This window comes from Lontra canadensis, unplaced genomic scaffold, assembly GCF_010015895.1.
Source record: "Lontra canadensis isolate GAN:19392208 unplaced genomic scaffold, GSC_riverotter_1.0 scaffold37, whole genome shotgun sequence".
In the NCBI taxonomy this organism is placed as follows: Eukaryota; Metazoa; Chordata; class Mammalia; order Carnivora; family Mustelidae; genus Lontra; species Lontra canadensis.
In genome coordinates this window covers 4,101,180-4,173,268 of record NW_022631031.1, presented here as the reverse complement: position 1 = coordinate 4,173,268, position 72,089 = coordinate 4,101,180, and the positions used below count along the sequence as shown (strand labels likewise).

Sequence of the window (72,089 nt, the reverse complement as noted above, 5' to 3'; positions counted from 1 at the left end):
TTCCCATGGGAAGGAGGCACCCGTGGGAGAGGCTGCTTTCTCTATAGCCGAGACTAAACCTGCTGCTGGGGCCAGTTTAACTGATATCCTTGGACAGTGATGGTTGGGAGGAACAAATTAAAGGGGAAAAGTTGCCACAGTAACAGATGCCAGAAATTACTGACAGGAAACTTTTAAAAATGTTAAAATAAAAAAAAATTCTCTGAAGTTATTTAATAGGTTTGGATAGGATTATATACCCTAATAGTTTCTAAAGACACTATTATAGTATTGATGAGGGAGCAGGAGGCTGGCTGAGGACAAAGCAAAAGCTGGCACCTTGCACCCCCTCTCCACCTGCTCCCCTCGGTAATGTGTGTGACATTCCTCAGGCAACCCTGACTGCCATAAGCGAGAAACAAATAGTTAACTTGCAGAAATCACAATCCTATAAGACAGGAGTCTCCCCTGGGTTACAAATGTCCTAGAGATCTACAAACAAAGAAGTTACCTTATCAATAGCACAATTTCCAGAAGCAAATAACTCAGTTCCTCAAGCCCTAAATAAAGTTAAATTTCTTCTAAACCCAAATCTCACTAACAAGGACATTTGACAGGAGAAATGTGAAACTTTATCTCTAGATCTCCAAGATAGTGTCGAGAATCATTCCCAAGCATATGACCCACTGATATACATCTAAAGGGTCTCACAAGAAGATTTTTACTACTAGTAATAAATAACCTTTCTCCCAACAATAGCTAGCCCCTCAAGGTCCTGGAGACCTTGCTTCCAAAATTCCTTAGAGACTAACATCACCCCCTTTGTTCTCACCTACCCAACTCTTGTGTATATAATCAGCCACTTCTCAGGATAACAGGGCAGCAGCTCTTCCTGCCCTCCTGTCCCCGTGCTTTAATAAACCACCATTTTGCACCAAAGATGTCTCAAGAATTCTTTTTTGGTCATCGGCTCCGGACCTCAGCCCACCGAACCTCACCTAGGTTCTAGAACTTCATCAGTATGATTGATGGTCTTAATGATAATTCTGAATCAATAAGCCAAAAACTATTCATCAGTTTCTGTTATATTGTCTGTCTGTCTGTCTGTCTCTCCATCCATCCTTTGGGAACAAGATGGTGAAAAATTAAAAAAAATGTTTTGCTGCTTAGGAGTGTAAGTTCAGTTATCTGGAAAATTTTTATTAGTCTACCTGATGATACCCGGTCATCTTATGATACTATTTTCTGATCTGGCTGTGGGCAAAGTGAAAGGTGCAAAAATGTGTGCTGTTCATAGAATCAGTGGACCACTCTGTGTGGCATGTTCTTGAGAGAGGGAATGAGGACAGAGTTAAGGGGGAAAGAGTCCAGCATTGAGCTGCTTATGAAAGAAGCCAAGTTGAAGTTGGGAACCAATTTGGAAAAAAAAAAGAGGAGGAGTTGAACTGATGAGCAATGGTTATTAGAGCACACATGGAAGACAAGCCTGAGGGAATATGCGAGGCTGAGGATGGGTGCTCATGGGGGCTTTTAGTGCCCTTTGCACAACAGCCTGAAGTGGGTGGCACAGGATGAAGAATACGTTTGTTTTTTATTTGTTTGTTTTGTTTTTGTTTTTAAAGTTAGTGTGAGACCAAATTATGCGCTAAGCTCTGTGATGAAGCCTGGGTAGTGCATTAGTTTCCTAGGGCTGCTGTAATAAAGACCAAAAACTGGGTGGCTTAAAATGACAGAAATATATTGCCTCACAGAGACTAGAGGTCCAAAATCAAGTATTGGTGGGGCTGTGTCCTCTCTGATGTCACTAGTGGAGGATCCTTCCTTGCCTCTTCTAGCTTCCTGCAATCCTTGGCCTTCCTTGGTTTGCAGATGCATCATTCCAGTCAAATGGTCCTTGTGTTTTCTCATTGTCTCCTCTCTCTGAATGTTCAAAATCCCCCTTTTTTATAAGAGCACCAGTCATACAAGATTAGAACCCACCTTGATGACCTCATCTTAACTTGATCATCTCTGTAAAGACAAATAAGGGCATTTACAAATAAGGCCACATTTTGAGGTACTGGGAAGTGAGATTTAATTGAAATACCTTTCTAGGCTCTGGTTGAGGCTCACATCAGCAAACTGAAACTTAGATAACTCACATTCCTGTAAATGCTCTGCTTTACCAGAAATACAGTATATCCAACAAGCCAATCCCTGGTTGATTGCCAAGAATCAGTAATGATCCTGTTCTAAATAAGGTCAGATATGCAGCTCCAGCCAATCAGCTAAAGCCAAATACTATTTCCTTGTTCCCTGATTGTTTTCTTCTATAAAAACTGCAGCCTTGTTCCTTATTTTGCAGTTCTCTGAACTCTTGAGAGTGGAGACTGCTTGGTTCACGAAGTGTAAAATAAAATTTGCTTAGATCAACTAAATTGTTCTTTTTGATTATTATAACAGACTTAAACATATCATTTGGGGGGGACATATTTCAACCCATTACAGGTAGATTTTCATCAGATCTACTCCATATGCTTTAAAATTTCATAGAGTTCTTCCAGATTTTGTCATTATGGTATCTATCACTTTTAAGTTCCAGTATTACACATTTTGTCTTTTATGGAACTTTTTTGACTAGTTTATTGAAAGCTCGGAAGAACTATCTTAGAGTTGATATCTATATACCATTTTGAACCATACTGTTGCTCTGTTTTCTTTAATGTATCTTGCATGGTGATTTGGTAGTTTCTCTTAATACTTCTAGGAGACTATTTAGAGGAAAAATGGAAATCAGATAAGTTAAAAGATGAGCAGTGAGTTGATTAGATGGATTTATATTGTGTTATTGTGTAAGCTCAAATCTCTATAATAAATCCCTTATTTCATATATTTTCTAATAGTTCTGCTTTTCTGATCAAATGCTGACTGATGCAGTTTATAGAGGAAAGAGCTGATCAAACTTTGAAAAACTTGTAGGATTTTTTTTTTTTGGATCCAGCCCATCAAAAAAGTGAATCATGCACAATTTTGAAGGGCAATTTGATATATCACAGAAAATAGATAAAGCATCAGAATTGATGTGATCCAAAGCCGTGTTTCAGCCAGCTTTTGCTGCCTAGTTGTTCTTCTCTTGTATTTGACCTACTAAAGTCTTGGATTTGCTTCAACTAAGCCATTTGTCATTGCCTGTAAATCTGTACTGTTTGTCACAGATATTATGTAACAAAGTAATGATTAATAAAAATATTCAAATGGGCGTCAGCTATCTTTCATGTGAACTACTGTTTAGTAACATACAATGCGTATTTTTTTTGTTCAAAGATATTGTGCCTAGTAAGCACTAAAGTGTTGTTTTAAACAATAGCAGCCACCAAAGAACAGCAAAAACAAAAACAAAAACAAAAACAAAAACAAAAACTTGGAAATATATGACTGGTAACAGGCTTTCTTTCTGAATAATAAAATGTAACTAATAGTTCTCTAGAGAAAAAATGCGTAACAATGGATATTTACCTAAGTTACATTTTATGCCAAAATAGCACAATGATTTATAATATTATAGGCTGTTTCACAAGTTGCTACCGGACACCTCATGCAAATAGTGTACTGTGTGGTGCAAATTATAGTGATTTGCGGAAGTGTAGATTGGAAGACTGGAGCAATAAAGAAAGAAGAATAATGTTCTTCCTTGAATCACTGGGGAAAAGCACAGCTCAGCACCTGTCCCCAGGCAACTTTGAATAGTACAGCACATTAAAGTTCAAGTCTCTAAAATGTCAAACCTAAATGACAATGAAATTACATTAGAAAAAAAAATCAAAATGTCTAGTGGCTCGTTTGATGTTGTGAATGGTACCTTCATAAAAGTCACTTTTGGTGTGGTAAACTGAGAAAAATGCAAGTTATTGAGCAAAGAGGGAAATAATATTCACTTCTTAAAAAACTGAGGGAAGGGACACCAATCAGGAGGGAGAATTTAGCTAGGCAAAATCTGTGATCTGGGCTTCAGTCGTGACTCCCTTTCTGATTCATTATGTGGCCTTTAGAATGTTGAACCTAGATTAGATGAAGTAGTGAGTCCAATTCTGTCTGCCGCACAAATGAAAAGCAGAGTCATATGTTCAGGAAACAGAAGGTGTACAGTAAGTTCACCTCAAGAAGGAGACAATGCTTCATGCTGTTCACAGGCTCTATAAATGTTGCCATGTCCCTATTTTACTTCTCTGGCCTCGTAATCTCACAAGCTAGAAAGTGAGGTTGTGTAAGGAATAGGCAGGATTGGACAAGGAATCTTGTGCCATACACACCTGTTTGACCTTTCTAGATGTTCTTCTAGGCAGGTGTGAATATAGCCAAGTTAATCTTTGAGAATATCAAAGTCATACTAAAGAAAATGCCAGAGAGAAAGAGAAAGAGGCATTATTATTATTATTATTTTGCTTTTATTTTATTTTATTTTATTTGACTGTGATTTTTTTTATTTTTTATTTTTTTTTATTTTCAGCATAGCAGTATTCATTGTTTTTGTACCACACCCAGTGCTCCATGCAATCCGTGCCCTCTCTAATACCCACCACCTGGTTCCTGCAACCTCCCAACCCCCCCACCTCTTCAAACCCTTCAGATTGTTTTTCAGAGTCCATAGTCTCTCATTGTTCACCTCCCCTTCCAATTTCCCCCAACTCCCTTCTCCTAACTCCCCATGTCCTCCATGCTATTTGTTATGTTCCACAAATAAGTGAAACCATATGATAATTGACTCTCTCTGCTTGACTTATTTCACGCAGCATAATCTCTTCCAGTCCCGTCGGTGTTGCTACAAAAGTTGGGTATTCATCCTTTCTGATGGAGGCATAATACTCCGTAGTGTATTATTTTTTTGCTTTTAGATAAGGGAGAGATGGTTTATGTCCTCCTGCATTTAAGCTAGATACTATACTTATACATTTAAATGAATTTTGAGCACCTGCAGAGCAAAATGTTGTGAATTCAAACTAATGTACCTGGAGAAAAGTCCAGAGAACAAATAGATTGTGCAGCTAAGAAACTGCCAGTGAGTAGTCACAGCATGCAAGGAAAATGGGGTAATGCACATCTTTGTTAAGAACAGTTACTTGCTTAAATAGGGGCTTCCTTTTAACAAGAGGCATTCATATTTAAAAAAGGTTGGGGGGGGGTGGCTGCGGGACATGTCTGGGTGGCACAGTCCACTAAGCCTCTGACTCTTGGTTCCCCCTCAGGTCATGTTCTCAACTTCTTCAGATCAAGCCCTTCCTTGGGCTCTGTGCTCAGCATGGTGCCTCCTTCCTATTCTCTCTCCCTCTCCCTCTGCTCCTCCTGCCTGTGTTCTCTCTCTAAAATAAAATCTTTAAAAATATAAAAGAGGTCTGGGAAAGTGATTGTTGGTCATGTTTTCCCTTGCTTGAGTGGTTGCTGAAACAACCAGTTGAAGTCAGCCAAAGAGTGAATCCTGAGATGCATTTCCATGGCTGGAAGACCTGGGAAATTATTTATTGGCACCAAGACTTTGTTTCCAAATCTGTAAAATGGGAATAGTATCAGTTTCTGCCTCATAGACTTTCACAAGATGGAATTAAATAGAAAATAATGCACAGAAATCACTTAGCTTGGCAATTGGAATATAGTCCACAGATGTTTTCAGTCATTTAATTCTTACTCTTGTGAGAATAGAAATATGAGCAGAAATGCTATGAATTAGCTTTGATTCACCATATTATTGAGGTTAACTTTGATCAAATAAACTCAAAGAATTTTGTAGTAAGTGGAACACAAGTGGGTTTGTGGCTTCAGAGTGAATTTTGAACAGACATTAAAATACTAGGGCACTTCATAATCTAGTAAAGTGAATGTCTTAACATGCTACTCTGGTTAAAATTCTTAGTAATGTAAAATTTTTGTACCCTTTATTCTATTTAGGAAAAATCCTTATCTTCAATGAGGAGACTCCATCTGTTTGTGACTGCCTATAAAGGGAAAAGATTTTAAAATCAGTAAGATAAGATATTTTTAAAGTTTTGTGATATAAATAATTTTATTTAAAAGCCATCTTGGGAATTGTTAATAGCAATTAAGTCTGAGAAGCATTTCTGATCTCAGTAGTTTTCCAGACTATATAGTTATTATAATGTTTATTTCCTTGAACAGTTGACCTCATTTAAGATATTTTTCATTTATAATCAACAGTCGATAACATCTTGATCATTTTAAACAGTTATCCCTCAATATTAAGATGCTCTGTTTTCCTGTGGAATATTTGTATTTCTTATAAAAAGGGATGGCGTGAAGCCTTAGTTTGGTCCTGTTGGTTAAGACTATTAAGAGTCATTTCAGACAGGGTGCCTGGGTGGCTCAGTGTGTTAAAGCCTCTGCCTTTGGCTCAGGTCGTGATCTCAGGGTCCTGGGATGGAGCCCCACGTTGAGCTCTCTGCTCAGCAGGGAACCTGCTTCCCCTTCTTTCTCTGCCTGCTGCTCTGCCTACTTGTGATCGCTCACTCTCTCTGTCAAATAAATAAATCTAAAAAAAAGTCATTTCAGACAAACAGTTACTATGTATTTTTTTTACTTTTATTTTATTTTTTAAAAAATTTTCAATTTTTTATAAACATATAATGTGTTATTAGCCCCAAGAGTACATGTCTGTGAATCGCCAGGTTATGCATGTTTTAAGAAAACATTTGTTATTATCGTATTTGTTGAGAAATATCCTCTGTTTTAAAAAATCAGATTGCATTTGGATTCATCTTCATAGTGATTTCTGTATTAAAATGACATTCTTATTTTTAAATAAGTTCTCAGAATTCTGTAGTTATTTTCAGAAGGAAATAGACTGAAGACATAATTGTTAGGTTTCCTGGATAAAATCAGGTTAATAATTTTGAGAAAGAGAGAGGAACAGGTATCCCGTGTCTTACCTTTTCCTAACCTGCTCATTCTTTCACAAACTAAGAATCCCTTTTCAGTTCCGGCCTCTCAGGTTCTTTTGCTATAGGTTAAAAGTAAGACCTGCTCTGCCCTTTATGACCTTCTTAAACTCCTCCATGTACCTCACTTTTCTTATCTATAAGATAGGCCTAATAAATTGTATCTACCTCATGGGGTTGTGAGGGATAAATGTGTGGAGTGTCCAAATTGACACCTTGTAAGAAAGTGCCCATTAAATGTTGGCTATGTTATTATTATTTTTAATCATATCATCGTCATCATCATATCTTTTGGCCTCTGTTTGGATTAGTGTAGTTGCATCTACCCCAACATGAAATGCGCATCCTAGAAATTCAGTCACTCATTCTTCTCTCCAGCCTCTGTTGCTCATCAGCCATTCTCTTTTCCTTCTCTGTTGTCTTGCCTTAGTTTAAATCTTCATCATTACAAATCCAACAGCTTCTTACCTAGTCCCCTTCCCTCATCTTGTCTTCTTCAATTTATGTTCCAGTCGCTTCAGTGTTCCCGCTCTGAAACAGACCTGATTAAGATTCCCAGCGACTGTGTAGCTGCGTAGTTTTGGACAAATCACTTATCCTCGCTATCCCCCAGTTTCCTCATTTGAAAATAACTACTTGCCTTTCTCATGTGGAAATCTTATGGTGCTCAAATAGATGCAGAACCCTTTGTATAAAGCATGATGTGACATGAGTTATTATTAAGATGTAAACTAGAAGAAGCCTATACTAGAAGAGATGTAAGTAACTATGAGATGTAATTGGGTTTATCCTTACGTTTTCAACGTGATTTATATAAGATTGGGCTACATATATGAAATGTATATGAATGTGTCAGGAAGGTGCAAATCACTCAATGAATTATTATTATTGTATGCCAGTATTAGCCAGAACCGGGGACACAAAGCTAAGGAGCTGAAAGTGACTGTTCTGTGTTAATATTAGTATAAAGATGGTATACTCAAATTGGCACTCAAATTAGGTAGTGGATTCTACCTAAAATAATAGCAGATCTTTAGTTGAAGGAGCTAATACTGCTATTGTTGCTGCCTTGGTTGCTACTGATAATACCTAATCACATCTATCACTTATTGGGTACTTACATGTTTAAGGCACAGTGTTAAGGATTGTAAAACAGTATCTCCAGGAATCATGTTATTTCACTCATATGTGAAATTTGGGAGACAGGGCAAATGAGCAAAAGGAAAAAAAGAAAAAAGAGAGAGAGAGGTGAATCGAGAAACAGACTCTTGGCTATAGAGAACAAACTGGTGGTTACCAGAGGTGAGGTGGGTGTGGGGATGGGTTATATAGGTGATGGAGGTTAAGGAGTGTATTTGTTGTGATGAGCACTGGATATTGTATGGATGTTGAATCACTATATTGTACACCTGAAACTACTATTACACTGTATGTTAACTTACTGGAATTTAAATAAAAACTTTAAAAAATTATCTCATTTAATCCTTACAATGATTCTGTAAGATTGAGCTAATATGGTCACTAAACAGTAATATAAATATATAGATAGAGAGAAAAACTAGAAAATATAAGAGCTAACATTAGTTGGACGACTACTATACCAGCTCGTGTTAGGTGATCTCTATTTTTTTTCTCTCTCAAAATAATGCTACAGATAGATATCTTTCCATTTTACAGGAAGCTAAAGCATATAAATAACTTTTCCCATATGGCAGAGCAATGTAGTGGCTGAGCTGGCGTCTGAGCTTGTGTCTACCTGATCTTTCATATGATAATAATGTAAAAGCACAGTGTGGTTTACTATAATTGATTCATTTCTCTACATTGGTTACTGATGAAACTCTTAACACTTAGGAGTGCCTAGTATATTTTTTGTCCTTCTTATCCTTCTTTGTTCTTGGTTTCTAGTTTCTGAGTCAAATGCTGATCCACTTTCCCCATGTTTGGAGGTCATTTTCTGTATGGTTGTTCAGATTTTTGCTTATTACCTTCCTCGGTTTTCACATTTAAAGAGTTACATGCCTGATCTAAGGGGTTACAGCAGCATTGGATTTGTGACTAATTAACATTCATCCAGTAAAGCTATTTGAATATAGCATATGTTATACTTGGGAATCTTTAGATCAACGGGGGAATTGTTTTGGTAAATCTTCTGAGATCTATTAAATTATGCAACTTTATCCTAATTTGACATATTTTTTCTAATGAATAAAGTTACAAATACATTATACTGGAAAGAAACATTGAAAATAGGTCTTAGTTAAAAAGTGTAGTGAGTAGTGCTGTTCTGGAGAAACTATCTTAACTCTAGAGAAACAAATTATACAAATGTGTGTAGCTACATCTGTTGAGAAACTTGGTCCCCTTCTTCAGGTAGATAAATAACTCATTCAAATGGAAAATCTTTTGTTGTGTGTGTGATTTAAATTCAATATGTATTTAAAAGAATCTATGGCAAGTGCCATGAATATTTGTATATGAATATACTATTGCTTAGGCCACATATGGTAAAAGACTTATATGAATCAAAAACAGGAAGATTTTTTTTAATAGGTAGTATATTATTTATATATTACGGATAATCAAATGTATGTATACCAATATATCATTGTCTGTTGGATCTGGAAAATTGATTTTTTTTAATAACATATTGATAAATTGGAGTTTAATTGTTCATAAATTAATCTCACAATAAAACCATTTGGGAGGACATAAAATTTATACTTCAGAGCAATTTAGAATAAATGAAACAAAAAAATTTGTTTAAGTCAGAAGATAAGACAGTATTTTTGCATTGTTCATTTTCTATTACCAACTTTGACGTACATGTAACTAAGCAGTACAAATTACCACCTAATGTGGTATATGTATCCAATGGAATATTATGCAGCCATCAAAAATGAAATCTTGCCATTTGTTATGATGTGGATGGAACTAAAGGATATTATGCTAAGCGAAATAAGTCAGTCAGAGAAAGAGTATATCAAATATATCAAATATCATATGATCTCACGGATATGAGGAATTTGAGAAACAAGACCGAAGATCATTGGGGAAGGGAGGGAAAAATGAAACAAGATGGGACTGGGGAGGGAGACAAACCATAAAAAACTCTTAATCTCAGGGTTACTGAGGGTTACTGGAGCGGAGGTGGGTGGGAGGGATGGGATGGCTGGGTGATGGACTTTGGGAAGGGTATGTGCTATGGTGAGTGCTATGAATTGTGTAAGACTGGTGAATCACAGACCTGTACTCCTGAAACAAATCAACATTAAATGTTAATATATTAAAAAAAAAACCCAAAAAATCCAAATTACCATCTAAATTTCACTTCCATATATGTATATATAAATAAATAAATAAATAAATATTGTGCTTTATTCATTATTTTATAAACAAACTTTTGTTTATATAAAATTATATATAAATTATGTACATTTTGGTTAATTTGGATATTATTATTATATATAACACATATTATTATATTATATATAATCTATATTACATATAGATTATATTTTGGTTAATTTGTATATTATTATTATCTTTTTTTTAAAAGAGAGAATGCATGCAAGTGGGTGGGGCATGGGGAGGGCAGGTGGGGAGGAGGGGCAGAGGGAGAAAGAATCTTAAGCATGTTCCATCTTCAGAGTAGAGCAGGTGTGAAGTTTGATCTCTCGATCCTGAGATCACGACCTGAGCGAAATCAAGAGATAGATGCTTGACTGACTGAGACACCCAAGTGCCCCAATTTGGATATTATTTTTAACTATTTATGTGAATATGTATGTAATACATATATAATTTACTTTGATTTGGAGTCATTTTAGGAACATGTAATTTATGGACTGTCCTTTCAAAGAAGAGTGGCCAATGATGTAATATGTAACACTCTATTTTATATAAATGAGTTTTGATCTAATCAGTTTTAATTTATATAAATGTTTTGATAATTACATATTTTTAATTAATTAATAAAAACATTTTGTTGGAGTATAGTAATGTAACATAACACACAATGTTACATTAGTTTTAGGTATACAATGTAGTGATTCAACATCTCTATATGTTCACCATAAGTGTAGCTACCATCTGTTATCATACAATGCTATTACTGTGGAGGCCGAGAAAAATTAAGGCCATCCCACCTCAGGTTTAGTCTTAGCATAAGTACAGCCATCTCAGACCCCTGTGCCCAAGGGCTGAACTTTCCCTTACTTTACTTTAGTTCCAGGAAGCCCCACCCTGTTTTGGTTCCAGAGACCCCCACCCTGCTTTAGTAAATTTTCTCTCCTCCCCCCCACAGCCTCTTATAACGACCCATAAATACCCCTGCCTTAACTAAGCTCGGGGTCCAAGTCCCTTCCCCACTGCATCAGGTATACTTGGGCCCAAGCTTAAGCTTGTTAAATAAACCCTCGTGTGATTGCATCCGTGCTTGCTCCTTGGTGGTCTCTCCGATGTGAAAACTCTGGCATAACAATTACAATTGATGATTATATTTTTAAATATAAATATGTGAATTAAAACAATTGTTTTAATTTTAATTGAAGCATTGATTTTTGGAACTAATTTATTTGGAAATGTTAGTTATGTATCCAAAATTATCATGGTAAATTTGGTTATTATTATTACTGTTTTTCGTGATACAGAATCAATACCTAAGGTATATCTTGGACAGTAAATTGTGATATACTACTGCTGACTATGTAGAAGGAGTGAGTGGAACCCATATGAAAAGTATCATTAAGAAAAAATATTTAGGGGCACCTGGGTTGCTCAGTGGGTTGAGCCTCTGCCTTTGGCTCAGGTCATGGTCTCGGGGTTCTGGGATTGAGTCCCGTATCGGGCTCTCTGCTCAGTGGGGAGCCTGCTTCCCCCTCTCTTTCTGCCTGCCTCTCTGCCTACTTGTGATCTCTGTCAAATAAATAAACAAAATATTTTTTAAAAAAGGGAAAAGAAAAAGTATTTAAAGTATATAAAAAGTATTTAATCCATGTGAATTTCTCAAGTTTACCTCAGAAAAATTACTATTATTATTACTAATCAAAATTATAATTGAATACTTACTATATTTAGAAGCTGTGCTAGGATCTTTAGATTCACTTTTAATATCATTTTAATAATATTTGTGTGATGCATTATTATATATGTAGACTGCATGTATTGTAAAGTTTGCACTAATCTAAGTATCATTATATATATGATTGTGTTATATGTATAGATGAGGATATTGAAGCTAAGGCAAATTAAGTGACTTGACCAAGATAATTTTACAAATAAGTGTTTGAGAAGTGATCAGATTTATGAAGAATTCCCAGACATTGACAAACAACTTAATACACCTTTCCATCAAATACAAATCATGTGATTATGTGATCATATTATTGTTCCTAGAATGAATCTTAAAAGGACTCAGAATACATTGGAAGGAGTAATGGAAAACATTTGGAAGAGCTGCATTTGTGATTTGATGGATTCTTTCTGGACATATATGGGCAGATACTAGCAAATATACAAAATCATGAAGATTATATAAACAGATAAAATTAATTGAGATTTTTAAAACTGTTTTTCTGTATCCACCTTAATGTTCTTACTTCCTTGCACTATCAACTTTTCACATTTTCTTTTGTTTTAAAGAGTTTTCAAGCAAGGTTGAGTTTGATGTGAAATTACTATGATATGTAGGTTTCATTGTATGTGTTTTTTAATATAGGAAATACAGAAGAAAAAAGAAAAGGTGAACATTTAGAAAAGAAATTAAAAAAACTTAGAAAATAGATAAATAAAAATAAGAACTGATGAAATTGGGATCAGAGGAAATTGATCATTATAAAGTTAGGGCCTTTGAAAACTTCCTTTCTTTGATTTGTTTGATCAAAACTACTTGTCAGAGGAAAAAAAATAATCTAATAGATTCCCATCTATTCAAAATCCATGAAATATACAAAAGGACTTTGTGATTAACTTTTATAAAGAAGTTCTTGGTTCTTTGAGTTTTAAATGTGAGACTGGGAAGAGAATAGATCTGGGATAGTCCATCAAATGAAGGTTGTAGGAATTATCAAGGGGGTACAGTAGGGATGGTAAGGTACCATTCTGTGATAGGATGATTAATATAAAGGAAACACAAAATGAAAAGCAATGATAAGACTACAGATTTGAGTCTCCAGTGAATCCGGAGTTTATAAAACTGGGGACAGGAAAATATATTCAATTGAAAAATTATGGGGAAGTAAGTTTATTATGCAGATAGTATTTATTTATTTATTTAGAGCAGATACAATTTAATAGGAACTGTTGCAAGATAAATGTTACTTTTGTAGTACAACTAAAGCTTTCAATTCTGGTTATTGTTTTCTAGATGAAATTGATCAATAAATGGTTACCATTCTAGCAGTCAGTTGCAGTCCTTTCGTGTATTGCTTATTATAGTTATGACACCAGGAAAATATTTTTAAAGGCTTCGAGATAACATAGAATGAAAAGATACATTAATTAAGACTCTAAACCCTAGTCATTGTACTGAGCCTTAAGTACTGTGAAGCAGCAGAAAATAACCAAAACATATACCATACTCCAGTAGAATATGGTTACATATAAGCAGGGGTGAGTTTATTGATACATAATTAGAAGAGGTATTTTACCCTATGTATGTAGTAATGGAGAGCAGTATAAATACCCTGTTGGTGCTGCTACAAATCAGGTCTCTAATACCTCATGTAAACATTTAGAAGGCAGAAAAAAAAAAAGGCTCTGGACTACAGATGACTTAAGAAATGAAATCTTCTTTCATTTTATCTGGACTTGTGGGCTATTGAATTTGCTGTATCTGCTCTGTGGAATTTCCTTCTTCATTCTTAATACTCTCTATAGGTAATAAAACCCCCTTCATAAATTCCACTGGAATAGGACTAAGATATAGCTTTTCCTGGTCTATATTAACTCTTGGAAATGCTGTGCACTCTACAAGAACTGTGAATATGAAGATTCCGTAGTACTCAGCCTATCAAGGAGTACCCTGAGGGTTCTGCTTTATGATGCCTTAAGGCAAAGAGGGATCATTCATTTGCCTCTCAAGTAGCCTTTGATCAGCTGCCTTTGAGCCATCAAGATGCCTTTGTCTTCCCACCCAGCAGCTATTTTGTCTCACATGATAGCTGTAAACAATGTACCTCCTCCCCAGCTTCGCAGTTTACCAAGTGAGTGAGGAATTTGTCAAGGGTTTGTCATTGTTTTTAGTGGTATTTACCCCAGATGTAAGAAACAGGACCCTTGTGAATTGGTAGAGAGAGGAGGGGGGATCCTTTTGATAGAGTAGTGAGATGGAAAAAACATAGATGGGCAAATCCTGCTTTGTCCTCCTGATGTTGTTTCAATTCTCTAGATTTCAAATATTTTACTTTGTAAAGTGAGGATCTTTATGAACTTTCAGAACTTCAAGTAAGAAATACTTTTAAAGAGAAAAGGAAACAAAGGCTTATAAAGATCCTATGGCTCAGGATTGATCAAACCCCTTGTTTCTGGGAGGTCTTCTAGTGCCTACCCAATCAGTCTTACTGCCCTGCCCTTTGTGAGCTAATTAATACTTAATTTACACTAGGAGAATTCTCATTAAAATTTTCAAGGACAAAAAAGGGGGAGATAATGCCTGTTACTCTTCCTCTGAAATTTATTCCTATTCCATTTTATTTTTATTTTGTAGTATTTGATTTATAATAGGAATTACAGAGTTAAATATTTTGAAGTTTATACAATTGACAGTATTTTCATACTTTTATATAGTCAGTCTATACCTGGAATATTTTTCTCAAGACTTCTTGTCATAACTGTCAAATTTACAGATCTATTATTTGATCACCAATATTCTAATAATATGGAAGAGTCCAGTGATATTTGAGACTTTAAAAAAATCTTCTGAGTAACAAAGATAATAATCTTGATTTTTTTCAACTTCCATAAAACATTTACTTTGTGTTTTAAATATTTATTGGGTAATTTGTTGTATGATTTGGAAAAGCTAACCTGTCTATTCTTTTATCTTCCTGTGATCGTTAACTCTTTCAAATCATTTTTTTTTTAAATTAATGATCATAGTTCCCAGGGGAAATGGTGCCAGAGGGAGCAGTTGACACGTTTTTGAAGGGGTATACTTATGTCTTGAACGGTTTTAGACAAAGTCCTTATGTTAAATCAAACCAATTCTTATATATGCTACTTTTATGTTTTTATTATTACTGTGAAAAAATTCTTGAATGTAGTCAAAGTTTTGTATTTCTAGGTGAATTGAAATAAATATTAAATGTGATTTTGCCAAAACCCGCAGCTTCTACTGGACAGGTTTTATTTGTGCAAAAGAAAAAAAGTCATCCTAAGACAATTTCTATATTAGTCTAGGAAGCATAGTAGCTGGGAGTTAAAAGATCAAATTCATTTATCATCAATGGGATGAAATATGTGCCACCCTCTCTAGTGTCTCCCAAGGACACTTAACTTGTATGAAGTGATAAAAAGATTAAAAATCAGCAGCAATTGACATCTCAGAACAGAATAGAGTATAACGGAAAACAGTGGAGTTCCCAGTTTTGCGTTTAGAGGTTCTTACTTGATGTTCTATGTCTGTGACTTCTCTTTGGAGACGTGTCCTGCTTGCTTAGTAACTGTGTCTTTGTGCTAACTCTAGCAAATTGACAATTTCCCTTAGCAAACTCTGTCTCTGCTGAAACAATGATCTCATGAAAGCACATGTGAGGATGCTTTCAATCGATAATATGACTGAATCTGAATTATAAAGAAGATATAAATGGGAATGATTCAAAATGCAATGGGCATAAATAGGAAGGTTCAGTTAAGGACCTTAAAAAAATTCAGCTAAAATTGTCTCCATTTGCAGATGACATGATTTTATATATAGAAAACCCTAAAGACTCAACCAAAAAACTGTTAGAACTAATCAAGGAATTCAGTAAAGTTGCAGGATACAAAATTAACATATAAAAATCGGTATTTCTATACATTAACAATGAATTTTCTGAAAAAGAAAGAAATCAATCTCATTTAAATAGCATCAAAAGCAATAAAATACTTAGGAACAAATTTAAACAAGGCAGCGAAAGATCACCTCTGAAAATCACAAGATATTGATAAAAGAAATCAAAGAAGACATAAACAAATGGAAAGTTATCTTGTGTTTATGGAATGGAAAAACTAATATTGTTAAAATGTCAAAATTTATCTGTGGATTTGATGTAATTCCTATTAAGATTCCAGTGGCATTTGTTACAGAAATAGAAAAAACATTCCTAAAAGCATTCCTAAAAGACTCCAAACAAAAAAAATTTTGAGAGAGAAGAACAAAGCAGGAGGCATCACACTTCCTGATTTTAAATTATACTACAAGGCTATAGTCATTAAGACAGTTAGTGCCGGTATAAAAACAAATAGACCAATGGAACAGAATTGAGAGTTCAGAAGTAAACCTAAGCACAAGCAGTCAACTAGAATTTGACAATGCAGCCAAGAATACCCAATTGAGAAGACAGTCTCTTTAGTAAATCATGCTGGGAAAACTGGATATTCAGAATAAAACTTGGCCACTATCTAACATTCACAAATATTAACTCAAAATGTATTAAAGACTGAAATATAAGACCTGAAACCATAAAGCTCCTAGAAGAAAACATAGAAGAACTCTTTGCCATGGGTCTTGGTAATGACCCCTAAACACAAGCAATAAAATAAAATTTTAAAAAGTGAGACTATGTCAAATTAAACAGGTTCTACATTGCAGAAGAAACCACCAACAAAGTGAAAAGACAACCTACACAATGGTAAAAGATATTTGCAAACTATATATCTGATAAGGGATTAATATTTAAAATATATAAAGAACTCCTACAACTGAGTAGCAAAAAAAAAATAATTCAAAATAATTCAAAAAACTAATTCAAAAATTCAAAAATGCCCCCAAATGGACAAAGAATCTAATTAGACATTTCTTTATAGAAAATATACAAAAGGCTAACAGATACTTGGAAAGATGCTCATAATCCCTAGTCATAAGGGAAATGCAAATTAAAACTTCAATATCACATTTTAGAATGGTCATTATCAAAAAGACAAGAGATAACAAATGCTGGTATAGATGTGGAGAAAAGGGAACCCCTGTGCACTCTTGGTGGGATTGTAAATTGGTATAGCTACTATGGAAAACAGTATGGAGTATAGAACTACCATATGATCCAGCAATTTCACTTTTGGAATTTCCAAAGGTAATGAAAACATTAACTCAAAAAGTTGCATCCTTATGTTCATAGAAACGTTGTTTATAATAGGTAATGCATGGAAACACCTAAGTGTTCATTGATGCATGAATGGATAAAGAAGTTGTGGTATGTATACACAATTGAATATCATTCAGCCATAAAAAAAAAAAAAAGGAAATCCATTTGCAACAAATGGATGGACCCTGAAGGCATTATGCTGAATGAAATAAGTGAGACAAAGACAATTATTTTATGATCTCACTTACATGTAGAATCTTAAAAAAAGAGATCAGATTTGTGGTTACCAGAGGTGGGGGGTGGAGTGGGAGTAGGAGAAATTGGAGAAGCGTCATCAAAAGGTACAAACTTCTGGTGGTAAGATAAATACGCACTAAGGATACGATGTATAATATGATGGCTATAGTTAACACTGCTGTATGATAGAGAAGTTGTTAAAAGAGTAGATCATAAGAGTTCTCATCACAAGGATGATTTTTTAAATTTTCTTTTTATATCTATATGAGATAATGGATGTTAGCCATACCTATTATAATCATTTCACAGTATATGTAAATCAAACAATATGCTGTACACCTTAAACTTATACAGTGATATATGTCAATTATTTCTCATTAACCTGGAAAAAAATCCAGCCATTATATATATCCTTGCTTGTTTTGGGTGAGGTTAGTTAGGTTATCTTTAGTGTCTTCCCTATCTATAAATTTTGTATGTGAATATTTGAGGGCTTTTTATAGGCAGTGTGTAAGCATTATTCATGTTTTATTGTTTCATTTATTTCTCACAAGATACTTATGAGGTCTGTAGTAAGCAAAATAATGGTCCCCAATGATATGCATATCTTAATCCTCAGAACCTATGAATAAACTATGCTACATGGCTAGAGAAACTAAGGTTGTGGATGGCTGCTCATCAACTGACCTTGAAACAGGAGAAGATTCTGGATTTTGCAGTGGGCCCACTGTAATCAAAGGGTCCTTTATAAAGGGGAGAGAGAGGCACATGACTTACAGTCAGTGAGATTCAGGGTGAAAAAGGCTCAACTAGCCATTTTGACTTTGAAGATGGAAGGGGGACATGGGCCACAGAATTAGGGCAGCCTCTACAGGCAGGACAAGGCAAAGAAATAGTCTCTCCTGGAGCTTCCAGCAGAAATGCAGCCCTGCTGACAACTTGATTTCAGCATAGTGAGATTTGTTTCAGACTTCTGACTTTTAGAGCTGTAAGATCATACATTTATGTTTTAAGCTGATACATTTATAGTAATTTGTTTCACCAGTAATACAAAATTAACATATGGTCCATTTTACAGTTAAGGGTAGTGAGGCTTGGGTTTCGTAACAAGGTTTACACAGTTGTCAAGTGGTAGAGAATTTTCAAAGTATCATTCATAAGAATTTTCTCAAAAAACACCGGTCAGTAGCAGTATAGTTTTCTCCTACCCAGCACCCTGAAACCCCCTCCACATTTTACAAGTTGAATGATATAAATGCATTTGTTGCATTTTGCCATTTTGACCATTGAGACACTCTTAATTTAAGGGAGAGAACATAGAACATGCATCTTTAAACACCCCTCCAATACTGTCTCATTAACTCTGAAATCCAGATTCACTGGCACTCCCAGTAGTGAAGCTTGAATCCCTTATACAGTTTTTCTCCTTAAAACTCTCCAGTCTTCTTCTATAGTCTTTTTGATTGTGTCTCAGGATTGTTCAGAGCTTGCTAACCCAGAAGGAGTTGGTTGTTCTCAAAAGCAAAAAGTCATGCCACTTTTTATTCTGAATGAGAATTGTTATAAAACCTTACAGTTAGCAAAATCTACAGTAGTTTTACCACCTGGGTGAAATAGCATCTGAGTCTAGATACGCACATGACCTGTTATTATTAGAAGCTGATATTCTGAAGAGACAAAGGGAAGAAAAATATCTATTTTTTTTTAAAAATAGAAGGCAGGGAGCTGTCCTTTAGCTTATGACTGGAGAAAACGCCTTCCACACTTATCATTAGGAGTTTGTTCTAGTTGGCTACCTTTGTTTGGGTTGATATGCTATGTTATTTTTTTCATGTTTAATAGGCTTATCCTTCTGAAAAGGATAAGTTGAAATATACACTTTACATTTTAAGTACTGGTTTATGTGGGAGAAAGAATTTCTGTACTTTAACAAAAGGGTTTGTTTGTTTGTTTGTTTGTGTTTGTTCCAATAACAAAAAAAGTGTTTCAGGTTCCCAAGATATTTGTAAGTACATCTTGCTTTTTCCAACATAGGAAACATAGAAGGAAAAAAAATGGCATTCAAGAGAAGACCAGAGATAACTTCAAGGAATTTAGAAACAAGATAGTACTCCTAAATGAATGTTTTCCTTGCCTTTTTTTTTTTTTTTAATGATGTACATTTACAGAAAACCTGAAAAAACTGTGTCATCATTCCTAACACTTCAAGGACATTTCCTGTAATTTGAGAGACTTTCAGTTTTTTAGTAGCTAAAGATGAAAGGAGTTTCAAGATATATATTTATCTAGAAAAGTAACTATTGCTCCATTTTAAAGTTTTAAACCATTCAAATCCTAGGAGTGCAAGTAAGAAAAAGGGTAGCCTGTCAGTGGAGAAGAGAGAAACAGACTTGTGTACCATACAAGAAAACAAGGTTGAAAAACAGAGGTAAAAGATGAGAATGGATGTTCCAAGAAGGAATAAAAGATGGAAAAGGTGTTTGTCTCTGTGTTTATATAATAAATAATAGTCCCTGTGGAAAATGCCACTTGATTATTTTGGGAAAGCAGTATCAGAAAATTATTTTCTCAACTTTATTTTTCATCGTAAAGGTCACTTTTTTTTAAAATCCGAAAGTAGGAAAGAAGAATGTTTTATTAAAAAAAAAAACAACAAGCATTTATTATTTTTTCTTTACTACTCATAACTATTTCAATGTACTTGTACTTTTTTTGTCAGAAAATCTCGAGTGACATTTAGAAGTTCAGTAATGGCAACATAAACTTGAGCTCAAATCGTTTCTGGGTGTTCAGATAGGAAACCCTGCAGTAAGCTTCGTGCATTGCAAATAAGATCTCTCCACTAGTAGTCACACTAGGTCACACCTCTTGTTTCAGGCTATTGCTCTGTTCTAAGCAGTCTATCTCCGAAAACCTTTTGCATTAGTCCTCTGTTCCTTCAGCCACCTGGTCTGGATATCCCTTACCTTTGACTGGACTGATCTCTGGACTTCCTTCCAAAGTATATTATGGACCAGATTCCTTTTTTTTTTTTTTTTAATATGACGATTTACAAGGGAATTTGATCATGTTGACTGTCCACTTGAAAGCTGTCAAGGTTTTACTGTCTTCCAAAACTTAGATTACAATCCATTTTCTTCAATCTGGCATTTAAAATTTGCGTGCTTTGGCTAAAATCTGTCTCTCATGTTCTAGACTTTACAGTTCTGTTGGTAGAACTCTCCACTATAGCTAAAACTCTTTGACTGATGTTCTTTAAACCCATCTGCAGTCCTGCTCAGGGGATAGGAGGGCTTTCTAAGTTCAAAGCAACATTCAGATGCCCATTTACCCTCAGAAATAACTATCATGAAAAAATATTTTTTCTTGAAATTTTCCATGCATATTCAGGTATGTAAATATATATGCACAAATGTGTGTATATTTTTGATATGAAAATATATCTTATATTTTCAATACATATGGTAGGGCATTTTTATTACTCTATATTGTACCTTTATTTTTCAGTTAATAATATTATGTTTTATGAAGGCCTTCTCATACCCATGTGTAGATATGTACCTTATTCATTTTTGCAGAAATATTATATTATATTATATTTCATTGTTTGAACATACCAAAATACTACTAATGGATGTGCTATTTATTGTGACTCACGTTAAAACCCACCCTTCTATATTCTGCTCTGTGATGCTGAGGCTGGGGCTCCACAAACCAGTTTTTCCCAGAAATCCAGCTAGCTTCCCATTAGGATCTGTCGATAGCAGGTGTTAGAGGAAGATTGGAAGTCAGGAGCAAAGATAAAGAAAGTGTTTATCCTTTTGTTTTCTATTTCTGGTTTGCTTCCTTGTGTCTCTCCAGTAGTGTCTTTTTCACCTAAGCAGTGGCTGTTCGTTCCAGCAGCAGCAGTTAATTCCATTTGCAGTTTTCCCAGTGTTCCCAGAAATAGCTTCATTGTACCCCCTCAACAATTCAGCTCCAGCTGCTGGTGCTCTGTCCTCAGAGGTCCAAATCTCAGCTTCTTTAGGACCACTGCTCTCCACTTCTAAGTTTTAGTAATATCTGACTAACACCTCTTTGTATCTTTTTTTTTTTTTTTTTTTGCCATTGAAATTACTGGTGTGGTTTCAGTCTCCTAATAGCTGGATCCTTACTGATTCAGTGGGAATTTGTTTCTAGTTAGTTTTGATGTTAAAATTAAATAAACATTTTGAACTATGTTATTTTTTTGCTAAGCAAGTGTATTAACAGAACTGCTAGGCCAAAGGATATGTGCATTTTAAATTTTGATAACTATTTACAAATTATCTTCCAAAGGGGTTGCGCTAATTTCTACTCCCACCATCAGTATATGCAAGTTTCTATTTTACAATATTTATCCTAATATCATGCATTATAAAACAAACATTTTGCTAATAAATTGGTTGGAAATAGTTTTAATTGCTCTGTAAGTTTGTATTTCTTTAATTTAATTTCTTCTCATATATTTGTGGTCATGTGTATTTATGAGAACAGCCTATTTATATGTCCCTTATCCATTCATTGAATTTTATTTTTCCCTTTATTTTAAAGAAATCTTCATGTATAAAAGAAATTAGCCCTTTGGCATATACTTTATAGGAATTTTTCTCAGTTTGCATTTTTTTCATGTTTATGATTTTTATGTCATATATTTTAGATTATGTAGTTTTTGTCCTATGTTATTGATTCTTGCTTAGAATGCCATTCTTCGTGCAAAGATTTAAAAATAATTCTTCCATGTTTTCTTTTATTATACAGTTTTATTTTTAATATTAAGCTTGTTAAATATTTGGTGCATCTGGAATTTATTTTTGAATAATTTACTTTAGAATAGTGATGTATGGCTGCAACTTAATATTTTTTCCAAATGACCAGTCAACTGTTTTAACACTATTTGTTGAGTAATCTATCTTTTTCCTACTAATTTGAAATGCCAGTTTTTATTGAATGCTAAATTTTCATATGCATTCTGGATCTATTTCTGGAAACTATTATTTACTTTTTCACTTATCTCTTTTCTGTTTATGCATTTGTGTTGAATTGTTATAATTTTTGAAGCATTATGTTGTATTTCAGTGTCTGGTAAGATTAACCTTTACTGATTACTCTTTTATAAAAGACTTTTTCAGGCTTTCTTCTAAGTTTATGTTTCAGTATGACCTTTAGAAATAACTGGACTTTTTAAAAATAAATAAATGTGGGTGTGTTAGTTGGAAATGTGTTAAACTTAAAAGGTTCATTTATGGAAAATTGATGTCTTTATGATATTGAATATTCCCACTCAAGAACTTGTACTTTTGTAATATTCAACCTTCCTATTTCCAGTTTTTGCACATGTCCTTTTATGCCACAGTAAAATTTATTTTTGGACATATTATCTTTTTTCTTATTATGAATGATAACTTTTTCTCATATTTTCTAACTATAGAAGTCATAGATACTAAATTTTTGAAAATAAATTTTAAAAAGTTTGAAACTACAATCTTACAGAAATCTTGTAAGTTTAATGTAAAGAAACTTATTTTTCAGAGCCATTTGATACTCCATTTTCCTTAAATATTTTAGTATGTATTTCTTAAAAACAAGGAAATACTCTTATCACATAATCAGAACACATCCATCAAAATAAAAATATTAACATAGATACTGTAATCTAATTCCTAGACTCCTCCTATTTGAATTTAGCCAATTGTTCTGTTAATGATTTTTATAGTAAAAAAATCCAATTCAAAATCTCGTGTTGCATTTCGTTTTCTTGTTTAGACTGAAATAGTTTCTCCATTTTCCTTGCCTTTCATGACCTTAATGCTGGGAGATTACAAACAAGGTATTTGGAAAGTATACTTCAGCTTGGTTTCTCTGATCTTTCCTCATGATTAGCATATCTTTCACAGAACTGTCATAGAAGTGATTCTAGGTTCTTTTTCCATCTTATCAGGTGACATGTGATCTCATTAATCAGTTGATTAAGGTGATTATATGGAGAACTCTCTGCAGTGAATTTACCTTTCCCTTTTGTAATTAAGTATTTTGTGAAGAGGTATTTTGAAAGTATAGAAATACTAAATTTTCATAAAATACTAAATAAATAAATGTAAAATTATGATTTCCTAATTTGTTCATAGGGTTTTAAAGATTTTATTTATTTATTTGAGAGAGAGAGCACAAGCAGGGAAGAGACAGAGGCGAAGCAGACTCCCTGCTGAGCAGGGAGCCTGACATGGGGCTTGATCCCAGGACCCCAGGATCATGACCTGAGCTGAAGGTAGACACTTAACCAACCCATCCACCCTATTCCAAGCATTTTAATGAGTTATCATTATATATCTTGATGCCCAGATTGTTCAGTCTGAACACTGGAAATACCTTCATATTGGTGTAGCCATTTTCTTGCTTTCTGGCACAGTAAGATTTTTTAGGCTCATCTTGTGCTTTCCCCATCTGAGCCCTAGAACCAGCTCTCTTGAGTTTACTTTTCTACAGTTTTTCCTGCTTTATAAGCCCATTAATTTTTGCTTTTCTGTTTTCTCCCTTGAATTTCTCTTGTTTTAACTTTCTTTTCCTAACTGTTTGACTCAAAATGCTTAATTCTTTTTGTTTTATTTTTCTCTCTTTTCTCGTAATATAAATATTTTGGGGAATACATTTTCTATAGAGAAAGACTAATTATATTCTGTAGGTTCATGAAAACACTCACTATTTTTACCTGCTTGATGTTTTATAGTTTCAGGTGTGATATACTCCTTAAGAATAAATTTGACATATGTTTAATATAGCTCGTTAATTATGTAATTTATATTTCTATCCCCAGTGATTTAATTACTTGATTTGTAGGTAAGAAGGAAAGAAGGTTACTGTGGAGGTTATCCTGTCTCCATTTATTCCTAAAATTTTTGCTTTATGAATTTTAAGGCCATATAGTTTGGAACAAAAAAATATTTAGTAGATTCCATACCTAAACCTGTACTTCTTGAGTTATCGACTTTAGACAATGAACATTCACAACCTAATATAAAATGAGAAAAATTTCCCTCTTCACAGCATGATTTGATTAGTAAGAATATTATTGTCTAAGTCTTTGACTAGTTGCATTCATACCTTCAAATATTATTATTAAGGTCCCATTATTTTAAAATATTCTTTAAATGTTAAATATTAATTATTTACTATGTGAAGGTATCTGTACAAATATATTTTATGCTTTCACTTCTCTGCTGAAACTTCCAAGTTGTTACTTATTACTATTTATACCCTTTTTATTAACATCTATGAAGAATTTATTATTTGTGTTAAGGCTTACAGAATTTACCTACCTTTTACTATATGGTGTCCGTACTATTTAACCTTCAGTTGTATGTTTATCAAATTGTATTTTTCAAAGAGATTTTATGGTACTTTATATTCGCTGAGGTCTTACATTTGTTTATTACCTTTATAGTTATTGGAGAATAAAACTCATGATATATCCCTCCATCCCCATTTGTCTTACTATTTGCCAAGACTTTCCTATAGAGAAGACTAAGACCACACTGAGTTTTGGCTGGGTGCTAATAAAATAATTGTTTATCTTCAAAACATAGTAACATTTAATTATTCACCCAGTCCAGAATATCTGGTCTCTTTGTAAATCATGTATTATGCTTTTTCTTTCCCTTTCTGGATCCTGGTATTAAATTCTTCATATTCAAGTCTTTGTATGAGAAAAGTGTTCTTATGTGTTTGAGCACTTTTTTGCTATACCATTATTTCTGTTTCTTATTCAGGAAAAGTTTTCATATGTAATATCTGTTTCATTTTTTCTTTTCTCTTTTTCTTTTCTCTATTTGAATGTGTTAGCCTTTATGTTCCGATTATATTAAATATTGTCATTTTTGCTATTTCTAACATAAATTTTGTCATAATGTTATCTTTCTCTTTTTCCTGAATTTAGCCTGTTTATTTGTAATATCTTTCTATTGTCTTATTTATATTTAATGTCATGTAGCTCTTTGTTTTTCTTTTATAAGAGATGTGTGTGTGTGTGTGTGTGTGTGTGTGTGTAATTGTGAGGGCTTTCTTCCCACATCCACTGTTTCTTCTGATGCATATTATTTGCCTTTTATTTGGAAAATTAATTGTTTCTCATTATTCTTCACACCTTCCCCTAGGGTATGTTTTGCCTTGGTACCCAGATTATTGAATGATGGTTATTGTTTGAAGATAGGTAACTTGCTGGAAAAAAGATAGCAGTAGTACAGCAGACAGAATGAGTTTTCTTGTGTGTTAACTTTGAATACTTTCTCTTTAACTTTGAATACTTTCTTATCAACTCTGTTCTGTACTCTTCCTTAAATGATATATTGCTAATTAGTACTGTCATAATTTGTATTCCCAAAGGTTTCTTGGTAGTGACTTGTCATCTATTTTTGAATATAGTTGACACATAATATTACATTAGTTTTGGGTGTATGACTTAGTGATTTGACAAGTTTATACATTATGCTATGCTCACCACAAGTGTAGCTACCATCTGTCCTGTTACATTGCTATTACAATACCATTGACTGTATTTCTTATGCTGTTTATTTGGCCTCTCTTTCTCTTCACTGACTGAGACAAGCTGCTTCTTTGTTGTTTGGCACTTAACATTTGTCATCCTACCACTACAACAACCTGATTCTTAAAAAAAATATGGGTATATGTGGAATCCTTGCTCAGCTCTACATTCCATATATGTCATAGGCTTCAGATTCCCATTAGTCTGTCTAAGTCTCAAGAACTTCCCATTTCAAGTAAGATTTCATTAGTTATATTCTTTAGGTTTATACAACCTTCCCCTAAAGAACTCTGCTTATTTTCTCAAACGAGATAAACTTTTGTACCTCTTAAAATTTATTGAAACTACGTATGTAGTAGTTTATTTTATGTAGCTGATATTTTTCAGTTTTTAGTTTGGGAATACGGTAAATACTTAGTATTTTTTCCTTTTTCAAGTTTTTATTTAAATTCCAGTTAATATACAATGTAACATTGATTTCAGCTGTACAATTGAGTGATTCAATCACTTACATCTAACACCCAGTGCTCATCATCAGTGCCCTTCTTTTTTTTTTTTTTAAGATTTTATTTATTTATTTGACAGAGATACAAGTAGGCAGAGAGAGAGAGAGAAGAGGAAGCAGGGCCCCCGCTGAGCAGAAGAGCCCAACGTGGGGCTCCATCCCAGGACCCTGGGATCATGACCCGAGCTGAAGGCAGAGGCTTTAACCCACTGAGCCACCCAGGCACCCCCATCAGTGCCTTTCTTAACACCCATAACCCATCTATCCCATTCCCCCACCCACCTCCTTTCCAGCAACCCACAGTTTGTTCTCTATAGTTAAGAGTCTCATAAATAACTCAGTTTTAATGAAGACCAAAATTACTTCCTCTTTTCACACTTTGTTATTTAGTGGGCACTTTGTCATGGTGATATTTTAATGCCCCAAACGACATTGATGTGATCTTCAATCTTCTGTAGGAGAGAGGTAAAATGATTAAAATTTGATAACCTGCAAGGGGCAGGAAGTGTGTTGTGTGTGTGTGTGTGTGTGTGTGTGAGAGAGAGAGAGAGAGAGAGAGAGAGAGGAGAAATTTTAAGTAAAGTTTCTGTTATCTTGAAATTGATTTTCAAGGATGATGTTCATGTGAGTATTAGTGGAGTGCAGGTTAGAGTTTTGTGCTGGAGAGATTGATTCAAGGACCCTAAGTGTATGTAAAATAAGTGCAGGTAAGTAAGATCATGGAGGAAGAGGATCTAAGCTGAAAAGACAGAGGGATCGAGAATGGATTCATGGACAAGAGAAATGAGCCAGGAGAGCAGTCTACTGAGGAAGAAGGAAGCAGGGAGAGAATAGTGTCACAGAAGCCTCGTAGGGAGGCTTCACCAGGGCCAGATGTCACACAGAATTTAGTGTTAGGAAGACTGAAAAGGTTATTGGACTTGAAACTCTAGGATTTCCTATATTCTTAATGAAACAAATTATAATGAATAATGAAAGTGGAAGATTAATTATAGTGCGTGGAGAAGTGAATTTGAGTTGAAGAAGTAAAGATGAATGTAGATTACTTTTCAAAAATTGTTGGATATAAAGGGAAGTTATTTTGATAATTTGTTGCATAATATTCCCCTCTTCTCTTCCTTCCTCAGTTAATATATGTATATTTTAACATCATAACCCACTTATACAAGGGACAGGAACAACATAAACCTACTTGTGTAATTGTCTATGTTGTACATCAGCTTTTAGTTATAGAAGTGCTTGATTAGGCTGTATTCCTTTGCCTCTTGAAGGTTTATTTAATTGACATTTTTCAGGTTCCTTATGTTTATTCAGTGTTATTTTGAAGGAGAATTAACTTGGGTATTTTAGAAAACAAAATTAGTTGAAGGGAAACAAAGACACTATTTTTTTTTTTTAAAGATTATTTGTTTGAGAGAAAGAGAGCACTCAGGGAGAGGGGCAAAGGGAGAGTGAGAAACTTAAGCAGACTCCGTGCTGAGCATGGAGCCTGGTGTAGGGCTCAATCTCATGATCCTGAGATCAAGACCAGATCTGAAACTAAGAGTTAGATGCTTAACCAACTGTGCCACCCACATGCCTGAAACAAATGCAATATTAATCATCAAAGTAGGAATGTTTAATTCCCTATTATTACACAAATTTAGACTTACTTAAAAGCATTGAACTGGATCACTTATCCAAGTATATAGAAAGAATTAGTCATGCTTATAGTGTCTAATGGATCATTTATTTTCTCTGTGTTCCATACTTCAGTCCTATGTTAGATTTCACAACCTGCTTATTTGTAGAAGTACTGCTGTTCTTACCATAAAAAAAAATTATTGATAATGTTTCTGCTATTGCTGCTGAACTGTTTCTTTGTGCTCTGAATTTTGCATTAAGCAAAGTTATCACTGTATTAGTTACTAGAGTGTATCTTCCAAGTACTTTTGAAGAGGTCTCAGATTTCTGTTTTCCAGATAACCATACCCTGACAATTCCACATGGTCACTGTCACATTTTCTCTTTGGCTGTGCTGTTCATCTCTTTTGTTACCAGTAGCCACTCCAATGATCCTAATTTCCCAGTAAATAGTAGTTTTGCATTTATACTTATTCTTAGCTTTTAACCCCTTTTAAAGGAAAGTTTATTGGAGAAAAATAATTTAATTTTATTTTAACACTCACAAGACCCATTTTTAAAAATTTTTATAACCCCCACAAAAACATACATAATTGATTCTACTGCACAAATATAAAAATACATATCCACCTCTGGACAGACATTAACACATATAAACAAAAGATCACCTATGTATCACTCAGGTAAAACATTGGATTTTAGTTTCTTTATTTCAGTAATATACAGTGAGCACTGTATCTGTAAAGAAAATTGTTTTTTTAATTGTGCCATGAATTTCTTGTTCTTTGTCTCTAGTTTAGGATTTATTTTTTAACCATCCTCTTGTATCAGCTTCTAATCTTCTTTCAAACAAACTGTGGTCAAAATCTGTGATTTCGCATCATAGGGCTAAGCCCCCTCTGCTTCTGTCAAAAGCCCAGCTAAAATATATTCATGAGGGAAAACAAGATTGGAAAACAAATGTAAACTTAGTCCCTCTGAAACTCCTTAAGCTTTATCCTGGTATTAAATTTGATCACCAGAAAAGCTCAACTTCCAGTCTCTACAAAGTTATAATTTCATGTTGAAATCTATTGAATTTTTATTTTTAATGAAACTGCTTCAAAGACAAGATTCATTATGTTGTTCAACACCCTTTATGTAAAATCCCTTGTCACAAATACCTCCTAGAAATGAGAATCAGCAAAGAAATTTTTTGAATTGTAAGATGTCCTTCTAAGCTGTGCGTACTTAGTATACAAGCTGTTCTGGTTTTGAGTTTACTTGGCTGTGCCAATTTTAGGGCAAAGCCTTTACCATCAAGTGCTATAGCTTTTTACAGGCAAGTTGATGCCTCAATTTTTCTATTCTCTGCTCGCAATTCTTAGTCTTATAATATCCATCCTGTGATTTTTTTTTTGGTAAGGTAGTTTAACTGAAGGATGAAGATATTTACTTTTTAAAATCCCCCCTTTAAGCCAGAATTTCTCAGACCTTGAACTTTTTTTTGGAAATATCTATGGCAACCATCCCCTTTTCCTGTCCATACCAGACATCAGGGCTATTTCTGATCCTATTTTTAAACTGGGTTGGGACATTGGACTAAACTAATATTTCATAGAAATCTTTTCTTAATCCATCAATCTACAAATCTACTATAATTAGGATTTTATACAATATCCTATATTAGAAATATGAGTATACTTAAAAGTATTTTTGATAAAATGTAGCTATAACTTGGCTTAATTAAAAGAATTATTCCATATGTTGCTAAAATGCAATTAGGTAATTTTCTGATTCTTAAGCCTTAGCTAAGTAATATAGTAAGAAAATACCTAAATCGTGTAATTAGTATTTTCAAGTTTATTAAATGGTTATGATTTATGTGGGTAGCAACTAGTTTTCTGTTTAAATTTATTTTATTCCAATTTCATTTTTAAAAAGTATATGTTATTGGTTATTAATTTTAGATCACAGAAGGCTTAAAAAATATCAAATTTTGTAATTCAATAATTTGAAATTAAAATTGATAAGTTGGACATGTCAAATTCTACTGGGATGTGGTCAATCAGTACATTTTAAAAAGTTTAGAAGTACGTTAAGCTGCTGATTTTCTCAATACCTTTTCACTAAGGGAAGGAATAATGTGCATGTTGGTATTACTGCTTTCTGTTTTACAACATTTCTAACAGCATGCATTCTCTGGAGAAAGGGGAGGACCTGTGATGTGAGTGACCGTCATTGTAATGATGCTTATCGCATTCAGTACTCCATCTTCCTTTTCATCTCCTTTGAAGGATGTCAGTTCTTTCTGGCACTGAAGGAGAATTGCAATTATTTTGCTTCTTGGCTATGATCTTGGCTATCTTCTTGCTCTTAAGGGATATTGTGTGATTTGCTTACACATTAACTTCAGATGGAATTGCAAACTGAATCCAGAAATTGGAAGGTGCTTTGAAGAGGGGCTAGTGAAAAATGGGGGCCTGAATGGATGAAATAAAAACTTGTAGTATTCCAGAGAGAGAGAGAGACAGAGGCAGAGAGACAGGAACCTCAAGAACACTCTTCTTTGAATTGTCATGGTATTGTCAATTCACATTCTAAAGGTACAGGATGGGGATTCTGAAAGGCTTTCTTCCAGAGGAGGGACATTATAAACTCCAACAAACAAATGTCACACCACATTTGACATCAATGAAAAACATTACATTCTTTGTGTTATTTAATCACCTTATTCAATTCTGCTTGTATATCAAGGACTGATAATATTTCACTTCCATGGTAACTGAATTCTTTTACTATAATGAATGTTTGGAATTAAATTCTATTTATAATTTTGGTTAAAAGATTATAGAAAATTACTCTGATTTCTAATTGATTTTTTTTCAGGGTTGAAAATGTCTAAGTACATTGATTATGGCCAGTTGAATGCATTGTGCCACATAAGGGGACTGCAATCCAGGTAAGTTATTCATGTGTTTCTTTTTCTTTCATTCAAATGAATATGAACATGTCTGTTTTATGGATTAAAGTATAGTTTTATGGATTTAAAGTATAAAGTATAATAAACTATTGTTGACTCCATATGTACTTCATTTACCACATAGATAAAAAATATTTGAAAAACTGGAGGTTATTTCTCCAGGTTAAAGGGGCAGAATATGTGTTATATTTTGAGGAAACAATTGAGTGTGAAGCAATTCATGCCTAGGTTGGTCCTTTCTAAGACTTAAAATTTTAGTCATAAAGGGTGAAAGCTTTAAATGGTTGAAAACACAAATCCGGAATGAAATAAGTACTTTAGCTGTGCATGGGAGATACCTGGTTGAAAGATGGAGCCAAAGAATTAGGAAATACTAGGGCTCAAACTCCGGAATCCTAAGGTATGTGACACTTGAAGATATAATTTGAAAAAAATTATTATCTTGCCAACTATGTTTCCCAGGTTGTGTTTTTAAAATAATAAAGCTAGTTAGCTTCTTACGTATCAGTTAGTATCTATCCACTCTTCCACTTTCCCTTATTAAGAGAGGTCCTTGCTTCATCTTTAATGGGACTACTGAGAAAATGCTCCTATATATTCTGTTGTATTGTATTGTATTGTATTGTATTGTATTGTATTGTATTGTATTCTGTTCTATTCTATTCTTTATGATAAGTGCCCTTCTTAATCCCCATCAGCTATTTCCCCCAGGCCCCCATCCACTTCTCTGGTAACCATCAGTTTATTCTCTATAGTTAAGACTGTTTCTTGGATTCTCTCTCTCTCTAGTTTTCCCCTTTGCTCATTTGTTTTGTTTCTTAAATTCCACACATCTGTAAGATTAGATGGTATTTGTCTTTCTCTGACTGATTTATTTCACTTAGCATTATACTCTCTAGCTCTATCCACGGTATGGCAAATGGCAAGATTTCATTCTTTTTATGGCTGAACAATACTCCTCTGTGTGTGTGTGTGTGTGTGTGTGTGTGTGTGTGTGTACCATATCTTCTTCCATTTATCCATGACGGACATTTGCGGGGCTTCCATAGTTTGGCTATTGTAAACATGCTGCAATAAGCATAGGTGTGATGTATCCCTTTGAATTTGTGTTTTTGTATTTTTGGGGTAAATACCTATGGATCATAGATAGTACTATTTTTAACTTTTTGAGGAACCTCCATACTGTTTTCCACAGTGGCTTTACCAGTTTGCATTCCCACCAATAGTGTAGCAGTGTTCCTTTTTCTCTACATCCTTACCAACACTTGTTTCTGGTATTTTTTATATTCTTGTATTTCTGATTTCAAATTATTTCTATATCTTCACCAATCCTGTCATTTCTTCTTTTTTCAGAGAAAGGGAGGAGGATGTGCTTCTTTTTTTTGGGTTTCTCTTGAGAAAGATTCTTTTTCTTAGGCACTTACACCTTCTTCTCACTCTCAGTGTCTTTCTGCACAGACGAAGAATCAACAGGCACTCCCAAGTTATGCCACTTGGCTTCAAACTTGGTTCAGGCACTCGCAGAATGTGTGACCTTGGATTGGTTACTTAATTTCTCTTTACTTGTTTTCTTATTTTTAAAATGGAGATAATAATAGTATTATTTTACAGTTATTGGGATGACTAAATGAGCTAACATATGTAGAGTAAACAGGGTCTGGCACATAGTGAGAATTATGTAAGTGTTATTTTAAAATGATTATTGCTATTCAAAAAGGCTCATCCAAGTTTTTAGGTGTTGAATATATCTTATATGCTGGACCCTTTCCTAACACATAAGAAGCTAGTTCAGGTTTTGGAGCTGAATGCCTTTTGTCCTGTCATTTCCTTTTGCTTTTTTGCCCAGACATAAAAAACAAAAAACAAAAAAGCCAAACATGGGGCACCTGGGTGGCTCAGTCTTTAAGCATCTACCTTCTGCTCAGGTCATGATCTTGGGGTCCTGGGATTGAGTCCCGCATCTGGCTCTCTGCTCAGCGGGAAGCCTACTTCTCCCTCTCCCACTCCCCCTGCGTTGTGTTCCCTCTCTGGCTGGCTGTCTCTGTCAAATAAATAAATAGAATCTTTAAAAAGCAGACAAACAAATAAACAAAGCGTGTTTCTAGACCTCTCCCTCCACTCACCTTGGGTGATCATAGTAAGAGAGATTGAATCATCTAGATGTGGAACTGCCAAAGTATCCGTTCTACATAAATCTTATACCTTTCGTCTTCCTGGTTCGATTATCTCTTCTAAGTAGAGTTCTGTCACAGTCAGCTGCTCCAAGCCCAGTCTGGTTGTCCTGCTTAACTTCCTTCTATTAAAGTCTTATATTTACTGTGCCTTTCCTTAGACACCAAATCCTGTGAATTTCTTAGGTGTTTTGTTTTGACACTTTGGTATACACCAGGGATCTGGGAGAGGGCATGTTTTGGGTACCTGTATATATATATTTTGGGGGGGTTTAGGGTTTAGGTTTAGGTTTTAGGGCTTAAGTTTTAGAAAAAGAATATAAGATTACAAATGCAAATATAGATTTAAAAATGAATATCTTTTTAGAATAAGATAATAAATTACAACAAAATGATAGTTTGGCAATACAGGTCCTATTCCCACTAAGATTTCTTTATGCAGATTATCAGAAATATATACATTGAATTCTTCCAGAATTACAAAGCTTTCAGTTGATTTCAAAAAATTGGGAAGAGATTTAAGAAAAATGTATTCTTCCATATTTATTTATTTTTAATGTATTATATGTTAAAAATGACCAATGAAATATTCTTCTATAATTAAAAAAGAAAAGTTAAGAATTAAATGACTCAAGGATTGCATTTTTTTTTTCTTAAAGATTTTATTTATTTGACAGAGAGAGATCACAAGTAGGCAGAGAGGCAAGCAGAGAGAGAGAGAGAGAGAGAGAGGAGGAAGCAGGCTTGCAGGGAGCCTGATGCGGGGCTCGATCCCAGAACCCTGAGATCATGACCTGAGTGGAAGGCAGAGGCTTAACCCGCTGAGCCACCCAGGCGCCCTAAGGATTGACATTTTTGAACATGAAAACTACCGAGGGTTTGATTATATTTTATATATGTGTTTGTATATAAATCCTACCAAGGGTTTGATGATATATTATGTATTTATAATATATATATAATATTTACATATTATTTCCATATATATATTTTAACTATATATATAAAATCTTCTTTGTCGTTGTCCTTCCTTTGGCCCATGGTGGGAGGATAAAGGGGAGGCTGCTACTCTCTACCACTTTCTGTGTGCCTCTACCCTGTACTCAGTCCCAGCTGTTGAAGCTACTCCTGTCCCCTTCCTAGGTGTATGAGAACTCTTCTCACTGGATTTTATACCCTTGTGCCTGTGTTTTTGTACAAAAAGCAAGCCCCAGTGTGTGATGGCTGCGCCCAAATGCATGTAGTTAGTCAGTTGGTGTCTGTCTGATGTTTCTTCTCCTCTGAGAATAAAGGCAATATATTAGTATGTTATTCTGGAGTTTTTTATTACAAGTAAAAAGAAAAGGTGTGTAACAAAGAGGAATGATGTCACTTTGGATTTCTAAATTGTTGGATGTAAGACTTCTCATCTCTAGTAGACTACCTATTCCATGAGGGCAGAAGATTTGTTTATCTTACTGCTTCCTACCCCTAAACATTTGGCATAGAGTTCAATGTTTTTTTTTTTCTTTTAAAGATTTTATTTATTTATTTGACAGAGAGAGAGAGAGAGAGAGATCACAAGTAGGCAGAGCCCCAGGCAGAGAGAGAGGGGGAAGCAGGGTCCCTCTGAGCAGAGAGCCTGATGCAGGACTCGATCCCAAGACCCTGAGATCATGACCTGAGCTGAAGTCAGCAGCTTAACCCGTTGAGCCACACAGGTGCCCTGAGTTCAATGTTTTGAATTGAGTTACATTCTAATGTTGAGCGGAACTAAATATCTTCTTGGTGCTTTAAAAATGTATAAGGGTTTTCTACGTGTTGATTAGGAGGAAAGCTATGTATTTATAGTGTGATTATTTATTTATTTATTTACTTAAAAGATTTTATTTATTAGAGAGAGACACACAGAGAGAGAGAGAGAACGAGTGAGCACATGGGGAAGCTGCAGAGGGAGAGAAAGAAGCAGGGAGTCAGACGTGGACCTGGATGCCAGGACCTGGGATCATGATCTGAGCCTGTGGTACATGCCTAACTGACTGAGCCACACAGGTGCTCTTTTATTTATTTTGGTACTATTGTCTAGAGAACTAATCATTTTTAAACATTTTTTTAAAAGCACCTTCTGTTGGTTTGACATTTCATGCTTTGGAGATTTTTTCCTTTTAGTCAAAGTACTTGATGATCAGTCAGCTCTTACGTTTAGAGTTCAGTTTACTTAGGAATAAACAGAGTAATATGGTTTAAAAGGAAATGTATGTTCTTCCAAGTTTCAAATAAACAAACAAACATGAGGCTACATGTTTGCAAATGCATTTTCTTATGTGGCCTATTATTCTTGTAATTTCATGCAAAAACCTTTAAACATGTCTTAATTTGGAAATATAAAAGATAAAGATAAATTTGTACATTTGTGTGAGAGTGGTGCTTGTCAGTTAGCATTGTGACTGGGATATAGAGTTCAATACTTACTAGTGATTAATATTACTAATATGTAGACACTTATCCTCAAATACAGAGGACTATATATATATTGTGCTGACTATATATTTTTTATATTTACAGAGATTATAACTCATAAATGGGTTTTAGCCCAAAGTCCATTTTTAAGTTGACTATCTAGCATCATCTCCCCATTCACACAATATTATAGAGTCAGAAGATTGTAGAACAAGAAGTTAACTCAGAAATCATCTAGTGGAAACTCCTCAACTTACAGATGATTAATTTTGCCTAATTTTCCCAAACTGTATCTTTTATTTTCTACTTTTACATTAGAAAAGATGAAAATGATATCCTTAAAATTATAGTAATTAATTAAAATATTAAAAATTACATTCAGTAATTGTTTCTCATTGCTTCAGGTTAAGGTAAAGTACCCTAAGTTACTAGAATATTTTAGAGGTTGATGGAGACAATAGAAATTATTTTAAGGAGGCTCCTGGATCAGTTTAAGGCTCTTAGGGTCTATTGATAATGGTTGGCTCTTCATTATAACTATGTTTATTGCAAAATATATTATCTTTTTCTTAGTGAGGGTGTTTTGCTAATTCTATTGGTGTATCAGGCAAAAGCAAACATTTTTTGATGTAAAAACTAAGATAAGAAGTGATAGGTGATTTTTATTTTTAAGGGAATAAAGTGTGGAAGAGAAAGGAGACAAGAACATCTTTGAAAATAGGTCTTATGATTGGAGCATTTAGTCCATTTACCATTCAGTGGGAATCCTGAAAGATATGAATTTAATGATATCGTGCTGTCTGTAGAGTTGCTGTTTCTGGTGATGTTCTCTAGTACTTTATAGTCTTTGTCACTTTTGGTCTTTTCTTCTCACTCAAAGAATCTCCTTTAATATTTCTTGCATGGCTGGTTTAGTGGTCTCGAACTCCTTTAGTTTTCTTTTCCTGTCTGGGAAACCCTTCTTCTCTCCTATTCTGAGTTATAGCCTTGCTGGGTAGAGTATACTTGACTGCATATTTTTCCCCTTCAGCATGTTGAATATATCATTGCCACTCTCTTCTGGCTTGCCAACTTTCTGTGGAGAGATCTGCAGCTAGCCTAATGGGTCTTGCTTTTTAAGTTAGGGACTTCTTTTAATGTTTGCTTTTTGGATTTTTTCTTTACCACTATATTTTGCAAATTTAAATACAGTATGTCTTGGTGTTGGCCTGCTTTGTTGATTTTGATAGGAGTTTTCTGTGTCTCCTGGATTTGGATGTCTGTTTCCTTCCCCAGATTAGGGAATTTTACAGGTATTATTTCCTCAAATAAGCCTTCTATTCCTTTTTCTCTCTTTCTCTGAGACTTCTTTGATATGAATATTATGTCTGATGGAGTCACTGAGTTCCCTGTCTACTTTCTTGATCCATCATTCTTCTTTTTCTCTTTTGTACAGATTAATTATTTTCCATAATTCTATCTTCTATATCACTTATTCATTCTTCTGCTTCTTCTATCCTTGTGGTCTGTCTGGTTTTGAATCACAGTAACTGCATTCTTCATTTTGGGCTGATTGTTTTTTAGCTCTTTTATATCTGCAGTAAGGTTCTCCCCGATGTCTTCCATGCTCCTCTCAAGCCCAGCTAATATTCTTATCACTATTGCTTTAAATTCTGGATCAGGCCTATTTCTTATATTTGTTTCAATTAGATCTCTGGCCATTATTTTTTCTTGTTCTTTCTTTTGGGATGAATTCCTCTGTTTTGGCATTTTGTCTAGGTCTCATCTTTTGTGTTGTAGAAATCCTGTTATGTTTCCTGCTTCTGAGAGTAATGGTTTTATGAAGAAGAGATTATATAGTGTCTAGAGAGTCTGGTGCTTCAGGAAGGGTCTGTGGTGCGTGCTGTGTGCACTCTGCTTGCTGTGTTTTCCTGTTCTGTCACTCAGGTTAGTCATTGGAAGAGGTTCTCCTTGCCTGCAATGGACAGTGTTTGAACCTTGGCCAGAGTATGGTGAGTTTTAACTAATTGTGTTCTGATCTACTTGTTAAATGAGACCTAATGGTACTTTCACTAGAACTGAAGATTTGCAGAACTCTATGGTTGGTCAGTAGACATGGTGCATGTGGGGGGTTTTGCTGGTTTTTTGGGGAAGGGACCTGCTGAACTGGTCCTTAGGAACACTTGTCTGAGAAAAGCAGTAATAGCAGAGCCTAGGGGGGAAAGATTTGGTGTAAGCAGGTTAGGCAGCCAGTTTTGGCACTGTGCTGTTTTTCTTAAGTTGGTTTATGCTGAGGTTTATGGGGAGGGAAATGGTGTCAGCCAGCTCCTTTGTCCCCGGAGAGGGGACTCTGTGCTTCCTGCTCTTAGGGAAACACTCTCTGAAGAGTGAATGATCATCCTAGGTGTTTTTCGGATTACTATGTTCACGCTCTCTGTTACTAGGTTGCTTGCCTGCGTGGAGCAGCTCAGTGCACTTTGGGCTCTATCCCAGCCAAGCCTGCTGACTTAAAACTTCAATCTTTAAGGACCTAGTGTGGTGGAGACTGGTGCTCGTTTTCTGGGCGAGGGTTTTGCCACACTGGGACTTATGCAGGTTTGATGAAGAAGGGCAGTTGCATCATAGTACAGGGGCATGGGATTTGGAACAAAGCAGGCTAAACAGCCAGTATGTGGTTTAGCCACCCTCAGGAGGTGTCTCTGTGGCTGTGCTGAGGGTCAGAAAGGGAAATGGTGCCCACTGACTCTTTTGTCCCTGGGGAAGTGACTCTGAGAACACCAGCTCTTACAGATGCACTCCAAGAAGAGTAAATAGTCTCTTCCCCAGTGCCTTAAGCAATCCTCTGATGGTGCCCTGTTCCCATCCCTCCCCCATCCCCAGTTGCTTGTGTGCCATCCCCCCAGAAATAGGACAGCGCCCTCAGGTTTCTATCCCAGCCAACCCCACGAACCTCTAAAACTCCTATTTCTTTGAGCCCTGCATATTGGAAAAACACAAAAATCAGCCCCTCTCATTTCCCCAGACAATACTCTGGGGAAGTGTTCTTGTGGATATCCCTGTGTCCTCTACTCTGTCTCACCTTGCTTCTTGACTAGGCCTCACTTCTCTCTACAGCATCGTGATTCACTTATCCCCCAAACCACATCTCTGCACTTCCTACTTTCCTCAATGTGGTCTTCTCTCTCCCTCTAGTTGTGTGGTTTATTCTGTCAATCCTCAGATCTCTTTCCTGGCTATTCAGAATGATTTGATAGTTATCTAGCTGTGTTCCAGGGAAGAAGCAAGCCTAGGGTCCTCCTACTATGTTGTCATCTTAGCTTCCCCCACTTAATGTATATAGTACAGTACTGTAAATGTATTTTCCTACATTTTTTTCCTTTAGTTTACTTTATTGTAAATATACAGCATATAACACTTCTGACATAAAATTATGTATTAATTGACTGTTGTTATCAGTAAGGCTTCTGGCAAAAAGTAGGCTGTTAGTTAAGTTTGGGGCCATCAAAAGTTCTACATGGATTTTCAACTGCAAAGGTGGTTGCTTGGAGGGTGGGGAGTGCCCCTAATTTTGCTATGAGCCTCTGTAGCAAATTAATCAAGCCTGAACTTGGAGAGAGTCATGAAATTCTGCCCCTGTGACCAAATTAAACAGAGTTGTGCATAATCTGGGGATCTGCTACATGTGATTGGCATCTGAAGTGAGATGGGAACAGTCTTGTGGAACTGAATCCTTAATCTGTGAGATTGAGCACTACCTCCAGGCAGTGTAAGAACTGAGTTAAATTCTCAGACACCTTAGGGGTATCCCCAGAATTGCTTGGTATTTTGTGGAGGGACCCCCCCACCATACACATTGGAATTTGCTCCAGGAACCCATAATCCCCTTCTTCTCTAATTTCTTGTACTCTTAAGGAACTTTGATCTAGAGGATGTTTTCTTAGATAAACCTTCTCAAGTTAGAGAAGCTATAAATGATTTCTAAGATGTGAATAACCCTCAAATATCCCCGTATCTTGATTTTAAGAAACAAACTCATATTCTTATGAAAACTTGCTTCTCATCTCCATTCCTTATAATATTATCACAATTAGATTCTGAATTCCCAGAGGAAAACAATCATAGGAGTTTGGTTCACCACTGTATTTTCATTGCCTATTTCAGTTCAAGGAACATAGCTGGCATTCAAAAGATATTTGCTGAGTGCCTGCCATTTACCTAGTAATTGAAGCATGAAAATCTTGTAGGCATGTTTTACACACTTATTTATTTTTCCATATGTTATACTTAGATTCTACCATTCCTTTGTATTTCTAATACTTGCTACTTATTTTTTACCCAGTACTCAATTCTAGTTACCTGTCTAGTTACTTGTCTAGTTACCTGTCTCCAGGACTACTACATTTACAATTAAAGTTCCATTCTCAAGTCTCTTCTTTTTTTTTTTTTTAAAGATTTTATTTATTTACTTGACAGACAGAGATCACAAGTAGGCAGAGAGGCAGGCAGAGAGAGAGAGGTGGAGGCATGCTCCCTGCGGAGCAGAGAGCCCTATGCGGGGCTCGATCCCAGGACCCTGGGATCATGACCTGAGCTGAAGGCAGAGGCCTAACCCACTGAGCCACCCAGGCGCCCCCTCAAGTCTTTCTTATCTTAATTCTTCATTGTGTACTACAACAAAGTAAATATTTTTATTTCATTCATATTTAAAACAAATTTTTTTAAAGGTTTTATTTATTTATTTGACAGACAGAGATCACAAGTAGGCAGAGAGGCAGGCAGAGAGAGGGGGGGAAAGTAGGTTCCCTTGCTGAGCAGAGACAGGACCCTGGGATCGTAACCTGAGCCGAAGACAGAGGCTTTAACCCACTGAGCCACCCAGGTGCCCCATTATTCATATATTTTTAATAGACTTTATTTTTTGAGCAGTTTTATGCTTACAGAAAAATTGAGCAAAAAGTAGAGTTTCCAAATACCCTTTACTCTCCTAGTTTCCCATATTATTAACATCTTGCATAAGTGTGGTATATTTGTTACAATTAATTAATCAATATCGGTATTGACCAAAGTCTATGTTTATAACAGGGTTCACTGTGTTGCACATGCTAGGGTTTTTGACAAATGTATAAGGACATGTATTCACCATTACAGTATCATATAGAATATTTACTGTCTAAACATTCCTTGTGTTTCACCTACTCTTTCCTCCTTCCTTAATCCCTGGTAACCACCAATCTTATTATTTCTATAGTTTTACTCTTTCCAAAATGTTACATACTTGGAAAAATACAGTTTTTAGCTATTTCAAATTGATTTCTTTCTCTTAGCAATGGTACATTTAAGATTCCTTCATCTTTTTTCATGACATGATAGCTCATTTCCTTTTGTCACTGAATAATATTCATTGTATGATGTACTTCAGTTTATCTATTCAATTGAAGAATAGTTGCTTCCAAGTTTTAGCAATTATGAATAAACCTGCTATAAATATTCATGTACAGGTTTTTGTGTGAATGTTAAGTTACCAACTTGGGAAATACCAAAGAATGCAATTGCTGTATTGTGTGGTAAGAGTATGTTTCGTTTTGTAAGAAACCTACCAGACTGGCCTCCAAAGTGTTGGTACCACTGCCTTTCCACCAGCAGTGAATGAAAGTTTCTGTTGCTCCATTCCTTGACAAAAATTTGTGTTGTCAGTGTTCTGAATTTTAGCCATTCTAATAGGTGTGTTGTGGTATCTTGTGTTTTTTTTTGTTTTGTTTTGTTTTTTAGAGAGAGAGACACACACAAGTGGGGGTAGGCACAGAGGGAGAGGAAAAGAATCTTAAGGAGGCTCCACGCTCAATGAAGAGCTCTACATGGGGCTCAATCTTAGGACCCTGAGATCTTGACCTGAGCTGAAATCAGGAGTCAGACACTTACCCGAGCTACCCACACGCCCCTGATATCTTGTTATTTTAATTCGCATGTCCCTGATGATATATAATGTGAAGCATCTTTTTATATGTTAATTTTCCATCTGTATGTCTTCTCTGTGAGGTGTTTGTTCATATCTTTTACTGATTTTTTAATTAGGTTGTTTGTTTTCTTATTGTTGAGTTTTAAAAGTTATTTTTATATTTTGGATATCAGTCCTTTATCAAATAGGTGTTTTGCAAATATTTTTTCCCAGTATGTGTATTATCTTTTCATTCTCACAGTAGTGTCTTGCAAGCAGAAGTTTTAAATGCTAATAAAGTTTAAGTTATTAATTTTTGCTTTCATGAATGATGTTTTTGGTGTTTAATCTAAGAAGTCATCACTACACTGGAGGTCACTTAGATTATTTTCCAATTTTTTTTTCTGCAAGTTATAAAATTATGGCTTTTACATTTAGGTCTGTGATCTATTTAGAGATAATTTTGTGCAGGGTGTAAAGTTTGTGTACCCATGCATTTTTTTTTTTCCTAGAGAGATGTCCAGTTGTTATAATACCATTTTCAGAAAAAATTATCCTTTCTGTATTGAGCTGCCTTTGCTCTTTTGATTTGATCATGTGATTGTATACATGTGGATCTATTTCTGGGCTTACTGTTTCTCTTTCATTGACCTTTTTGTCTACTCTTTTTTGTCAATATTATTTCTCTGAAGTGTTTGTGAATTTCTACAGATATATCTTCAAATTTAATTTCTTATTCAACTCTCTCTAATTTGATCTCTATCCTTTTCATTGTGTTTTTAATTTTAATAATTATAATTTTCATTTTGAGAAGTTCCACCAAGTTCTTTTTTCAAATTTGTCTGGTCATTCCTGATAGTCTTTTGTTATTGATCATCATTGTTATTCTATCTTTTATTTCTACAAATATCTTATACCATTCTATACCCTATATCTAACATACGAGGATTTATAGTCTTTAGCAGTATAAGTCTCATGCTCCACTCATGGTAACTTGTCTTTGCAGATAATCTTTCTGCTAAAGATTTGCTTATTCTTAGCATGTAATAATATGTGACCTAAATTGTGGATACTTTCCCCCAGGGAGAATTTATAACTTTATTTTCCTAGAACCAGGGTATTATGAAGAAGCTGACATTACTTCATTCTCCTTCAAGAATCTCTCTCTAAATCAAGGTCCTCAGGCTGGGCTCCCCTCCTTTTTCCTGGGTCAAGTTGCATTTTCCTCCCAGTGCACTCCTAAAAATCCTACCCCTCCTATCTACTTCTTGCTCTCATCTCAGGTATCCACTCACTTTCATTTCCTTTTTGTTGCAATGTGGTGCTCCTCAGAGACATCACTTACTTCTTGTCAGATCAACAATGTAACAGAAAGTTCTTTTGCATCATATGTGCAACAACAGAGTTCTTTTTTTTTTTTTTTTTTTTTTTTTTTATAAACATATATTTATTTTTTCCCCAGGGGTACAGGTCTGTGAATCTCCAGGTTTACACACTTCACAGCACCCACCATAGCACATACCCTCCCCAATGTCCATAACCCCACCCCCCTCTCCCAACCCCCCTCCCCCCAGCAACCCTCAGTTTGTTTTGTGAGATTAAGAGTCACTTATGGTTTGTTTCCCTCCCAATCCCAACTTGTTTCATTTACTCTTCTCCTACCCCATTAACCCCCCATAACAACAGAGTTCTTTAGAGAATCAAGACTGCCACGATTTAGAAACTGTGAAGATCTTTTTTCTAAGGTGTGATGTTCTACACTACAGGACAATGGGTGCCAGATATTTTCTTTTTAATAGTTCTGTTACAACAATGAAAATTTCCCCTAGACTCATTGTGTAGGTCCTTTAAATAAAGAAGTAGAGTTTATATCTCTACACTTAAAAAAAAAATACTTATCTGTTTTAAAGAGAGAAAGCACAAGCAGCAGGGGCAGAAGGAAAGGGGGAGAGAATCTCAAGCAGACTCTATACTGAGCATGGAGCCTGATGTGGGGCTAGATCTCAGGACCCTGAGGTCATAAACTGAGCTGAAACCAACAGTCAGATGCTCAACTGACTGAGCCACTGAGCTGCCCCTATATCTCTACATTTTTAATAAAATGAAGAATTTGTCACACCATGCATATATTCTGTACCTGGGTTTGTAGTAATAGTTATTATTTTTACATGCCTAATATATTGTGAATGGTGGGTCAGAGCTTTGCTTTTATTACTTCTAACTAGTACAACAATCCCAAAGGTAGATATTCCTTTTCTAAAGATAAATAAATGAGAAGTTGGAATTGTTTATAAGAGACAAAGCACAACTTCAGTTTATATGCTAATTGAGTATTTGTCCTGAAAATAGGGGAAGTAAAATTTTATGACAGGTCAATATCCCTATAAAAGGTTTAGATTTGGTCTTCAAGTCATATCTTTACAGTTGGCTTTGTCAAAACATATCTTTTAATTTTTTTCCAGAAACTTTATGAAAATAAAAAAAAATTAGGGATTAATCTTTATGATTAATGTATCTACTAATCAACTGTAGTGGCATAGGAGTAGAGCTCCTTTGAAAAAATAATCAAATAATTTTGAAGCCATGAAGTCATTGGTAGTGAGCTGTATCCGTAGATAAGGAAGATGATCAAATGTACTCATAACTAGATACTAACATTTCAAAAAATTTCAGAAGTAAGTCAGAGGAAACTGAATGGAATGACACTTTATAGTGGCATTATCTGAAGATTGCTGATTGATTGATCTTTCCATTTAGTAGCTAGGGTATGTTAAATACATTGGCTTTATTATAGAACATTTTTTTCTTTAAATTACTAGTGTAATAAAATAATGAGATCCATTATATACAATGTAATATATAATAAATAAAATAAAACATAAATCCATTTTATATAATGTATAATATATTATCTTCTCTCTCTCTGTATATATATATAAAGTGAACTTAATTTGTATTAAATTACACCTGCACCTTCTTCTAATGCAGAAGAATAACATTTACATATTTTTTGGTTTTCATCAAATAAATGTATAGGTAATATAATATTTAAAAGGAAAATTCAGGAGGAAAAAATCTATAGAGGTTGAATAGATTCAACTTTTATGACTTGTTTTAATTAATTTTTAAAATGAAAAAATGTAAATTGCCTTAGGGAAATCACATAAATATAATTCATCAATAAGTATTTTATTAAAAGTGTATTATGTTCCCAAATTTGTAAGCAGAACTCAACAGGATGCAGAAGATATATGCAGAAGATATAAGCTGTTTTAGGGTATTCTAGCAGTTATAGACAAACCGTAAATCTCAGTGGTTTAACATAATAGAAGTTTCTTTGTTTCTCAGATTAAGCCTTATAGGGTTATTTTTGATTGGTAGGCTGTTTCTATTTAAAAATTTTTTTTTTAAATTTATTTTCAGCGTAACAGTATTCATTGTTTTTGCACCACACCCAGTGCTCCATGCAATCCTTGCCGTCTCCAATACCCACCACCTGCTTCCCCCAACCTCCCACCCCCTGCCCCTTCAAAACCCTCAGATTTTGTTCTCCCATCTTTGTGTGTGTTTTTCACATCTACCCTACTCATTTGCTTCAAGTTGGAAGGGAAAAAGACATGGAGAATCTTAGGTAGGAAGATTTTTTGGTGAGGTTGGGAGCAGATTTTGATGGGCCTGGTCTGGAATGGTGCTCATTACTCTCATACTCTCTTCCATGTTCCATTGGCTAGAACTCAGCCATGAGACTACATCTAAGTGCAAGAAAGGTTGGGAAATGTAGTTTTTAGCTCTGTGCCCAAGAAGAAAAAGACATGGTTTGTTGCAACTTAGAGAAATTTTTGAGATTGATATAAAATCATTGTATATTAAAAATTGAATTGTTATTATTTAGACATGTATCTATTAATTGATATATAAGGAATTGAGGCATATGGAGGATAAATGACCTGCTTAAGTTTATATAAAGTAGAAAAATTAATGTATAAATTCAGATCATTTTGAGCCCAAGACTAAGGTTCTTTTATTTCTTATCATAGGCACAACCTAGTAGAGAACACAAGAAGTAACTACGTGTCATGTAGTTAGGGAACACCGTCAAGGCCATTAACTGGGGCTCCTTCTTTGGCCTGAGATAGTGTAATTGGTATACAGCCAGAAGATTATTTTGATTGATTCACACAGTAATTTAAACTTTTTAAAAAAGTAAGTTAATGTCTTAGTCTGCTTAGGCTGCCATAACATAAAACCATAGATTGTCTTAAACACCAGAAATTTATTTCTCACTGTTCTGGAAGCAAGAAATCCAAGATCAAGGTGCCAGTTGATTCAGTTTCTGGTGAGAATGCTTTTCCTAGTTTGCAGACAGCTGCCTTCTAGTTGTGTCTTCGCTTGGCCTTCGTGTGTGCATGTGGAGAGAGAGGTCTTTCTCTTCCTCTTCTTAGAAGACTACCAGTCCTATCGGATTAGGTCCCTACTCTCATGATCTCATTTAGCTTTATATTCTAAGAGCTTCATCTCCAAATACAATTGCATTAGGAATTGGGGCTTCAACATATGAATTTTGGAGGAACAAATTCAACCTACAGTAGTTACTAATATTTAAAAATCAAAATTTCACATGAAACTTCAGACCTCTGGCTTCTGTAAAAGCAAACTAAACAAAACAAAAACAAAACAAAAGCCTGCAGAGTCTGACCACTTTGGACTTTTCTTAATATGTGATAAAAATGAGAAAACACCAACAGCAGAGAGAAAGGAGGGTTGTGGCTTTATGGGCATTCTTTCCAGTTCAGCACAGTCCCCACCTTTTAATATGTGCTTGGCTATTGTAAGCATTTAATTTTGTGACCTTTGGATATAGAGCATCCTGAAAGTGTTCTAGAGCTCTTGTGAGTAAATCTATAGGTTTTGGATATATCTCCCCTTCATCTGCTTGAGGAAATTGAAGCTCTTTCTTTGTAGGTGAGTTTCCTTGCAGATGAGCACCAATAAAGTAATGAATTTTGTCAATAGACAGTGTTTACTCATAGCCTAGGAAATTATGAAAGTTATTTTGTGGACAGTATTCAAGTGTCAAATAGCTATTTGGATCCGTAGTCATCCTTGCCATAATTCTTAATCTTTCTCTGTCCCTGGCTATCTAATTATATTTACATCATTTCTCTTAATCTACTTCTCCTATCCATATTTAGAGGCAATTATTTTTAGACGTCACATAGTTTTAGACAATAATGCATACCTACTGAATGCAGAGAACTATATGTTTTTATTTCAAAAGAGACACAGAAATAGGGGGGCACCTGGGTGGCTCAGTGGGTTAAAGCCTCTGCCTTCGGCTCAGGTCATGATCCCAGGGTCCTGGGATCGAGCCCCGCATCGGGCTCTCTGCTCAGCAGGGAGCCTGCTTCCCCCTCTCTCTCTCCTTGCCTCTCTGCCTACTTGTGATCTCTCTCTGTCAAATAAATAAATAAAATCTTTAAAAAAAAAAAGAAAAGAAATAGGAATATGCTGTCAAATTACTTTTTGTGATGTAGAATATACATCATAGCATCATAGGGCACTTAGGGCCTCATTCTGAAAATTGTATCATTCCTAGTTCTAACATTTGATTCTTCCACTTTAACCTTCCACATCTTTTGCTTCTTGATGATACTACTTTGGAGACAGATCAGAAACACTGATCCATGTACACCGGCCACCAAATCTTGAAAATTCTCAGGATTAGTGAAGCAAGCAACTCAGTCATACATATAGAAAATGACAACAGTGAAGGTCTTAGCATTTTGGTGTAAACTTCTCAGCTACTCCAAAGATGATATATTCAGATCACAGATTGGGGTAAGTTTCCAAGTCTTGTAGAATAGACTCTATGTAGACAAAGGAAAGAGGTCAGACTTTAGTATTTCTTGACTCTCAATTTCTTTCTCTACAAAATGGGGATGATAGGAATATCGGGTAATATAGTTCTATAAAGATAAATTATCTGAAGCATGTAAACTGCGTAGAATAATGGCTGACACTTAGTAAGAACTAACGTGTTTTATTATTTTGGGGGTGCAGTATATCCAAAAGGTTAAGACAATTTTTTTTTTAAAGATTGTTTTATCTACCTACCTACCTATCTGTCTATTTTAGAGAAAGAATGTGAGAGAGGGCACATGAGGGGAGGGGCAAAGAAAAAGGGAGAGAGAGAATCCTCAAGCAGACTCCCTGCTGAGCATGGAGTCCGACCTAGGGCTCCATTGCAGGATCTGGTGATCATGAGCTGAACCAAAACCAGGAGGCACCCTGAGAATGTATTTTCAAGTCAATTTAGTTTTCCTTTGTATCCTGTGTCCTCTACTTCCTAGTTATATGAATCAAGTTTGCAGTTTCTTTATGTGTAAAATGGGCAGTAAAGAATAGCAACCTTGTCAGGTTATATAAATATATAATGAGACAGAAATCGTGTAAAGATCTTAGTCCAATGTTTGGCATATAACAAGTACTTGACATATTACAAGTAGATGTGTAAAATAGATGATTGTAAAATGCTAGTTCCAAATGGGGAGAAAAAAAAAGATCTTGGAAAAGCTTCTAATGATATCAGTGACTAGATTTTAAAAAGAGTGGATTCTAGGGGTGCCTGGGTGGCTCAGTTTGTTAAGCGTCTGCCTTCGGCTTGGTCCTGATCCCAGGGCCCTGGGATCAAGCCCCACATCAGGCTCCCTGTTCAACCGAAGCCTGCTTCTCCCTCCTCGCTGCTTCTGCTCTCTCTTGCTATCTTGTCCCTCTCTCTCTTAAATAAATAGATAAAAAAAATTTTTTTTTTAAAGAGTAAATTCTTGTTCTGTGTATCTCTGTAGTGTGAGATTAGGCATGAAAATGCCTAATATCATATTAAAGCAAATTCACATTGCATTATGTGAATCAATTAACTTACATAACATTCTTAAAGTATGGAGTATTTGTTTTATGTAAAGAATTAATATTATGTTTTAGGAAACTCTGGCCAGGAGAAAATAAGCTATTATAAATATTTTATAATGTGTTGTTATTATTTACATTGACAGTGAAACAAGAAATCCTTCTTGAGGATTTTTATATTCATTGCCATGTGGCAAATATTGACTAAGTTGTTTGTCAGTGTTCATTTTTAAGTATTATCATTTTTCCCCATTTTATTTTATTTTATTTCTTTTTAGTGTTCCAAAATTCATTGTTTATGCACCACACTCAGTGCTCCACGCAATACGTACCCTCCATAATACCCACCACCAGGCTCACCCATCCCTCCACCCTCCTCCCCTCCAAAACGCTGTTTGTTTCACAGAGTCCACAATCTCTCATGGTTTGTCTCCCCCAACTTACTTCTTCTCTCCATCTCCCAATGTCTTCTGTGTTATTCCTTATACTCCACAAGTAAGTGAAACCATATGATAATTGACTCCTCTGCTTGACTTATAATCTCTTCTAGTTCTGTCCATGTTGATATAAAAGATGGGTATTCATCCTTTCTGATGAAGGCATAATACTCCATTGTATATATGGACCATATCTTCTTTATCCACTTGTCTGTTGAAGGGTATCTTGGTTCTTTCCACAGTTTGGCAACTGTGGCCATTGCTGCTATGAACATCGGGGTACAGATGGCCCTTCTTTTCACTACATCTGTATCTTTGGGGTAGATACCCAGTAGTGCAATTGCAGGGTCATAGGGAAGCTCTATTTTTAATTTCTTGAGGAATCTCTGCACTGTTTTCCAAAGTGGCTGCACCAACTTGCATTCTCACCAACAGTGTAAGAGGGTTCCCTTTCTCCACCTCCTCTCCAACAATTGTTATTTACTGTCTTATTAATTTTGGCCATTCTAATTGGTGTAAGGTGGTATCTCAATGTGGTTTTGATTTGAATCTCCCTGATGGCTAATGATGCTGAACATTTTTTCATGTGCCTGTTAGCCATTTGTATGTCTTCTTTGGAGAAGTGTCTGTTCATGTCTTCTGCCCATTTTTTGACATGATTATCTGTTTTGTGTGTGTTGAGTGTGAGGGGTTCTTTATAGATCTTGGATATCAGCCCTTTGTCTGTAGTGTCATTTGTGAATGTCTTTTCCCATTCTTTGGGTTGCCTTTTTGTTTTGTTGACTGTTTCCTTTGCTGTGCAGAAACTTTTGGTCTTGATGAAGTCCCAAAAGTTCATTTTCGCTTTTGTTTCCTTTGCCTTTGGAGACATATCTTGAAACAAGTTGCTGTGGCCGATGTCAAATAGGTTGCTGCCTATATTCTCCTCTCTGATTTTGATAGATTCTGGCCTCACGTTGAGGTCTTTTATCCATTTCATGTTTATCTTTGTGTATGGTGTAAGAGAATGGTTGAGTTTCATTCTTCTACATATTGCTGTCCCATTTTCCCAGCACCATTTATTGAAGAGACTGTCTTTTTTCCACTGTATATTTTTTCCAGCTTTGTCAAAGATTATTTGACCATAAAGTTGAGGGTCCATATCTGGGCTCTCTGCTCTGTTATACTGGTCTATGTGTCTGTTTTTATGCCAATACCATGCTGTCTTGGTGATCACTGCTTTGTAGTAAAGCTTGAAATCAGGCAACATGATGCCCCCAGTTTTGTTCTTCTTTTTCAACATTTCCTTAGCAATTCAAGAACCTTCTGGTTCCATACAAATTTTAGGATTGTTTGTTCCAGCTCTTTAAAAATACCTGTGGATTTTGATCAGGATGGCATTGAAAGTATAGATTGCTCTAGGCAGTATAGACATTTTAACAATGTTTATTTTCTGATCCATGAGCATAGAATACTCTTCCATCTTTTTGTGTCTTCTTCAATTTCCTTCATGAGTGTTCTGTAGTTCCTCGAGTACAGATCCTTTACTCTTTGGTTAGGTTTATTCCCAGGTGTCTTATGGTTATTGGTGCTATAGTAAATGGAATCGATTCTCTAATTTCCCTTTCTATATTTTCATTGTTAGTGTATAAGAAAGCAACTGATTTCTGTACATTGATTTTGTATCCTGCCACATTACTGAATTGCTGTTTGAGTTCTAGTAGTTTGGGGGTGGAATTTGGGTTTTCCATATAAAGTATCATGTCATCTGCCAGACTGAACGTTTGACTTCTTCTTTGACAATTTGAATACCTTTTATTTCTTTTTGTTGTCTGATTGCTGTTGCTAGGACTTCTATTACTGTGTTGAACAACAGTGGCGAGAGTGGCATCCTTGTCATGTTCCTGATATCAAAGGGAAGGCTGTCAGCTTTTCCCCATTGAGGATGATATTCTTATGGGTTTGTCATAAATTTTATGAAGTTGTGGAATGTTCCCTCTATCCCTATACTTTGAAGGGTTTTAATCAGGAACGGGTGCTGTATCTTGTCAAAATCTTTTTCTGCATCAATTGAGATACCATGTGGTTCTTCTCTCTTCTCTTATTGATTTGTTCTGTCACATTGATTGATTTGCAAATGTTGAACCACCTTTGTGTCCCATGGATAAATCCCACCTGGTCATGTGGATAATCTTTTTAATGTACTATTAGATCATATTAGCTAGGTTCTTGTTGAGAATCTTGGCATCCATGTTCATCAGGGATATTGGTCTGAAATTCTCCTTTTTGGTGGAGTCTTTGCCTGGTTTGGGGATCAGGGTAATGCTGGCTTCATAAAAAGAGTCTGGAAGTTTTCCTTCTGTTTCTCTTTTTTGAAATAGCTTCAGGAAAATAGGTACTATTTCTTCTTTGTATGTTTGATAGAATTCTCCAGGGAATCCATCAGGTCCTGGGCTCTTGTTTCTTGGGAGGTTTTTGATCACTGCTTCAATCTAGTTACTAGATATTGGTCTATTCAGGTGGCCAATTTCTTCCTGATTCAGTTTTAGAAGTTTATAGGTTTCCAGGAATGCATCCATTTCATCTACCTTGCTTAACTCATTGGCATATTAAGTATGATCATTTTTGATAATTATTGAAAAAAGCTGTTAAGATGAATGCTTAACATTTAAAAACAATTGACCAACTTTTCATGGTGGTTGTCAATTAAAAATGGAATGAAACACATTTTCCAGAAATATAAGTCATTACATGACACTGAGTGATAATTGACTATATCCACTGGATCTTGCTATTGGCATTTTTAGTATTTGCCATGGGTTGCAAACCTGGCTACAATTAAGAATCACCTGGAGAAGGAAATTTATTTATTTATTTATTTATTTGACAGAAAGAGAGGTAAAGAGAGAGCAAAAGCAGAGGGAGTGGCAGGCAGAGGAAGAGTTAGAAGCAGACTCCCCACTGAGCAGGGAGACAGATGATGCTGGGCTTGATCCCAGGACACTGGGATCATGACCTGAGAGGAAGGCAGACACTTAACCAAGTGAGCCATTCAGGTCCACTGTGGAGTAGGATATCTAAAATAGAGAAGTCCACACAGACTTCCATCCTTGGAGATCTTGTTTCCTCAGGAAAAGGATCAGAAATCTGTATTTAAAAGAAGCATCCCAATGATTCCAGTGACCTTCTGGATTGGGAAGTGCTGATCTTTTGCTCTAACACATCATTATTCTGGTCCTAAAAATACAGTGCATGAGATTTTCATAAATCATCGCAAAGATTCAGATAAATATACTTTTTGGTAATGTATATGTGAACTCTATTTGAATCATTTTGGAGGAATTTAATTATGTGGCATATTTTATGTAAGGGCTTTCATCAATTACAGAAATAAAATTTTAAGAAGGCTCAACTTAATATTAAATTTTTGGCATTGACATTCCCATAAATCTGATGTTCATAAAATATTTCTTACTGAGGCACACTATGGACAATTTTTATAGTGGATAATTTTAAAGCATAGAATGTTTAGTTTTCATATTTTTTTCATTTGCTTTTTAGGGTAAATAGTTGTATGTCTGAAGTTAAAAATCTTTCCCTTGGAAACCATTATCTGATGATATCTAAATTATAATTTTTCTCTCTTTATATTTTTAAAACAGGAGTTCTTGCAGTGTGTTCTCAGCTCACACTATGTTTATAAAGCAATATCCTAAAATATTCCTGCAGAAAAAACATAGACTGCCTAAACTTTTCAAACTGGAGGGAAAAAGGTAATGATATCTTCTTTTGGAAGCAAGGTTGGTGTGTGTACACATGAAAGAACAATTGGAACTCAAATAATGAAAGTATTTGATCTGTTTCCAGCACTCAATGCTAGGGAGCTCCCAAGCAAATGGAATTTGATAGGAAAGAATAAATTCACACAGCTGTTTTGAAGGAATTTTGATTATATGGTATGATAATTAGTACTAATAAATGTATGTTGCTCCTTTAGTTTTATCATTAAAATGAATAAGCAACTAACCCTATATAGTAAACATAATAAAAGAAAATACTATTAAGAATGTAAAAGATAATACAGTAAATGATACAGAAAAACTAAGAAAATTATAAATTATGATAGAATACCTTATATAGCTTGAGGCTAATTTGATAATCTAGATCTCATTGGTTAATTTTCTAAAAAACTGTGTTACTGAATTTATTCAAGAAGATAAAAATTAAAAAATTATTACGGTATAAATAGAAATTGTGCAAGGCATTCTTCAAAAGTATTTTTTGAAGCAAAAAAGAACAAAAACAAAAGTTAAAAACCCATAGCCCAAGTGATACCACTAGAAGTTCTTTTCAATTGTCCAAGGAAAGGTAATTTCTGTGAAATTTAATTTTCCTAGAGTGTTGAAAATAAAAAAATAGTTTGTGAATTTGCCGTGTATGTATAACTCTGAGATCAAAATTTAACAGGGGTGGTTACAGTAATAAACAAGAAATACCAATTTTTATTATGAGTATATAGGCAAACATACACAATAAAATTTAGCACAATAGTGTATTAGATTTGTACATCATGTTTAAATTGGCTTCATCTCATGAGCGTAAAGAAGGTTCATTATTAGAAAAGCTATTATTATAACTTTATAATAGGATTAGCTCAAGGAGAAACTGTATGATCTATCAGTGCATAAAAGTATTTGATGTAATTCAGTATCTGTGTCTCATAGTAAAATAAAATCATGCTTTTACGTGTAATGTGTATAGTAGGTGGCTATTAAATAGTACAAAACATTTATTTTTTCATCCAGAAAGAAACTACTCTAAAGTAGCAATAAAAACATCTTAAGCTGAATTAAAATAAAATTTCATAAAATATATTAAGAAATTATAAATCTCTAAGCTTAGCTTACACTGGTCCTTCATGTAATGTGATAAACCCATATATGCCTGGACGGTGGGACTAGAGCTTGGGTGATTCAGAAAAGCTTTCGGCAGAATATAATTGATGAGGAAACATGAATCTTGGCAGATACTAAATACCTACACCATTAAAACTATTCATCAATAGCTTTTACCTATTATCATTATTGCTGTATTCAACACTCTATAATTCATTTAACATAAATGCCATGTGAACACAAATGTCATGTGACAGATATAATAGTAAGACTTTGAAGTATGGTATGTGCCTGGTTGTGAACATCTGGTGAGAATGCCTGATGGCAGGCATTTGCTAAATATCAAAGAGCAGGAGAGTAGAAGAAATGCTTCATACAACCATTAAATTCACTTGGAGCAATGCCACATTAATGAAAATAAATGGAAGACCTGGCTGAGACATAGGGAAACAGTTCTACCTGAGCAAAAAATGTGAATACAGAGCAAAAATGAGATCAAAGACTGGTCAGAACTATAATGATTATCTAAAATTTATTTTATTTATGAATTAAGTAGAGAGAAGGTAAATTTTTGGTAGATTCAAAGACACAGGATATCAAATAGACAACATTTCTTTTAAAAAAGCACTGAATTTTCACCCAAATGACTTGGATTTGAGTTTCTGTTTTGCACAATTGTGGCAGCATGAGTTTGGGATAGTCTCTGAATATCAACTGCTCTGTTTTAAGTCAGGAAGAGAAGATAATATCCTCCTTCAGAGTTATGCATGGAACAAACTTTTTAATTGTACTAACTGTTATTATTATCATGGACTTATAGATATAGGCAGTGATGTTTTATATAGATTTATACCAACTGTCAAGAAATTCTGCCTCTTTTCAAATGAGTTAATCAACAATGACAATATTGAATTAATACATATAATACAGTAACAAATCACTGCATTCTTCACTTCAACAGGTTTAATACTTACCATTTTTTAAACGAAAAAAGACAGACTTAAAAAATCTTCCTAATTAAAATATACTTGACACACAATATTACATTAGTTTCAGGTATGAAACAGTGATTAAGCAAAACTGTACATTTTGCTATGCTCATAAGTGTATCTACCATCCGTCACCATACAATGGTATTACAGTACCACTGACTATATGCTCTAAGCTGTGCCTATCATCCCTGTCCTTTAGTCATTCCATAACTGGAAGCCTGTATCCCCCACTCTCCTTCACCCATTTTGCCCTCCCTCCCAATCTGGAAACCACTAATTTGCTCTTTGTATTTATGGGTCTCTTTCTGCTTTTATTTGTTTATGTATTTGTTTTATTTTTTAGATTCTTTATACGGTATTTGCCTTTCTCTGAGTTATTTCATTTAACATAACACCCTCTGGGGCCATCCATGTTGTTACATATGGCAAGATCTCATTCTTTTTCTATTTCTCATTCTATTTCTTATGGCTAAGTAATATTCCATTGTATATATACCACATTTTCTTTATCCATTCATCAATGGACATTTTGGGTTGCTTCTATATCTTGTCTGTTATAAATAATGCTTCAATAAACAGGAGTGCATATATCTTTTTTAGTTAGTGTTTTCATTTCTTTGGGTAACTGTCCATTAGTGAAATTATTGACTTGTATATCTATTTTCAATTTTTTGAGGAAACTCTATACTGCTATCCACAGTAGCTGTACCAATTTTTATTCCCATCAACAGTGCATGAGCTAACACTTGTTATTTCTTAGAAAAGACATAGACTTTATTATTTTTTTTAAAGATTTTATCCATCTACTTGACAGAGATTACAAGTAGGCAGAGAGGCAGGCAGAGAGAGAGAGAGAGGGAGGAGGAAGCAGGCTCCCCACTAAGCAGAGAGCCCGATGTGGGGCTCGATCCCAGGACCCTGGGATTATGACCTGAGCCAAAGGCAGAGACTTTAACCCACTGAGCCACCCAGGTGCCCCCAAAAGACATAAACTTTAATCAGTACACCTTCATATCAGTTCATTTCTGGAGTAAAAAGTTTAAGGAAATGATAGTAACTGAGAAAACAATAAGCATCACAGAATGTGGTAATCTTTGTTGAAGATATATTTATCAAATAAGTAATGTTTTAGGAGGGTAAGAATTCATGTATTTACAAGGAAGCTTGTATTCTTATTTAACTTTTATAAATCTTTTGACTTACCTTTTTGGATAGTAAGGTTAGAGACAATATACTTTTTTTTTTTTCCTTTTAGAGAATGAAAAAAAAATGACTAAGCTGCAACTTTTATACTGGGAAAATTTAGTCCACATTTTTAACCATTTTTCATTTGTCTGTGGGCTTATTTTAATGTTAAACTACAAAGTTGTGTATGGGCTTTGGTTATAATGTACTCGTCTCATCAAATTTAGCATCAAATCAAACATTGCACTTAATATGCAGAGTGTGGCATTTTAGAATTTTTGATACATTTTTACTCGACATTTTAATGAAGTCCAATCAGTACCTATTATTTAAAAAAAATTAATTCTAATTAGACATAGGATCAAATAAGGACAAAGAAAAAGGAGTAACTTGCTATGTTTAGAAGGAGTTTCAGGTTTATAACTAGTAACCGGTTATAACAGGTTTATAACAAGATAATGGTAAAATTCAGTAAAACCATTTTAACTTAGCTTGTGTTATATAACTTACAACTGAATAATTTGACCTGGGAAGAGTAAAAGGATTTTAGTAGTGTGCCATACTGTGCCCATCAACCTCAGGATTTTACTAAGAGTATTTTTTCAACATGCTAAAGGCATCCTGACCAGAAGAGGTCTCCTGGGATGCTTCTCATGGGCCCAGAAGTCTGACCATGCTCAGTTGGGCAAATTACTAATTACTACAAAAGCTGTCAAAGCATGTTTTGTATAAGGAATTGATGCTTCAGTTTGGACTTCAGATTCTAAAGAGAGTAGGATATCCCAGCTGCTTGAACTGAAACTCAAAATTTTACTTCTAGATCTAAAAGCAGCAGTAACATGTACCTTTGATCTGGGTTAAAATGATGTGGAACTTCTCCGTAATAAATATATTTTTTCCAAACACATTTTAAAACAGCCATTTGGTATAATACACATACTACCTTGATGGATTATAAATTCTTTTTAAAACTGTAAGTGCAGAAAATGCTGGAAAACAAAAGATGAATATCTGGAGATGCAGCAACTGAAAACCTAGAGCAAATGGATTCTGATAGACTGACTCAAAAAAAAAAAAATCTCTACAAAATTACTTTCTTAGCTTGTGGTTTTCTTTTGAGATTTGGACTTCATTTCATTCCCTAGCATTGTGAAAATTATCCATGTGCTCAGCTACATCTAAATAGTGCTTATTTCATGCTAGCTTGAATCTGGTCTCAGGGTAATTAAACATAGGATATTTGAAAAATGTGTATTTAACATTAGAACAAACGGAACTCTCCTTTTTATGATTATAAACCCCCTATTTTCTCTGAAGTTCTGAGGTCTATTGAATGAGATGCTCCCTGTGTCTTTTTAAAGTCAGAACTATCATAATTCTGTTGTACTATTTTTCTTTAAATAGAAAAGCAAAAATTTACATTATCTGGAAGAAACCTTACGATATGTTTTATCATTTGTTTATTCATTTAAATAATATATACTGAATACTGACCATATGTTAAGTACAAGTCACACGAGGTCTCCACTCAGAAGATATGGCTTCGTAGCACTGGCAGGCACAAAGAGGTAACAAAATATATATATATAAGTATCAAAGGTGACAGAGGTGATTGGGAGGTGGTTTCCACTCAGAGTACTTATGTTAATAGCAGACAATGTACTGGAAGATCAGCGCAAGCATCCTTGAGGAAGTGATGTTGAAGTTCAGGGATAAATAAGAGTTGGCTAGGAGAAGGTAAACGGTCCCTGAGACAAAAACAAAACAAAACAAAACAAAAAAAAAAACAAAACCAAAACACCCAAGTGCATGCGATGATCTTCACACTGTTTATTATATAAGTGCTGGTGAAGCTATTTTGTCTGGTATACTAATTGCCTAGTTTAGTAGTTGCCACCAGAAAGTTGTTGAAAATTTTTTTCCCAAAATCTTTAGTTAATTTCTTCCATATGTATCAAGATAAGGGTGCTGGTGGCTGAGAGTACAGGTAGAGAAGATAGGAGGAAAGAAAAAAAGAAAACAGAAGGAAGGAAGGAAGAAGAAAGGAAGAAAAAGGAAAGGAAAAGAGAATGAAAGAAAGAAGGAAAGAGAAAAGGAAGGGGAAAAAGGAAAGAAGAAGAAAGGGAGAAAGGCAAGGGAGAAATGAAGGACTGTCATGCTATCTCATGAGAGCAATATTTGGACCTTTTGGAGATTTTTATGATGGGAAGGGGAGGGAAGTTTATAGAAATCTAGCTAGTTGCCTCACCCATGCTCTGATGTCTTTTGTGGCTCAGATCAAAACCTTTACTGTGGCAGTATCGTAGCAAAGTGGGGTAGGATTTCCTTGCATTAGAGTGGACTGTTAGAAGAAAGTTTCAAGTCTGAGTCTAAAGAAACCTACCATCCATATTTACATCTGCCCCTGAGGAATGGCTGATTATGCTAAAAGGAAGGCCTTTTTGGCACACTTCCTTCCTGATCTAACTAAATTAGACAATTTGGTTAGATTTAGATCGTTTTGGTTAGAATTATACCTGGGAATATCTGCTGAGGAAGGTTGAATGCTCTGCCTGGGGTAGAGGCATTCTAACTTGGAGTTGTGGAGCTATCCAGGAGAGAGGAAAGGCAGAGAAAACAAGGGGCAGACAAGAAGCAAGAGGAGCCAGGAAATAATTGGAGAAGTGTGTACAGAGTGAGGAGAAACCATTGATCCTAGGCATTGGGTTGAGGACATTTAAGAAAGCCCTATTTATGGATTTCAAGTATGCTGTGCTATATGTGGTACAGCATCTTTTTAGGATAACCGCAGTGTTTGATGAAATCTATTAAACTTACAAATGCTCTAAATATTTGGTTTAGTTTAGTTTAGTTTTGTTTTGTTGAGGAAATATAGTCAGAGCTGGTTTTATTTCTGGATAAATAAGACATGGAGTAAAGAGTAAGGAAGAAATAGTACAATCTGGGGAAATACTGAAATCTTAAGGAGAGCTTTGTACTTCTGTGGATTTGCATGGGACTTTATCTAGATTTTAAGAGGCCAGTAGAACCCAGCTTTCATAATTTGTATTGCATGAAATTCCTGACCAATATCCTGATAATGGAAAAATGTGATACCATCAATTAAGAGACAGGTAGTAGACATGGTGCAATTATGAGTTCAGCTGGAGGAGTATTGTAAATGTTGATGTATTTTCTTATAAATCCCATTCATCAAAGACCATATGCAACTAAGGGGAAAAAGCCATCTTTGATTCAAAATGGAGTCAGTTCTATGCTTTGAAAGGCTGTAGTTGAATGTTTGGATCTTCTTCCAGATTATGTACTATTGGTAGCAGGAAATTTGCCTCCCTATGCTTCCAAATTGGCCTTTCCATTCTTCAAAACTAGATGCTTCATTCATTGCGTAAAGTAGCCATACAAGGCTGAGATCTCTTCAAAGAGATTACTTTGAAAAGAGGAATAGAAATTCTAAAAATTTACTGGACACGTTTTCTCTGCATTTTAGTTTTCTTTTCAGTAAATTAAGTCCAGTGTGAGTGATGGTATTGCTGAATGGTTACACTGTGTTTTATCATTGTTTCTCAACAGTCAGTAACCATTAATTCCTATACAGAAGTCAGGTAGAGAGGCTTGGTACTGAAACAATGTTTTCTATAGAATGTGGAAATGGGGTTAGAAAAGAAACTTGATAAAAGCCACTGAAGGGAGTGTGTAAGAGCTTAACAAAGCTAATTTAAGAATGCTGAGAATAATTAAGGATCAGTAAAAATTAGATAATGTAGATTTGTAATCACCAAGTATGTTACCAGTTCAGCAATGTTCTGTGGGTGGAAAAAGTAGGGTGATTAAAAAGGAAAAATTAAAATGATATATACCTGAGAACTGAGAGAGTGAACAAAATAAACGCTTCTTTGTTTGGGTTTGGAGGTTAGCAAATGTTTGTTGAATTGGATTGTGAATACAGGGAGTTTAGGTTATAAGTGAAGACAGAGAATGGTATTTGATTACTCTTATAAATATATATTAATATATTGTTATATTAAAGGTTGTCTTTAGATATCCCACCTTTTAAAATCTGAGCTTTTTAATTTCAACTGATCCTTAGTAAGTAAATAAGCTTTATGAAATAATTTCACTTTCTTGCATTTTCATATGACTTGTCATATATTATGGAAAATGTATTGCTGTTTTATTCCATAGAATACATGTTAAGTCCAGTTGTTCACATTTAACTGTGGATTTTCTATTGCTCTTTGGAAACGAAGAGGAGACTTTGAGTTTGGCATAGACATTTATTTTTAGTAGAAACTAGGGAAATACTGCTTACCTCTGTCTAATCTTAAAATATTCTTTCTTATATTATAAGAGATGACAGGATTCCAATGTTTGCTGTCAGGAGTACATAATGGAACTTGCCTTTGAATCCTCAGTTGTAACTTTGGATATGTTGGCAATGTGTAGGACAAAGTCAGCACTATTGTACAGCATAAGACAAAGCTTGCAATTTATTAACTTGCATCTTGGGGATGGCATTTACCCATAATTATTTCCCAGGTTTGTCATTAGTGATAATTAAGCTAAGCTTAATAAATGGAGTATACATAGTACACTTAAAGTGACTGTATTTATCTGTATTTTTATGAGTCAGGCTGACTTTATTTAAAAAAAAAAAAGGATCTGAGAATCCTCATATTTTTCTCTGGTTCTAACTACTGCCTAGTAAAATTTATAAGATTTACAGAAAAGTGGGGGATGGAGTTACAGATTTGGGGAAATTATTTTTTAAAAAGTTTGTAAGACCTGTAAAACAAGAATACACAGATTGCAATGTGTTGTTCTGATGGCCTTTGGACTACTCACATCTGGGTTTGTTGTTCTGAAATTTGGCAATTGTGTTGCCTTAACAAGATTACCTAAAACTTGGACTCTTAGTCTCTTCATCTAAAATGGAGACAATAATACATACTCTATAGTCATGTTGGAGGACTGACTGAGATAATGTATACTAAATGTTATTTTATTTTGCTTGGTGGTGGTGCTAAATCCCAGTCACCTGAATTTATTGAGGCCTTTTTTTTTTTTTTGTTTTTAATATAGCCAATTTAAAAACATTGATAGCTACAAAAACTATGATGTTGCACAAAACTATTATTTTACTAATGCATGATTGTGGAATATGCACTGGCCATTTAGAAAACATTGGTCCACTGGGTTATACAGATCTTAAAAATGTTGACATGTTTATGCAATATATGAAGATCACAGTTTTTAATATCATCACTAATCATCAGAAAAGCCTTACGTATTAGGAATTTGTCAAGTTTACAGACGTGGATACAAGTTTTCTAAAAATCAAATTTTACTTGAAAGCTTGAATTTTATCATAAGTGACAGATACTGTATATTTGAAGTGACAACTGCACTTCACTCATTTTGGAGAAAATATATTCCAAACATCAAAGTCGTTTATTATTATTTGTTTTTTGGCTATTCTTTCAAGTAAATATGAAGAGCAGTGAAAAAAGTGGATAGTTTAGCTTACAAATTAGATAATAACTCACTTTTGAGACAAGAATCCATTTGAAATGCTGCAAAAATTCTTTATTCTTTTCATTTTGTCACACAGAATATCACAAAAAAAGTGTACTCAGGTAAGAGGATTGAGATTTAATAAAATTAATATTTTTTCTGGCTTTTTAAAAATTGCAAGTGTGTGGCAGTGAAGAATTCAGTGACTTCTGATATAGTTTGATCTCATGACTTTGAATCATGCTTAGTTGCAAATAGTTTTACCCATCATTATTTTTGCATGACTAAACTTCAACACAGCAGAAGAGGGAAATCACATCTTAGTGGTATTGTGATCTTTTTAAATATTTTTTCTCTTTATAGTTACTGAGGAAATTAAATAAGAGTCATTTCCTATAGTCTATATAACTTAATAAATGCATGAAACATGATTAATATTTTACAATTAGATTCACAAAAATAAAAAATTTAATAATATCATGGTGGCAGTGAGAATGTAGAGCAACTGAAACTTACACCTGGACTACTTTTTTAGCCATTTTAGAAAATAAATTGGCTAATTATTAATATAATTGAGGATGAACATACATTCTGACTTAAAAATTCTAATCCTGGGTCTATTCCCTGGAGAAGTTGTGTATATACAAGACTAGTCATTGTAGGCAAGTTTGTATAAAGCAAGCAAACCAACAAAAAGCAAAACAAACCTGGAAACAAAATCTCAGTTGCCCACAGACTGAGAAAATGGGAATAGAAAACCCCCTTTGTGATATATAAACAAACGAAATCTTAGATAGCAGTAAAATGAGTGAAAGATAGTCATTAAGTCTCATAAACACAGTGTGAACAATAACAAAAAAGCAAGTTACAGAATGCTTAAGAATTCATTTCTATCAAGTGCAAAAATAAATATGCAAAATTAAAATTAAGGTTTTAAAGGGATGCATACATTTTTAATTAATCTGTATAATGAAGACCAAGGAACAAAATTCAGGGTAGTTCTTATCTCTGGAGTGAGTGCTACATCTGTCCATGGAGAAGTAGTTGTATAGGGCCACAGGTACTTTATAAAGATCTGAGTGGGTGCACTAACACTGTTTTATTGTTATTTTTAAAAGTACAATGTATTATGTATTTTTTAACTTAATAATCAATAGAAAAAATGCCAAAACTTTAAAAACTTAATAGCAGAGAAATGAACAGAATTGCCTAATTACTGGCTCATTATGCTAACTATCCAATTCTATAGATAATTTCATGCATCCCTATCATTTACCTTGAGTAAAAATTATTTCAGAAATAATTAGAAGTAATGATTCCAAAAAATATGGAAAGATTTCTAGAAGATATTAATCTGTCTTATAGTGTCTATGTCTATTTGACATGGTCAATATATTTTTGAGTCAAATTTAGCATCTTTAGAAATTTCTTTGGCAGGAAAATTCCTTGTACGTCCTTGTTTAAAAAAGGAATATTTTTTAAACTCTTTTCATCTTGAATGTCTCAGTTTAAAACTCTCTGTGAGAGACATTATCTCTTCATACATTTTTACACTCTTATAAGAACCCTATAATTGTTTTTCACAACATATATAAATTCTTTGTATCACTTTTATTAGCTTTCAATAACATATTTAGAGACTGATTATACTATTAGTGCCTTCCTGCATTGGGTAGCAAGGAACATATTGGCTAAGCCAGACTGTCCTGAGACCTTGTTGCCCAGGAGATACCTGGCTGGCCCTGTCCAATGATGGCCAATAATACATGTTGCGTCAGAAGTTGCATGGGTGAAGTCCTGGTCATGGTAGGGCTTTCCAAGACATGATAGGACCTTATCTTAAGTAGGTGTATGACCATCATTATAAGCCAAGTATGTGTCTTGTGAGGAAATGTGGGAGACTTTTGAAACCATGCTCACTGATGACTGATGATATCATGTGTTTCCTGCTGAGATACGTATACACAGACTTTATTGCAATAAAATGGAGTAAGTGGCATTAAGAAAAAAAAAGGTAGTAAGGAACATAAAGGCAGAAATACAATTGTTTGTCTAATGAACTTTTACCTAGCAACCTCACTAAGTTCTCTTATGAAATTTGTAGATACTAGAATAGTGATAATGCCATGTCATTAATAATAATGTCATTAATAATTATAATGTCATCTGACAAAAAAAATAACAGTTTTACTGATACATTCTGGTTCTTAAACTTTTTACTTGTATTTTAATGCCTAAGACCTCCATTATTGTATTGAATAGGTTAGAGCAGGATAAATGCCTTATTTCTAATTCCAGAGGCAAAGTTTTTTAAATTTTAGTTTAAGTATAATATTTGTTGTATTTTTAAAATACTTTTGTCATATTAAGAAAGTTCATTATTTCTAGTTTTGTAGGATTTTATATTACACATAAATATTAGATCATATGAAATGTTTAGATAATCATAATTTTTCTTATTCCATTAATGTATTGAATTACATACCTGAAATAATATTCCTGGTATAGTCTCAACTAGGCTATGCTTTACTTTCTTTTAAAATTATTACTGGATTCTGTTTATTAGTATTTTGCTTAGAATTTTTGCATCTATATTGTGATATTGGCTTGTTTTTTCTTTTCTTGTAATATCCTTGCCAGGTGTTGATATTTAGGCTATGTTGGCTTCCTAAAACTAGCTGGAAAGTATAACTATCTTTTGTATTTTCTAAAAGTGTTTGGATTTTTTTATTTATTAAGAGTTTTGGAGCACCTAGGTGGCTCAGTTGTTAAGAGTCTGCCTTTGGCTTGGGTCATGATCCCAGGGTCCTGAGATAGAGCCCCACATCAGGCTCCCTGCTCAGTAGAAGCCTGCTTTCTCCCTCTTCCACTCCCCCTGCTTGTGTTCCCTCTCTCGCTATGTCTCTCTGTGTCAGATAAATAAATAAATAAAATCTTAAAAAAAAAAAAAAGAGTTTGACGTCATCATTAAGACCATTTTGACCAGGAGTTTCTTTGCGGAAAAAGTTTTACTTATTAGTTATATATATATTTTTTAAGGTTTTGTTTATTTATTTGACAGAGAGAGACACAGTGAGAGAGGGGAACACAAGCAGTGGGGGTTGGAGAGGGAGAAGTAGGTTTTCTGCTGAGCAGGGTACGGGGCTCAATCCCAGGACCTGGGGATCATGACCTAAGCGAAGGGTAGACACTTAACGACTGAGTCACCCAGGTGCCCCTTATTAGTTATATTCTTTAAAATATTTAGAACAATTAAAATTTTCTATTTCTTGTATCAGTTTGGTAATTTGCACTTTTACAGTGATTTATCTCACTCTAAGCTTTCAGATTTATTGGTGTGAAATTATCAATAATATGATAGTTTTATATCGGAGATCTGTGATGAAATCTCCTTTTTTCATTCCTGATATTTATTTCTACTTTCTCTCTTTTTGTTCTTGATCAATTTTTTGCTAAGTGCAGTAGATCTGGTTTTTCCAAGTTTATTAGATTTTTAAATAACCAAGTTTTGGTATTGTTTATTACTCTGCTTTAAGAGATATTTTTCTTTCTTTATTGTTATACTTCTACTTATTTTGGATATACCTTGCTCTTTTTTTCTCACTTCTTGAGGTGGATCCTTAGCTCATTGATTATCAATTTAAAAAAAATACATCCACTTAAAGCAGTATGTTTCTTTCTAATTAGTTTTATATATACCTTTTTAGTCTAATGCCTGAAAAATCCTTAAGATGATCAATTGAAAAAAGAGCAGTAAAACAGCTAATCATTGAGAAAAAAGGGACAAATCTTTCTGTACAATCCCAATGAATTGTCAAATTAGATTAGAGGGTAAAAGAATCCTAAACACATTAGATACAGAAGCATTGTATTTTACACACACACACACACACACACACACACACACACAACATAGTTATACAAATATTGCATATCTTGGCACAATCTTAGCATATAATGACTAAGACTTTGTGAAAAAAATCTTTAGAGGCCTGAGAATAACACAAAGGATTCAGTTTTCAAGTTAAACCCATCAGTATCAGAGATTTTACCCCATATCAAACTTTGCTTAAAAAATTTAAAGGTACAGGTTATTGTGGAATATAGAGAGATGCAGAATCTGAGATCACCAACATAGCTCTCCAGAAAAGAGCTGAATCATGTCCATGGCCTTCCATACTCCTGCTTGCCTTGTCTTCTTGAACAATTTATTAACTTCTCATGAAATGATTTTTGCATTTTGTATGACTGATTTTTTTAGACTATATATATTGCATTATTACTAGTTTTACTATATAATGGTGAGGATAATTTTCTACCATTTCCTGAAGAGCATAGAGCACAATTTAATCAATTAATCACTTAATGTGTATGGCCACCTATTTGTTCCTGTTGCTTTTGTTGGTTTAGTATCTCCTGGTTAATTTTAAGAAGCTTAAATATCACTGGGGACTATTGTGAATCCTTTGGCTGCCTTGAGATTTCCAACACAAAGTAGGAAATCAGGAGTCATGTGACTTAGACAAATAAGATGAACTTGGACTGGAAGAATACTAAGTCCAATGCAGACTCACTTCCCACATTCCTGCCACAAAGTCGGCCATATCTACCTCCCACTTTTCCTCTAGTCCATGGACCGCTCTTCTCCAGAATATAAAAACTTCATTCTATTTGCATTTTAGCATCCAGGCTGGGTGGAGGAAAGCCAATTGCTTTGTACCTGAATTCTTATCATTGTTAAGTTTTACTGTGCTTACTATTTATGGTAGTAACTAGGGATAGAGTTTTAAGTGGTGTTCCAGGTCTGCAGGAATGGTTGAGGTTCTGTAAAAGGAATGGAAGAGAAATGGATTTTGGCTTTTAATTTTATCTTTGTAAGTTATTTGAGTAAGCTGGGCTATCTCATTTCTGTATACATCAAGTAAGTAAGTTTTACTACTGATATTTTAACATCTGCAAACTTTAGAGCTATTACAGAAACTCTAGCTCTACTAGTTATGAGTGGTAAGAGAAATTATATAAACCCTTTAACCTGAAATGTCCTTATCATATCAATAAGGGATAATATTGCTTATTTCACATAGTTAATATTGATATGGGTATATAATGTTTAGCAAAACAACTAGCATAAAAACTCAAGTATGCATTAGACATTAATGTGATTATTTACTGTTATTATTCCAATTAATGTTTATCTTATATTTAAGTATGATTTTTATATTCTCTTATATATAATATAGGTCAGTAATCTATGATAATTTTGGCTTTTATCATCTCCTGCACATTGTTTTTTTCTTAAGGATAGACAGCATTTGTTAGTTTTTGCTCTTAGGTTTTTAGTGACTTTTTGATAGGAATGCGTGGAGCTAAAAAATGAATGGAGAATGGTCATTCAGTTATACATCTCCTGGGGACTTGGATGTATGACATACTGTAGCATAAGAATAAAGAAAAATGGCTGCTTTCAAGATGTTCATAATTTAGCAGTTGGAAACAAAAGTTTTTAAAAAGCACTTTTATTGTTGGTATTAAGTGTACACCAAAAAACAAGTATATAGCTATAAAGACAAGGATGTTAACCATTGACTTCAAATATTTCCTTAAGGTATGTACACTTAGTTACAAAACATGTTCCAATCACTTAAGACAGTTATAATATGTATAACCAAGTTCTGTATGTAGAAAATATTTTATGTATGTCAGTGTTGAGGCTTAACAAGATGATGTATTTAACTGTACTACTGATGATTGGGGGAAAAAAGTAAGGCACTGAAAAGGCATACACTATTAAAATGCCAAATTATCTTACAACAGTGCCTTTCTAGTCTTGACAGTAAGGAGTTCATGTCAATCATTTTGTACAATATGCAACACCATAATCTGTTATGTTCCTTTGTTCAGAAAATCTATCGAAGACACAGTAGAATATGAACCCCAAAAACGTGATGATTCTCACAATATAGCTATCCATGTTAAAATAGCACATGGTGGTCTTACTTTATATGAGCCCAAAAAATTTGAAGAAGAGTTTGTAGAATTCCTGGATATTTTAAAGAAATTGTAAGTATTTTTAATATATTACTTCTTGTAGTTGAATAATAGTTTTGAATAGCTCTACTTTTTTTTTTTTAAGTTAACTGCTTTCGGGTAAGTGTGCTTTAATTGTATTCTACCATTAGTGATTGATTCAGGAGAGGTAGAAATACTGAAGACTCTTTCTAGATGAATGGAGTCTTCATCAATTCCATCTTCAAGGCATATCATGGATATATTGGTAATATATCCAACTGTGGCACATTTTAATTTTATGTTGCAAGCAAAATAGGTGTTATTTACTGATTGTGTTAAATCAAAATTATGTTTAAGATTTCATCAGTTTATGGTTACTTGTCAGCTCTTCACAGCATTTAAACTATCTTCCCCATCACAGAGGCTTTAAGATAAACTTACCTCATATTCTTTTTAATTTCTTGGAAGACATTGTACTATGATTGGGACACCTTCCTGAAGGAAGGGGAGGAGAAGGAGAAAGGAGGGCTTAAATTTAGGTGGAGGCTGGTTTCCAGGGTTGGTATTGCATTTGTGAGTAAAATTAAAGTTGAAATGAAGATGAGAAGAAACTGTGATAATAGAATAAAATGAAGAGAAAGTGTCAAGACTAGAATTGTGCCCAAAATAAAAACCAGTAGCATGGAATGAGAAACCAAAAATCTGGCATTTATGTTTGGATGAATACACTAAGAATTCTATACTAGAAGCACTCTTCCTCAAAATTTTCATTGCAGGGGCACCTGGGTGGCTCAGTCAGTTAAATGGCTGACTCTTGATTTCAGCTCAGATTTTGAACTCATGGTCCTGAATTCATGCCCAGCATGGAGCCTATCTGAAAAAAAAAATTAACACTGCAAATTTGAGAAAATATGGTCAGAACTTCCAGGAAATTTGAGAATAGTCACATTTCTGATACTTTTACTTAGAACAACATCAGTGAAATAGACACAGCAAATACTATAAGAAGGGAGTTATGAGGGAATTATAGAGAAGGAAATAATAACCACCTGTCATACAGGGGTATAATTAAACTGGTAAGCTGCAGAAATAGAAAATTTAATGAGAATGAGTTAGTGATTATGCTAAATATATACTTTGGTAGAAAATCACTAAAGCACTGAAAGTTACTGGAGCTATAGTCACTTGCATTCCATTAAACCATAATGTTGACAAAAATTGCATTGGATTAAATATTTTAAGTGTCTGGAAACCCGTGAATCACTCACTGCTGATTTCAGATTGTGCTGGGCTGCAGGATTTTCAGTGGGGTAATCTCTGTCTTTCTGAAAATAACAAAGCGGCACTTCCCAGATGACATAGGTTCTGTCTAAAATGCAGGAGGAGCTCAAGTGACACGGTTCTCTGGCAAGGTGTTAAAATCCTAAGAAGTAAATGTAGGCTGAAGGTAGGATAGAAATTAGAAATGGATAAAAACCCAGTACTATGTTAGCAAGACTGAGCAGGAGCCATGGTAGAAGGCTATCCAAACAGAAGATGGAATAGACAAAGAATCTACCGCCGCATCCTTAAGTGGTCCTCCATGAAGTCCACTTAACAGTAAATCTACAAATACCCTAGACAGTAGATGTTGGGAGAGTGGCAATTTCCAGAACCCACTCCCTCACTCACATGTGAGAGAAAGTGTGGGTAGGTAGAGGAGATCTTGAAGTACTCCAAGCTCCTACTTGCAGTGGCTCAGAATTGGCCACGTATGACTTTTCAAAATGAAGGTAGCAGGTTTTGACAGCTGCCAGTGGGTGGGACTGTGTCACTCACTGAGTTACAAGGGCAGAGTATATGAGAGGGGAACTCACTTTTATGTTTAATGTTCACAAAGCCTTTAATTTTTATACATAAAAATTCTGATTCATCCTCATATTAGTGCTTTGAAGTGGATATAATAAACTAGTCAGTAAAAGAGCAGTGCATGTGCTTAGTCCATAATCTATATTTATTCTTCTGCAGACATGTTTTTATCTTCTTGTCTTCTTGGTGCACTAGTGTATTCACTTTCCATTACTGTATAAGAGATTATCATAAACATAGTGATTTAAAACAACATGCATTTATCATCTTTCTGGGCAAGGCTTTGTTGGGTCCTCTGCTCATATCTCAAAAGGTTTCTTTTTTTTTATTAACATATAATGTACTATTTGTTTCAGAGGTACAGGTCTGTGATTCATTAGATTTACATAATACGTAGCACTCTCCACAACACATATCCTCCCCAACTTCCATCACCCAGCCATCCCATCCATTCTGCCACCCCCACCCCCCAACTCCAGCAACTCTCACAAGGTTTCAATTAAGGTATTTGTGGAGCTACATTATTTTCTGGAGCATGAGGTCCTCTTCCAAGCTAATAAGTGTTGGCAGAATTTGCTCCTTGTAGTTAGTTGTAGGGCTGAGGTCTCTACTTCCTTCCTGCCTCTCAGATAGGCACCCATTTCATCTCCTAAAGACCCGCAGATCCTTGCTGAATCACCATTCCTCAGACCTTCCTATAACATGGAAGCTTACATATTCAAAAGCCAGCAAGGGAGATTCTCTCTTTCTCCTATTCTGCTAAGATGAATTTTTATATAACTTAATCAAGGACATGTATATCCCATCACCTTTGTCATATTATATTGGTTAGAAATGAATGTTGGTTTTGCCCCCATCCCTAAAAACTCAGGTACAGGGGATGAGTGGAGGGTCTTAGGGTATGTTAGCCATATTTAGTAACATCAGAAGTCTCTGTGACTCAATCACATTTGTAGTGGGGCTGTGTGCTTTATGTACTCAGATAAAGTACTTTAACTAAAATTCTGTTTATTGATGGATAAGTTGTCATCTCTGTAGCCCACTTTATCTCTAACTGAACCATGATCAGATTGATGGGCTTCCTTCCTGATGTGATTTAACACATTTTTAAAAGTAGCTATCTACTTTCTAAAATTCTTCAGTTTGTTATCCTGACTAAAATTTTAACAAATAAATTTTGAGTAATAGCAGCCTCTTTTTAAAGAAATGCAAATATGCATGGGAAGATTAAAAAGCTGTTGCTTAGGGGTACCTGGGTGGCTCTATTGGTTGAGCATCTGACTTGTGATTTTGGCTGGGATCATGATCTTGGGAGGTTGGAATCAAGCCTCTTATTGGGCTCTTTATTCTGAGTGTGGAGGCTGCTTGAGGATTCTCTCTCTCTCCCTCTCTCTCTCTGCCCCTCTTAAACATCATCCCCCATATGCATGCTCACACACACTCTCTCTCTCTCAAAAAGAAGAAGCTATTGCTTATTGGTAACTTGGTGAGATTTGGTTTAATCATATTGATTACTTACCTTCCATTTTAATTCAGCAGCTTTGCGTAAACAGTGCTGTGTGAGAGGAAGGATAAATGATTTTGAAACATTAAAATCATTAGAAATTGCAAGTCTAGATGTCTTTAGCGAGGTGGGGGTTTGAGTAACTAAAAGATGCTGTGTAATTAGGAAATGTGTGTGTGAAGAACAGACTGAGAGGGAAAGATGAGAGATAGAAAAAAAAGTTGGGAGACTTTCTGTTAAATTTTTTGTTTTAAGGCGTATTGGATTGAATATAAGCCTATAATGTTTATTAGTTAAGATTTTGGATTTTAACCAACAGAAATCGATTCTGGTTTAAAACAAACAAACAAACAAACAAAAGATGGGGAAAGACAGGAAACCTATAGAAGAATATTGGGTAGCTCCCCAAATAGAAGAACTATGAGATACTGGAGATGATATGAGCTAGAGCACCTCTGAATGTCTCCTCGAGATACAACACTGGACTTGGGGCACCTAGTGGCTCAGTCAATTAAGCGTCTGTCTTTGGCTCAGGTCATGACCTTGGAGTCCTGGGATTGAGCCCCCTAGTGGGCTCCTTTGCTCAGTGGGGAGTGTTCTTGTTCCTTTCCCTCTGTCCCTCCCCCAGCTTGTGCTCTCTTTCTCGCTCACACAAATAAATAAAAAAAAAATCTTAAAAAATATACAACACTGGACTCATTCAGCTACGAGTATTTTTGATTGGGAGTTTTTAGGTTCACACTTTAGTTCAGTGATAAGAAGTCAGATTGTTGTAGTTTGGTTTTGTACCCACCCCTTGGATAAATACTGAAGGGGCAGTGTGCACTTTTATTGATAGTTTTACTGAGTTTATATTCAACTGGTAAGGGATAGCCTTTCTAAAGGGATAGCATTTCAAAAGAGAAACTATTTTAGAAGGAGGGGGAGATGGATCATGAATAAACATCAAAAGTTATGAACTAAAACATGACTTAGAATTTTAATTTATAAGTAAATTTACTGATTTAATATTTTGTTTCTGGCAATGTTCTTGGTATTGGGACTTTAGTGATGAACACACAATATCTTTGCCCTAATGGGAGTTTATATTCTAGTGTGAGAGAGAGAGAGAGATAATAAACATGTGTATTATGTCAGTGAGTGATAAATGCTAGGAAGAAAAACTAATGCAGAATTGGGGGATAGGGTATGATGAAAATGATCAGAAAAGTCTTTTTTGAAAGGTGA

The 72,089-nt window shown here is 34.8% G+C and overlaps 1 protein-coding gene across 1 annotated transcript; it reads left to right on the top strand.

Annotated features, from left to right (window-relative positions):
• The first annotated feature begins 13,985 nt into the window (after positions 1-13,985).
• On the top strand, positions 13,986-68,197 carry LOC116874443 (cyclic nucleotide-binding domain-containing protein 1-like). Its single transcript, XM_032869085.1, has 5 exons — positions 13,986-14,107; positions 30,979-31,051; positions 52,581-52,691; positions 67,403-67,561; positions 67,906-68,197. Exons 1-5 carry the CDS (start codon positions 14,020-14,022, stop codon positions 67,910-67,912), a joined length of 438 nt encoding a protein of 145 aa, XP_032724976.1. The 5' UTR covers positions 13,986-14,019; the 3' UTR covers positions 67,913-68,197.
• Positions 68,198-72,089: the final 3,892 nt, after the last annotated feature.

Coding starts and splice junctions, on each gene's coding strand:
- LOC116874443 (XM_032869085.1), top strand. CDS start 14,020: ATGCCTTTGTCTTCCCACCCAGCAGCTATTTTGTCTCACATGATAGCT. Junction 14,108..30,978: donor CCAGCTTCGCAGTTTACCAA/GTGAGTGAGGAA, acceptor ATTTTTTTTCAG/GGTTGAAAATGTCTAAGTAC. Junction 52,692..67,402: donor TTCAAACTGGAGGGAAAAAG/GTAATGATATCT, acceptor TCCTTTGTTCAG/AAAATCTATCGAAGACACAG.